The following is a 72,089-nucleotide window of genomic DNA, read 5'->3' on the forward strand; positions in this document are numbered from 1 at the left end:
GCACCCGGTAACGGGCAGCTGGTGACCACGCCGGCCCTGGAGAAGGACGCCCGGCCGCGGACCCTGCGTCTTACCTCACGGTACGTCTTCGGGGGCACACAGGACCCGGTAGAGAAGCGTCACGAGCTCTCCTCAGTTAGACAAGCCTGAGATGGGATTCTGACTCTGTGTGGTCTCCTGTAGGTGACTTGAGCTCTGTCTCGGTTACTTCGTCTCTTACAAAGCGACAGTATCATCCTCACAAAGTAGTTTCTTCATGCGTACATTTTCCCCCCATCAGTAGTTACTCAGTGAAGGCGTACAATGTTTTAGGGCATGACAGTGAATAAAATAGACATGGAATTTACATTCTAGGAAAGACAGGTACTAAACATGAGTAGAATCCCGGCGATTTCTCTTCGAAGTATAGGCTCAACAGAAATTCATATATGTGTACCAAAAAGACACCTGTATCATGTTCAGGGCCGCGGTATTTGTAGTTGCCCCAAATGTCCTTCAGCAATTGAACGGGATAAACAAATTGTATGTTCACACAATGGACGACACCACACTGAAAAAGAACGGACGTATGCTGTACCGAACAAGAAAGAATTTCACAAAGATAATACTGAATGTAGAGGGACAGTTACAAAAGACGTCGTAGCGGATGATTCCATTAATATAAAGTATAAGAGCAAGAAAAAAAATCTATGACGTTAAGAGTTAAGATAGTGACTACCGTTAGGGGGCAGTGGATAGTAACTAGAAAGGATCACAGGACCTTCTAGGCGGCTTGTAATGTTCTGTTTCCTGATTTAGATGCTGATTACACACAACTCTGAAAATTGACCAAGCTGTGCATTTATAATTTGTGCACTTTTCTTAAGATGTACTTCATTAAAAATGTACATTATATTAAATTACACGAAAACATATGGGAATGTCAGAAGGAGAAGAAAGAGGAAAAGGAACAGGAGAAATATTTCAAGTGGTCATGACTGATAATTTCCCCAGGTAATATTAGACACCAAACCACAGAACCAGGAAGCTTAGAGTACACCGAACAGGATAAATGTCCAAAAATGATACTTAGGCATATCATATTCAAACTACAGAAAATAAAAGATAAATAAAAAATTTTGAAAGAAGCCAGAGTGGGGGAAAGAAACTTACCTATAAAAGAGCAAAGATGAGAATTACATTGCACTGCTCCTCAGAGATCATACAAGCAAGAAGAAAGTGTACTGAAATATTTAAAGTGTGGAGAGAAAAAAACCTATCAACCTGGAATTCTGTATCTAGTGAAATTATCTTTCAAAAGTGTTGAAGAAACAAAGATTTTGTATGTAGAGGATCCTATGGAAACCACTAAAAAACTCTTAGAAGTAATAAACAAGTTCATGAAATTTCAGAGTACAAGGTCCATGTATTAGAAAAATAATAATTTTTATTTCTATATAACAATGAACAATCTGAAAATAAAATTAAGAAAATAATTCTGGGGCACCTGGGTGGCTCAGTGGGTTAAAGCCTCTACCTTAGGCTCAGGTCATGATCTCAGGGTCCTGGGATCGAGCCCCAAGTCAGGCTTTCTGCTTGATGGAGAGCCTGTTTCCTCCTCTGTCTCTCTCTGGCTGCCTCTCTGCCTACTTGTGATCTCTGCCTGTCAAGTAAATAAATGAAATCTTAAGAAAAGAAAACAATTCCATTTCAGTATCATAAAAAAAGAATAAAATATTTAAGAATATAGCAAAAAAAAAAAAGCACAACATTTATACACTGAAACCTACAAAACATCACTGAAAGAAATTAAAGAAGACCTAAAGAGATGGAAAGACATTCCATATTCATATGTTAAGAGACTTACATTGTTAAAGTGGCAATACTTCCCAAATTGAGCTGTAGGTTCAACTTCAATCTATTAAGTTTCCAGCTGGCTTTTTGTGCAAATTTACAAGGTCCTTCTAAAACTTCTGTAGAAATGCAAGGGTGTCAGACTAGCCACAAGAGTCTTGAAAAAGCAGAGCAAAGATGGAGGCCTCAAACTATATGACTTCAAAACTTATTGCAAACCTATTGCAATCGAGATGGTATAGCACTGGCATTAGGTTAATCATTTAGATCATTAATCATTTAGAATTGAATTGAGATTCTAGGAATCAACAGTCACACTCATGATCAACTGATTTTTTTGACGAGGGTGCCACAGTAGTTCAGTGGAGGGAAGAAAAGACTTTTCAGCAAATGTGATGGGACAGCAGGATATTCATAAACAGAAAAATGAGGCTGGATCCCTCTATCATACAATATACAAAAATAATTCAAAAATATATCATGGAGCTAGATGTAAAAGCTAAAACTATAAAATTCTTGCAGAAATAAGTCTTTATGACCTTGGGTTTGGAAATGGTTTATTAGATATGTACCAAAAGTACAATGAAAGAAACGAAAAAAGAAAGAATACATAAATTGGATTTGATCTAAATTTAAAACTTTTGAGCTTCAAAGAGCACACCCCAGAAATTAAAAAAATAACCCACAGAATGGGAGAAAAATTTATGCACATTATATATCTGAAAAGAGACTTGTATTCAGGATTTAGAAAGAACTCTTGCAACTTAATAATGAAAAGGCAAATAAAATGGGCACAAAAACTTACAGCAGCAGTGTTCATAGTGGCCAAAAAATAGAAACAACTGAAATATCTGCCAACTGACAAATATATAAAAATGTGGTATATCCACACAATGGAATATTACTCAGCCATTAAAAGTAAAGAATTATCCATATATGCCACAGTAGGGTTGAGCTTGAAAGCATTCTATTACTCTAAGTGATAGGAATCATTAAAAAAAAGTCCACATATTACCTAATTCAATTTAGTATATGTGCTGCCAAAGAGAGCACTATCTAATCCAACTTATATGAAATGTCCCAAATAGGCAAGAAAGACAGAAGTTACCTAGGGCTGGGATGTTGATGAAGAGGGGGTGGAGGGTGAGTGGGAGTGACTGCTATGAGTATAGTTTCTTTTTAGGGCGATGAAAATGTTTCAAATTGATTGTGGTTATGTTCTGTGTATATAATAAAAATCATTTAAGTTTACAATTTAAATTGGTGAATTGTATGTCTGATGATATCTCAATAAGGCAGTGTATATGTATACACATAATGTACACATCATATATCATCATATATACAGCATATCAGATGGTGATAAGTACCAAGGAGAAATATGAAATATGGAGAAGAGCTAAGAAGACTGGGGCTAAAAGTTGAAATTTTAAGTGGAGAGATCATGGTAGGGCTCATTGAGAAGGTGATGTGTGATCAAAGACATTCTGAAGGGGGTGAGGGAGTCAGGTGGATATCTAGGGAGAGAGATTTTCAGGACCTAGGTTAGGTCTGGGCTTTGTCACTGCCCATATATCTGACCTTGGACAAGTAATGGCTCTGTGCCCGAGTTTCTTTATCTGTAAAATAGTTGTTCCTATTTTGTAGTAAAATGACTACTATACCTATTTCAGAAGGTTATTATATGGATTAAATTAATAATAAAAAGGAAAGTAAAGCACTTAGTACATTGGCACCAAGTCAAATGCTCTATAGTTGTTTTTATTAGCTCCTACTGCAAGTGCAAAAGCCCTTGCCTTCTAAGATGGAACCATGCCCAAAATGTCTGTTGAATCAAGGACACCAAGTCGAGCTGGTGCAGACAAATGAGCAAGAGGGAAGATTGTAGGAAATGTGGAGAGGGCCTGTGACTTTTAGTCTGTGAGATAGATAATCATTAGCAGGTTTTGAGTACAAAAGAAAAAAAAAAAACAAACCCCACTATCTGATTCATGTTTTAACACCACCACTCTGGCTCCCATGTTGAAAACATACTAAGAGGGGCAAGGATGTACAGAGGAAACCAGTTTTGAGCTATTGTAATACAGATGCGAGGTGGTGGTAGTAGTGAGAAGTGGTCAGATTCTGGTTCTACTTTAAAGATAGAAAGAAGGTCTACTGAAAGATTGGACATTGGGTATAAGAGGAAGAGACAGTGCTTTGATCTGAGCAATTGTCAGAACTCAGCTTCATTTTTTATGCTGAGGGAAGTATGAGAGGGCACTTTTTTTTTTTTTTTTTTTTTTACATGGGGAGGTGGGGCAGGGATGGACGGTAATATAGTGAGTAATATACTGTGTGTGGGCGGGGGCGGGAATCAACCTTTCAGTTTTGGACATAATAATCTTGAAATGTCTATTGCACATCCAAGCGCAGCAAAGCAGAGATTTGGACAGGAAAGAGGATAGATCATTGGTTCTTTCACAAATACTTATTGAAAACCTGTCCTGTGCTAGGTCCTATTCTAAGTCCTATTCTAGGCTCTGGAGATACTTGTGAGAACACAGACAAAACTCCTCCTCACTTAATCTGTAATAGAGATACACGTTTTATAGACAAGTCAGCAATCAAGTGCATTCATGTGTGCGAAACCTCTAGTTCTCTAGATGGACATAGTGTACAATTGCTTTTATTTTTTATTTTTTTACTTTTTTTGCTATGGTTGTTTTCAATATCTGGAGTACTGCATGAGCCAGGAGACTAGCAGTGCGACCTAGGAGGACGCCCCCTCTCGCGACCAGTGGCAGCCAGGTATCCCCGCCCGAATGCAGGCTAGATTTCCAAGCTCAGCTGACCGGCACCATTGCGCAGGCGCGGCCTCAGTCTGGCGTCCTAGGAGACCGACTCCGAAAGCCTCAGCGCAGGCGTAATTCAGGAGGCCGAGGAAGCGTGTGGCCCGAGGATGGGGCGGGGCGAGCCCGGAGTGCGCTTGCGCACTGCCTGCTCTCGCCCGAGAAGCCGCAGTCTCGAGAGCGCCAAGGCGGTGTTTCGGTAGTCTCTGGCAAGCCTCTCTCGCGAACCCGGCGCCGTTGGACTGCGCCCAGGGCGGCGACCTCCGCCGGGCACAGGAGGGAGCCACGATGCCGGTGAGGGGAGTCGCTCAGCCGCTGGGGTTCCTCATCCCAGCGGCCTGGCACGGGGGCGCGGCTGTTGCCATGGAGGCGCGGATCAGGCTGGCGGCCGGGGTGGGGCGGGGCAAGGTCCGGCTCCGCGGGGCCGAGCGTTTGGGGAGCCAGGTAGGTGGGCTCGGGGCCGGCGGGGTTCCAGCGGGTCCTGGGAGGGGCCCCGGACAGGCCCTGCCGCCTCGGTTGGTGCTGCAGCCCGTAGGGCCTGCGCTGCTTGACATAAAGGCACAGCGCCAGAGGATGCGCTCTCGCTCCTAGCCCTGCTCCTGAGTAGGGCGTCTGGGAGTGGCCGCGGGGGGTCGGCTTTGGATGCTCCGCACCTGGTGGGCTCTTTACACCGCGGAGCCGACTCCTGGAAGGTAGCGAACCGAGAGCTGCTTGCTTTTACTCCAGCCTTTGACTCGAGCTGTCATTTCTTTCGTGGTGCTTTAGCTTATAGGGCGGAATGTAACCCGTGGGTGTCTTTGTGTGTGAGGGTGGGTGGGTGGTGATATGTTTGTCTTGTCGGATTTCACAGTGCTACCGTCCACTTAACAGAGGGCGTCCTAAGTCCAGTATAGGGTCATGGAGAACACGTGAGCTTTTTGGTCGGTTTTCTACTGGTTGCGAGGCCTGGGACAATTACTTCATCGTTCTGGGTCCTTAGTTCCCACATAATTAAACTGTTTCTCATGGGATTTTATCAGGATGAAATAAGGTAATGCACAGCGGAATTGAAGGACAGTGCTTGACATTTAGCCTTAAATGCTCAATATTTGTTCCGTATCATTGCTTTCAGGTTATTAGTTCATTCAGCAGATACCGGGCATCTACCCCATGTTAGGCCCTGGAGGCAAAATATTGAGCATAACCATCCAGTTTCTTGAACTTGACAGGACAGAAGCTTGCCTTCGTGGGCAGAGGTGAAAGTCTTGTTGGTAGACACAAGATGCTTACCATTCATGAAGTGAATGGGTGGCATGCAATAGAAAGTAGATTCTGGTGAATTGTAAAGTGCTCCCGTTTAGGAATGCTGGCCTACAGATGTCAAATCGTCTCCCCCCCCCCCCCCCACCCAAGAGAATCTAGAAGTTGTTATTTTTGTGAAATTTCTCTTTTTAAAAAATTTTAGCAACTAATTAAAAAATATTGTTAAATGCTGTGAACCAAACAAAAGATATTGTGGGCTCAGTTCAGCCCCTTGACTACCAGTTGGCAACCTCTGGTGTAGACAGATAGGACACATTAATCAAATAAGGAGCAAGCAAAAGTAGTATTGAAACCAGTTGTAGATGATGGAGGGAGAAGGGTGCTCTCAGGACCTATACCAGGATTTGACCTAGTTAAGGAAGTCTTCACAGGTGAAGTGGCTGTTCTGCTGAGATCTGAGAATAAGTGAATGGAGAATGAGGAATGTTCTAGGCAGGAGGAACAGCACCGTGATAAGAACGACTATGTGACAAGAAAAGGCTTAAAAAAAAGCTAATGTGGCTGTGGCTGGGAAAGCCAAGCAAGGTATCTTGTGAAATAAGGCTGGACAAGTAGACATGGGCCAGAGCCAGGTCTTAGAGACCACCTTAAGGACTGTGGTTTTTATCCTGAGATCTGTGGGAAACCATTGAGTTTTAAGTAAGGGAGCAACATGATTAACTTTGTGTTGCAGCTGACTGCCCTGTAGAGAACAGACGATAGGAAAACCTAACTAGATGCCGGTGTTCAATTTAGGGTGGGATCATGGTGACCCAGCCTTAGGTGGTGGAAGTAGAGATGGGGAGAAGTGTGTTGTATTGATAATATTCAACTAAACTGTTGGACTGCACTTCAAAACAGGATTGTATTACTTTAATTGAGGTATAATTGACATATAACACAATGTTACCTGTACAATATGATTTGTTATTTGTGCCTTGTGAGATAATCCCCACAGTAAGTCTTGTGACCACCCATCACCGTAAAGAGCTACAAAATTCTTTTCTGATGATGAACAATTTCAAGATACACTCCTTTAGCACCTTTCAGATATACAGTGGTGTACTTTTGACTAGTCACCATTCTATATGTTATTTATACATTATTTTATAATTGGAAATTTGTACCTTTGATCTCTTTGACCATTTTGTCCATGTCTGTACCCCACTGCCCTCTGGCAACCACCAATCTATTCTCTGTGAGTTTTGCTTTTTTGTTTGTTCCTCTGTTTTGTTTTTTAGATTCCACATGTAAGTGAAATCATACTGTATGTGTCTTTGCTTAGGGTTTTATTTTAACATAGGTGGTTAGTCATAAAATTTCAAAAAATGAAACTTTACATGTATAAATATTCATAAGGTTAGAGGGATACTGAAACATTTCTCTCTGCCATTGGACTTTGTTTGCTGTGTTTCATTTCATGTTGTGTTCTATAGAGAAGACAGACTACATATGTTACGTGGTAAACGTTTTACTGATGCATTGTAGAAAATAAAATTTAAAGTCTCAGGGGAACACAGGACCTACTACTATATTCTTGATTACAGTTGTTAACCATGTTCACTTGTGTTTTCCTTCAGGCAGTAAACTCAGAGGCTAAGTCAGGGGCTTTTGTGGAGACAGTCAATATAGTGATTCATTTTCTGCTTAAACAGCACTTATTTACTATAAATGTAAATTAGGCTTTCTTTCTCCTCATTTGTGTATTGTATCATATTGTATTGTAAAAGAAACTGTCTTTTTATACCTTTTAATAAACTTTCTGTATATCTGTGAGATCTTTAATTGCATTTAACAAGTATTTGTGGAATGCTTAATATGTGCAAGGCCCTGGGATGGCACAGTAGCCTTTTTCAAATTTGAAATTTGCTGAAGGTAAAAGTAAATGTTCTTTTCATTATTTGTGAATATTTTCTCCACCAGATCAATAAATCAGAGAAGCCTGAAAGCTGTGATAATGTGAAGGTGGTTGTTAGATGCCGGCCCCTCAACGAGAGAGAGAAATCAATGTGCTATAAACAGGCTGTCAGTGTGGATGAGATGAGGGGAACTATTACTGTACATAAGACTGATTCTTCCAATGAACCTCCAAAGACATTTACTTTTGATACTGTTTTTGGACCAGAGAGTAAACAACTTGATGTTTATAACTTAACTGCAAGACCTATTATTGATTCTGTTCTTGAAGGCTACAATGGTGAGTATATGGTTCACTTTTTAACTCTATCAAGATATTGACACCCTATAAATTCATCCATTATAATTGTACTGTTTGATGGATTGTAGTAAATACATACAGCTGTGAAACTGTTACCACAGTCCAGTTTTATGACCCCCCCCCCCCCCAAAATTCCTGTATGTCCCTTTGCAGTCCACCTCCAGGCATCCGTTGACCTGCTTTTGCCTATAGTTCTGTCTTTGCTGGAAATTTCATATAAATCAACTCATATCCTATCTCATCTTTCTTACCTGTTTTCTTTTCAGTTGTATAATGTTGTTAAAGGTTATCCATGTTGTTGTATGAATCAGCACTTTGTTCCTTTTTAATGCTGAATTGTATGAATATACCACCTTTGATGATCTTCAGTGGAAATCTGGATTGTTCTAATTTTGGGGCAATTATATATAGTGCTGCTGTGAACATTCTTTTGTAGAAAGTTCTTTGTGCAGATGCAGATAAATTTTGAAGTTTGTCTTAGGTAGATACCTAGAAGTAGAATTGGTGGGTCATATGGTTAGTGTACATATTTATCTTTTGAAGAAATTGCCAAACTGTTTTCCAAAGTGGTGACTATTAATTTTTTTTCCACCAGTGTGTTATGAGAGTTCTTTTAGTTTCTTCACATTCTCACCAACATTTAGATTGTTGGCCTTTTTAATTATAGCTGTTCTAGAGGATCTATAGTGGTATCTCATTGTTTTAACTTATATTTCTCTGTAACTAACAATGTTGAGTCTCTAATCATGTATATATTAAGCCTTTGTATGTCTTTTAAAATAATTTACCCACATTACAGTTTCATTGCCTATATTCTTATGGAGTCATGCTTTTTCTATATTCTGGACTCAAATCTTTTGATCAGATAAGTGATTGGAACGTGGCTTGTATTTTCATCTTTTTAGTGGTGTCTTTTGAAGAGAAAAGATTTTTAGTTTTGATTGAGTCCAGTTAATCATTTTTCTTTAATCATCATGCTTTCATTGACCTAGCCAAGAAATATTTGCTGAACCCAACACCAAAAAGATTTTCTCTTATGTTTTTTTTTTTTTTTTTTAAAGATTTTATTTATTTATTCGACAGAGAGAAATCACAAGTAGGCAGAGAGGCAGGCAGAGAGAGAGAGTAGGAAGCAGGCTCCCTGCTGAGCAGAGAGCCCGATGTGGGGCTCGATCCCAGGACCCTGAGATCATGACCTGAGCCGAAGGCAGAGGCTTTAACCCACTGAGCCACCCAGGCGCCCCCTCTTATGTTTTTATCTGGAAGTTGTAAACATTGTATGTCTTACATTAAGGTCTGTTATTCATTTTGAGTTAATTTTTATATATGGTGTGAGGTAAGGGTGTACATTCTTTGCGTCCCCCCCCCCAATCTATGGATATCCAGTTGTTGGAGCACCATTTGTTAAGACTCTCCTTTCCTTATTGAGTTAACTTGGTGCTTTTGTGAAAAATTAACAGACTGCAGTTGCATGGGTTTATTTCTGGATTGTCTCTTCTGTTCCAAGTATCCTGTTTTTATTACTATAAGTTTTTGTGTTGAAATTAGGTAGTGTATGTTTTCTAGCTTTATTATTATTTTTCAAAATTGTTTTGGCTTTTTTGGATCCTTTGCATTTTCACATAAATTTGAGGATTGCCTTTTCAATTTCCACAAACAAAAACAAAAAAACCTACTGGGATTTTGGTAGGGATTGTGTTGTTACTCTGACAATATTGAGCCTTCTAATCCAGATCATGGTATTTCTCTTCATTTATTTATATTTTGTTTAATTTCTCTCATCAGCATTTTGTTATAGTTTCTAATGTACAGGTCTTATACTTATTTTCATGAATTTATTCCTAAGTATTTTTTTTTACCTGTTTCCTTTTTTTTTAAGATTTTTATTTATTTGTTAGAGAGTGTGCCAACACACACAAGCAGGGGGAGGGGCAGGAGGAGAGGGAGAAGCAGACTTCCCTGCTGAGCAGGGAGGGGTAGGGAGGGGGGGAGAGCTTAATCCCAGTTCCCCTGGGATAATGACCTGAGCCAAAGGTAGACACTTAACCGACTGAGCCACTCAGGTGTCCTACCTCTTTCTTTTTAAAATTCAAGTTCTAGTTAACATACTGTGTATTCCTAAGCATTTTTGATGCTTTTGTGAATACAAAATACACAGAATTGATATTTTAGTAGTTTTTTTTTAATTAACATAAAATTCAAATAACAGAATTCACTGTTTTAATCATTTTCCAGTATACAAGTCAGGGGTTTAATACATTCACAGTGTTGTAACTATCACTGTTATCTGTTTCCAGAACATTTCCATCACCCCCCAAAAGAAACTATGTATCTATTAGCAGTTACTCCCACTTTTGCTCCTTCCTACCCTAGCAACTATGTATTTACTTTCTGTGTGTATGAGTTTGCCTCTTCTGGACATTTCATATAAATAGAATCATAATTTACAGTCTTTTATGTATGGCTTCTTTGACTTGGTATAATGTTTTCAGTGTTCCACATTATAGTATGTATCAGGACTGCATTTTTTTTTTTTTAAGATTTTATTTATTTGAGAGCGAGCACAAGCATGGGGTGGGGGGAGGAGCAGAGGGAGAGGGTGAGGCAGAGGCAGATGCCCTGCTCAGCAGGGAACCCCATGTGGGTCTTGATCCCAGGACTCCAGGATCATGACCCCAGCTGAAGGCAGGAGCTGAACCGACTGAGCCACCCAGGTGCCCCAGGACTGCATTTTTTTAATGGTCAATTAATACTCCATCGAATGGATATGCCATATTTTATTTATCCATTTATCCACTCATGAATATTTGGGTTGCCTTTTTTTTTTTTTTTGCTATTATGAATAATGTTGCTGTGAATATTCTTGTGCTTGTCTTTGTGTAAATATGTTTTCCCTTTGCTTATGTAAATATCTAGGAGTGGAATTGCTGGGTCAAAAGGTTAACTGCCAGATTATTTTCCATCGCAGCTGTGCCATTTTTACATTCCCACTAGCAATGTATGAGGTTTCCAGTTTCTTCACATCTTTGCCAAAATGTGTTGTTGTCTTTTTGGTTACAGCCATCGTAGTGGTTATGAAGTGATACTGTGTTTTGCCGTTGATTTTTGTATATTGACCTTGTAACCTGCAACCTTATTAAATTTGCTTATTATTTCTGGTAGGCTTTTATTTATTTATTGGTAAATTCCTAGGATTTTTTTTTGTTTTAAAGATTTTATTTATTTATTTATTTGACAGAGATCACAAGTAGGCGGAGAGGCAGGCATAGAGCGGGGGGAAGCAGGCTCCTCGCTGAGCCGAGAGCCTGATGTGGGACTTGATCCCAGGACCCTGGGATCATGACCTGAGCTGAAGGCAGAAGCTTCAATCCACTGAACTACCCAGGCGCCCCTTCCCTACGATTTTTTATATACATGAGCATGTTACCGTGAAATACAGGTAGTACAATTTCTTTCTTTCCCATCTTTTAGTTACCCGAATTGCTCTGGCTAGAACTTCAAGTACAGTGTTGAATATGAGTGGTGAGAGTGGACATTTTTGTTTTGTTCCAGATCTTAGGGAGAAAGCATTCACTGTTTTACCAGTAAGTATGATGTTATCTATAGATTTTTGTCTAATTAAGTTCCCCTCTGTTCTTTTGTCCCTGCTCTGGGAATGGATTTTGGATCTTGTCAAATGAATTTTTTTCTGCACCTATTGAAATCATCTTAAAAAAAAATTGTTAGTATATTCAGTTACATTGATTTTTAAATATGAAATCAGGGGCACCTGGGTGGCTCAGTGGATTAAGCCTCTGCTGTAGGCTCAGGTCATGGTCTCAGGGTCCTGGGATTGAGCCCCGCATTGGGCTCTCTGCTCACAGGGAGCCTGCTTCCCCCTCTCTCTCTGCCTGCTGCTCTTCCTGCTTGTCAGATAAATAAATAAAATCTTTAAAAAAAAATGTGAAACCAGTCATGCCACTTGGTCATGGTATATTATCCTTTTGTATGTTGTTAGATTTGATATGCTAAAATTTTGTGTAAACTTTTTTTTTGTCCAGGAGGGATATAGTAGTTTTCTTGTAATGTCTTTATCTGGTTTTGTTATCAGGATAATGCTAATTTCATAGAATGAGTTGGAAAGTATTCCCTCCTTTTTAATCATATGGAAAAAATATGTCTAGAATTAGTATTATATCTTCCCTAAGCATTTGGTAGAATTTACCAGTGAAGCCAACTGGGCCTGGAGTATTTTTTTGTGGAAAGGTTTTTAAAGATTCAGTGTCTCTAATAATATAAAATTGAGTTACCTGTTTTTCTTTTAGTGAGCTCTGGAAGTTTATCTTTCATGGAATTTGTCATCTAGGTTGTTGAATTTATTGGCAAAAAGTTGTTTATATTCTCTATTCTTGTGTTAGAATGTGGTGGTGTAATCTTTCTCTGATATTGGTATATGGTACATGATATATGGTAACTTGTGTCATCTCTTTTTCTTGTGACGAGTCTGGTGGAGGACTAATATAATAGGAGTAGTTTCTCCTCCTTTATTCCTCTTTTTCTACTTCTGGTGGAAGCTGAGGTCATTGTTTTGAGTCCTTTGTAACTTTCTAATATGGAGATTTATGCTATGAATTACCCTCTAAGTATTGCTTTAGTTGTGGTGTACAGATTTTGACATACTGTGTTTTCATTTTCATTCAGTGCAGGGTACTTTCTCCTTTTCCTTTTGATTTCTCTTTGATCCTTGGGTTATTTAGAAATGTGTTAGTTTCCAGATAATTTGGGACTTTCCAGAGATATTTGTTACTTAATGTCTAGTTTAATCCCGTTTTAGTCAGAGAAGGTGCTATGTAAAACTTGAACCTTTTGAAATTAGAGACTTGTTACACGACCCAGAATAAATTTATTATAAAATGTTTGTATATTCTTCAAAACAATGTGTATTTTGCTGTTGTTGGGTGGAGCATTCTATACATGTTCATTACATCAATTTGCTTGATAGTTTCGTTCAGATTTTCTATCTACTTAATTATTTTCTACTTGGTCTGTCGATTACTGAGACAGATATTAAATTCTCTTACTGTGTTTTGTATTTGCCTTTTCAGTTCTGTCACTTTTTACTTGATGTATTTTGAAACCCTGTGAGTAGGTGCATAAATGCTTAGGTGTTTCAAGTCCTCTTCATGCATTAACCTCATTGTCATTATGAAATTACTCTTTATCCATAGTAATATTCTTTACTCTGAAACCTACTTTGATATTAATACAGACATTTTAACTTTGTTTTGATTTAATGTTAACATGGTATATCTTCATCTTTTTAACTTTTAACACATTTGTGTTTTTATATTGAAAGTACATTTCTAGTGTGTAGTTATACTAGAGGTCACTAAGATTATACCAGGTTCAGAGGTTGATAGGAGAAGTCAAGGAACTCGGGTTATAATTGTACTTAGAGCTTTGGTTTATTAGAACAAAAAAGATGCCGAAAACAAGAAACAGCAAGGGGAAAAGGTACATGGGGTAAAGTGTGGAGGAAACCAGGTACAAACTTCCAAGAGTCATTTCCTAGTGGGCACACAGAATGTGCTTAATTCTTCTACCACTGAATGTGACAATACTTGTGAGATCTTGGCTGTCAGAGAAGCTCTGTAAGAGACACAGTGTCCTAGGTTTTTGTTGGAGCCTGCTCATGTGGATACCCTCAGCCTTGCTCTTGTCAAGATCCCACACTCACAGAAGGAAAACAGGTGTTTAGCATAAACCACCTTGTTTATACAGTTTAGTCATAATGAACTACTCTGTGTTAGGGAATGAATGGCAAGGACCCTCCCTAAATCCAAATTCCCAGATGTTAGTCAGAGGCCAAACTTGAAAGCAGGCCTCTCAAAGAATAGTAGCCCCAGATCTGTTGTTAGTTCTCTTATGCATTGCATTGTATAGTTGGTAGTGTTTTGTTGTTGTTGTTGTTGTTTAAATCCAGTCTTGCTGTCTTTGCTTTTTAATTGGGTTATCAAAACCATTTATGTTCTGCTGTTGGTTTTCTCTTTATACTCTTATCCTTTGTATTATTTGTATTATTCCATTCTGTCTTCTCTGTTGGTTTATAGTGATACAATTTTGTTTTATTTTAGTGTTTGCTTTAAGGTTTATAATATAACTCTTTAATATATCGTACTTCACTGTCAAGTGTTATTATGGCATTTTTTGCATAGTAAAAAATTTATTTTTATTTTATTTTTTTTTAAGATTTTATTTATTTATTTGACAGACAGAGATCACAAGTAGGCAGAGAGGCAGGCAGAGAGAGAGGAGGAAGCAGGCTCCCCGCGGAGCAGAGAGCCCAGTGCGGGACTCGATCCCAAGACCCTGAGATCATGACCTGAGCCGAAGGCAGAGGCCCAACCCACTGAGCCACCCAGGCGCCCGTAAAAAAATTTTTTTTAAACTATACTTCTAGTTGTCTCCTCCCAAGTTTTGTGGTGGTGGTGATGTTTCATTTTATTGTTGTTGTTGGTTTTTTTTTTTTAAAAAGATTTTATTTATTTATTTGTCAGATGGAGAGAGAGAGAGAGAGCGCACACAAGCTGGGGAACTGCAGGCAGAGGGAGAAGCAGGCTCCCTGCTGAGCAAGAAGCCTGATGTGGGACTCTATCCCAGGACCTTCAGATTATAACCTTAATCAAAGGCAGATGCTTGACTGATTGAGCCACCGAGGCATCCCTGTGGTGGTGGTGTTGTACATTTACTTCTATGTGTTATAAACTCCAAACCACATTGCCTTTATTTTTGTTTAAACCATCAGTTGTTTTTGGAGAGATTTAAGTAATAGGAAAATCTTACATATTTTCTTACTTATATACTCATCATATATGGTACTCTTTATTCCCTCGTGTAAGAATCCGTAGTTCTATCTAGTACCATTGTTTCTGCATTGGATAACTTCCTCAAATGTTTCTTAGAGTGTAAATCTGTGGGTGATGAATTCTTTCAGCTTTTGTAGTCCAGAAAGTATTTATTTTGCCTTTGTTTTTGAAAGAAATTTTCGCCAGATGTAGGGTTCTAGGTTGATAGTTTCTTCTTTTAATACTTGAAGGATATTCCTCTACTGTCATTTGCATTTTGTTCTACTGGAATTCTTTATTTGGTTCTTCTTTACATAACATATCTTTCTCTGGTTACTTTTTAGATTTTCTTTTTTTTTTTTTTAAGATTTTATTTATTTATTTGACAGACAGAGATCACAAGCAGGCAGAGAGGCAGGCAGAGAGAGAGAGGGAAGCAGGCTCCCTGCTGAGCAGAGAGCCCGATGCGGGGCTCGATCCCAGGACCCTGAGATCATGACCTGAGCTGAAGGCGCCCCTAGATTTTCTTTATATCACTGGTTTTGAGCTTTTTGAATATGATGTGCCATGGTTTATTTTTCTTTATTTTTCTTTATGTTTATGTGCTTACAGTTCATTAAGCTTTTTGGTTCTGTGAGTTTGTAGTTTTCATCAAATTTGGAAAATTTTTAGCTATATTTCTTTAAATATTTTTCCTGTCCCCACTCTCTGCTTCAGGGCCTGCAATGACGTGTATATTAAGCTGCTTAAAATTGTCCCACAGCTCACTGATGCTGTTTTTCTTTGTTTTTTTTTCTCTGTATTACATTTTTTATTGTTTCTGTTATTATATGTTGAAGTTTACTGGTCTTTTATTCTGCAGTGTCTCACCTACCATTAATCTTATCTATCATATTTTTCATCTCACACATTGTAGTATTCATCCCTAGAAGTTTGATTTGGGTCTTTATTGTATCTTCCATCCAAGTTCTTCCAAACTTCCATCCAAAGTTTCCAGTTAACTTTTTAACATATAGAATATAGTTTTTATCTGTTTTAATGTCCTGTGTGCTATTTCTAACATTTATGTCAGTTCTGAATTGGTTTTGACTGATTGATGCATTTCTTTATTATGAATTGTATCTTTTTGCTTTTTTGCAAGCTTGGCAAATTTTGGTTGGGCGCCAGACACTCTGAATTTTACCTTAGCTCTTTGATTTTTTTTATTCATTTAAGCTTTCAGGAGCTTTGTTCTCAGTGGCAGTTATTTGAAAATGGTTTGCTTCTTTCAGATCTTTTTTTATTTTTTTAGTTGCAGACATAGAATTTAGTGATTCATCAGTTGTATGTAACACCCAGTGCTCATTACTTGAAGTGCCCTTCTTTTTTTTTTTTAAAGATTTTATTTATTTATTTATTTGACAGACAGATCACAAGCAGGCAGAGAGGCAGGCAGAGAGAGAGAGGAGGAAGCAGGCTCCCTGCTCAGCAGAGAGCCCGACGCGGAGCTCGATCCCAGGACCCTGGGATCATGACCTGAGCCGAAGAGGCTTTAACCCACTGAGCCACCCAAGCGCCCCTGAAGTGCCCTTCTTAATGCCCATCACCCAGTTGCCCCATCCCATCTCCCCTCCAGCAACCCTCAGTTTGTTTTCTAGAATTAAGCGTCTCTTATGTATGGTTTGCCACCTTCTCAAATTTCATCTTATTTTTCCTTCTCTTTCCCTGTGTTCATCTGTTTCGTTTCATAAATTCCATGTATGAGTGAAATCATGTGATATTTGTCTTTCTCTGACTCTTTCTGATCTTTTAAAGGTCTTTAGTTAGGACTGGAGCAGTGCCCAGTTTAAGGTTATTCCCCTGATTCTGAGGCAAGACCCTTTTGTTTGGTGTACCTAATGTCCTGTGCATCATGAGGTTTTCCAATCTGGCTGGTTTAAACAGATACAGTTTCTGGCCTTTGTGAGCATTGAGGACTCTCCTTTCCAAATGATTCCCCTCCCCCCATATTTAGATAGTTTCCTCACACTCTGGAGATGCTTGGTGCTCCACTAAATAATGGAAGAAGACCTGCAGACCTCTGGAATCTGCAGCTTTCTGCACAGTGTTATTCTTTCCGCTATTGCGTCCTACAAATTCTAGCCGCGTTGGTCTCTCTGGATTCTGGACTCCTTCTTGGCTCAAGGAATCTGCTCATCATTCCTTGGATTTCCCCTCCTGCTCTGTGGTTGATTCTCTCACAAGGCAGGTAGTTGGGAAGTCATAGGGCCCGCCTATATGTTAGCCAACTTTTGGGCGTCACAGGCCTTTGTTGACTGAGGTCCATTGTCTTGAAAAGTATTGCTTCATATATTTAGTCTGCTTTCCTTTCAGTCAAGAGGGTGAATCTGGTCCTTATTACTCCGTCCTTGTTGGAAGCAGTAGTGTCACTCAGTTTTGAAATAACAGAATTGCGTATTTTAAACAAATGTTGTACAGAGTAATATATAAACATCAAGGGACTTTTCACCTACTTTCCACCTATTACGCTAACTTAAAATTGTTGATAGTAACATAGAACAATATATTTAAAAAGGACAAAAATCAGGAATGTTGTAACACAGAGTGTTTCCTTGGCATTATTCAAATGTGCAATGGCAGGTACATAATCCTTCCACCATTTAAAACTTTTTTTTTCAATTAATAAACTTTGTTCTTTAGAACAGCTTTAGGAAAATTAAGTACAGAGATGTCCTGTATATCCCTTGTCTCCAAACATATACAAAGTTCCCCACTGTCAATACCCTGCACTACAGTGGTACATTTGTTACAAATGATGAACATCCATTGACACATCAGCATCATGCAAAGTTCGTAGTTTACATTAGGGTTCACTCTTGGGGCTGTACATCCTATGGATTTTGACAAAAACATAATGATGTGTATCCACTATTATAATATAAAGAATAGTTTCACTTCTGCGCTGCTAGTTTATCCTTCCTTCCCCAGCTAAACCTAGCAACCACTAATCTTTTTACTGTCTCTATAGTTTCACCTTTCCTAGAATGTCATGCAGTTAGAATTGTATAGTATGTAACCTTTCAGTTTGGCTTCTTTCACTTAGTAATATGCACTGAAGTATTCTCCATGTCTTTTCATGGCTTGATACCTTTTATCTTTTTTGTGCTGATAATCTGTTGTCTGGATGTACCACAGTTTATTTATCAATTCACTTACCTACAGCAGGACATCTTGGTTGCCTCTAAATTTTGGCAGTTATGAATATACACTGCTGTAAACATCCATATGCAGATTTTTTGTAGGCCTTCTACCATTTTTAAGATGTAGTCATGAAATGGGTAGGTTGGGTAAGATTTTTAGGTCATTTCTAGTTTTAATAAGGAAAGTTTTGTGTTTTTTTTTTTAAGATTTTATTTATTGGGGTGCCTGGATGGCTCAGTTGTTAAGCATCTGCCTTTGGCTTGGGTCGTGGTCCCTGGGTCCTGGTCCCTGGGTCCTGGGATTGGGCTCCCTGCTCAGCAGGAGGTCTGCTTCTCCCTCTCCCACTCTCCCTGCTTGTGTTCCCTCTCTTGCTGTGTCTGTCTCTCTCAAATAAATATATATAAAATCTTAAAGATAAAGGCTTTATTTATTTGTTAGAGAACAAGAGAGAGAGAGCACATGCAGGGAGAACAACAGGTGGAGGCAGAAGCAGGCTCCCTGCTGAGCAAGGAGCTGGATGTGGGACTCATCCTAGGACCCTGGGATCATGACCTGAGTCAAAGGCAGATGCTTAACAACTGAGACACCCAGGTGTCCCTTAAGAGGTAGTTTTAAGAGAAGTTCATATTGAAGGAAATGCTAGCATTAGCTTTGTTAGATTGGACATAACAAAAACTAGAAATTTGGAATCTCATCTCTGAAAATGAGATGACATTCTTTTATTCTAGGGGATTCCTGGTCCTCATTTCTCAGCTTTAAAATTATAGATCAATATCCTTTCTGAATCCATAGTCTTTATATAATTAATGAATTCATAGAAATTGTATTAGGAATTAGTTTTGAATTAAAAATGTGGCCATTACATACTTTTAAAAAATAAGGGCTCTAGAGCCAAATGAACTTTGTTCACATCTTGTTTCTACCACTTACTATGACATCGAACAAGTAACTCAACCTCTATAAGCCTTTGTTTCCTCAGCTAAAGTATGGGGATATAAATAGTTTTTTGCTCTTAGGATTGGGGTGAAAACTCAGCGAGGATGCATGGCCTAGCACATGGCACATGCTCCGTAAATGATAGCTGCTGTGTCAGGTCTCACAGGTGGTCTGTGGGCTCATATTTTCAGCTCTTTTGAAGGCAGTACGTTACATTCTTAATGGCATAGTTTGAAATATTTAGTGAGTTAGGAAAAAATAAAGACTTTTTTATTCCCATGTGTAAAAAATGGCTTCTGTTGTGATTAAGTATTGTGATGATTGTCATAGAAAGTCTGAAATTGATAGTGACATAAGAGGTTACTTGCATGGGGTGGAAGTAGTTGAAAAGCCATGTTGTTTGTGTGGTCTTCTCACACTATGCTATCTCCTGCAAAAATTGCACCCGTTCCCAGGGCTCTAGTGGGTAAATACATCTCATCCTTCCACCTGCCTGCTTGACACATGCAGTTGGGTGTGTCATGGGCACTTAGAGCTCGATATGCCTTCAGCTGAATTCATGGTCTTTCCCCTCAAATCATCGTTTCTTCTGGTGGTGTTCACCATCTCAGTATATGGCATAGCCATACATCCCTTGTTCAAGCCAGAAGTTGAAAGGCATCTTGAATTCTTCCTTTTCCCTGGTCACCTGGCTAGTTATTTCCTAGGTGCTGTTGCTTCTAACTGTTTCATATATCTGAAATTCTACCACCTTTCTCTCTCCCTCTGTTAACCACTCCAGCTCTTTGACTGGTTTCTTCACATCTCCCCTTGCTTTCTTCCAGTTTATTGTACACAGTGTAGCCATAGCGATCCTGCTGTCACTCCTAAATGGCCTCACTTTCCTTTTAGGATACGTTCTTTTTTTTTTTTTTTTTTTAAAGATTTTATTTATTTATTTGACAGACAGAGATCACAAGTAGGCAGAGAGGCAGGCAGAGAGAGAGGAAGGGAAGCAGGCTCCCTGCTGAGCAGAGAGCCCGATGCGGGGCTTGATCCCAGGACCCTGGGACCATGACCGGAGCCGAAGGCAGAGGCTTTAACCCACTGAGCCACCCAGGCGCCCCTAGGATGTGTTCTTAAAACCTTAGTATGGCCTTCATGGCGGTGTGCAATTAGGCCCCTGCTGGTGTCTTTACCTCTGTGTCCATCACCTTCATTTTCCATCTCTGTTTCTTCCATTTCATTTCCTCAGAACCTCTGTTTTCTTTCTTCTTGCTATCCACTCTGTTGCTATCTAACTCTTAATCATATTTCAGATTGTATCTTAAACCTTACCTTTTCTGGAAGGCCTTTCTTGACCTCTCTCTACTTTCTTCTTGTGCCGTTTCCCCTGCCTAGATTATATCCCTTTACTCTCAGCTAGAACTCCCATTTCTTATTCCCAACATTCATCCTGCTTGTGAATATTTGACCAGTATCTCCTTCTAAGATGATGCACACCATACGATTAAGGATTGTTTGTCTTGTTTGTCACTGTGTCCCTAGTGCCTAGCTAGCATAGTGCTTACACAGGTGTGTGCTAAGTAGTTGCTGAATCAATGAATGTAGGTATTTAGAAAGTTTAAATTGTATCTGTAATTACCTATAATAATTGTATTGTCACATTTTTTAACTCCCCCATTCCTTACAGCTTTTACTTAAAAAATACGTATTTTTAGGGACCTGGCCCAGTCATTAAACATCTGCCTTTGGCTCAGGTCATGATCCCAGGGTCCTAGGATTGAGCCCCACGTCAGGCTCCCAGCTCAGCGGGAAACCTGCTTCTCCCCCCCCACTCCTCCTGCTTTTATTCCCTCTCTCACTGTCTCTCTCTCTCTCTTAAATAAATAAAAATCTTTAAAAAAATACATATTTTTGAAATGAATTTTAGGATTAAGAAGAAAAAAAACCCTGCCATTTACTTGTACTCTACTGGGTATCATTCTGGTCGTGTGCAGTAAATTGTTTCATTTGGTTCTTAGTGTTCATGTCAGGTAGTTATTCTTGTCCTCATTTTAGCACTGAGGAGACAGTCTCTGAGTACATTCTTATCTAAGCTCAGGTGGCTAAAAAGTTAACACTGAGGTCCTTCCATTCTAAACCTGTATTCTTTTGTTGCTGCAATTATACTACCTTCTCTGATTTAATGTTCACATTAAGTAATTAACATACTTATTATAGTAAATATCTTATAATTTGCCATAATGTGAAATTTTGCTTTTAGGGCTTGGGTTACTTTTTATGAATAATTAGGACTGTCTCATTGACTTGATAACATTAACTGTGCTTGATTTGTGGTACAGAGTATATATTGTTGATAATAAAAGTGACATTTGTACTTGAATAAATTTTAAATCCAGGGAAGAAATTGCATCACAGTGTCAAAGGAATTACTTATAAGAGCTGTTGTTCTGTAGCATTAGACCCTAAAAAGTGATTGATTCTCTTCATCATTTTCAGGGACTATTTTCGCATATGGACAAACTGGAACAGGCAAAACTTTTACCATGGAAGGCGTTCGAGCTGTTCCTGAACTTAGAGGAATCATTCCAAATTCATTTGCTCACATATTTGGTCATATTGCAAAAGCAGAGGGTGATACAAGGTAAAAGAGAATTCTTTTATTTTCTAACGTTGAGAAGTACAAAGATAAGAAAGACATATAGGTATAAAACTTATAAACACATTTAAAAACAGCTCTTCTAAAACTTTTTCTGCTCTTTATGCTTTATGAAATGATGTTTTATTTATAGATTTTTGGTTCGAGTGTCTTATTTGGAAATATATAATGAAGAAGTCCGTGACCTTTTGGGCAAGGATCAGACACAGAGGTTAGAGGTAAGGATAACTGAAATGAAAGTACTTTCCAAAGTAGTAGAATGCTAAATTAAGGTTCTTTTTATGCAAAGATATTTTTAATATTTTACTTATTTTTTTATCATGATTCAAAATTTAAAATATTGTGAAAATTAATGCTTTGAAAAGTGGTTCCTACCCCATTTGCCCACTTTTCCCCAACCTAAGATAACCACTTTCAGTATTCTTTCATTGTTCCTTTATGTAAGTATCACCAAATAAAATTTTACTTCTACTCCATGAGTAGTTATACATGAACATTGATCTGTACTTTTTTTAAATTAAAATTTTTTTAAATTTTAAATTTAAATTTAAATTTAAATTTTTTTAAATTAAAATTCTTATTCAAATAAGTATAGAGTCACATGTGGCTGTAAGAAAGAATGTGGAGAGATTACCCTTGACATAGATGTACCTTTTACACAGTTTTCCCCAGTGGTAACATTTTACAGAGCTGTAGTAGAGTATCACAATCGTGATACTGTCGTTGATACTGTCTACAGATTTGGCTCACAGTGCTGCTGTTTTCTTCATACTCTTTGTGTTTAGATTGATAGATCCACTACCATGTTAAGGTACAAATCAGTCGTATCACAAGGTTGCCTCCTGTTGCCCTTTTATGACCACATCCACTGCTAGCCAGACTACATTGCTCTGTCACCATTCCTAATCCCTGACAATCCCTAATCTGCTTTCCAGTTCTAAAATTCTGTCTTTTCAAAAATGGTACATAAATAGAACCATACAATATGTAACCTTTTGGGATCGGCCTTTTTCATTTGGCATAAGCCCTGTGAGATTGATCCAAGTTGTTGAATGTATTGATAGCTCATTACTTTTTATTGCTGAATGGCACTGCATGGTGCTTACATGTAAAGCTCAACAGTTCACCTGTGGAGGGACATCTGGGCAGTTTATAGTTTTGGGCTATTATGAATCAAGCATCTATGAACATTCACATACAGATTTTATCTGAGTGTAAGTTTTTTTTTTTTTTTTCTGGTATGAATGCCAGGAATACTCCAGAATTGATTTTAAGTCAGAAATTTTTAAGGTGTCAAAAATAAAGCTACTAAGACCCATCATGAATATAGCAAAAAATACTAGTAGTTTTGTTATGCCCATTTTACGGGTCCGTGATTAAAGGAGCGAGACTGATACAAAGCGAAGGTCAAGCAAAGCTTTATTTTGCGCCAAGCATCAAGAATCAGACCGACCGTCAGACCAGTCGGGGACGCCCCTACAGAGAGGACGACCCCTCCCTGCTTTCCAGACTAACTTTTATAGCGCAAAGGCCATGTGGTTGGGCCTGGCCGCACACAGGTGGCTAATTGAATTACAATTCACCCCATAGTAGCCGTCGAAACTAGCCCATCACCTTGGTAGCTAGGAGACAGTATGCGCCCCCACTGATTGGGCGTCTCCACCTGGCCTGACCCACCCTTGTACCTGGGCTTTGTTACCTGGGACTGGTTTCCGGGACTTGTTTTTAAGTCCCCTGGGGGAAGGGGAGCAAGGACAGTTTAAGGGTTAAACAACAAAGTTATTGTTTAACTTCAATGGAAGCCTCCAGCTAAAATAAAAATATAAAATAGGTCCTTACAGTTTTTAATCTTTCTTTTACCTAAAGGAAAAACTAAAATTGCTGATTGAGGAAATTTTTTTGTACACTACTGAGTAACAGATGGGCACGAAAGACTATTATTATCATGCATTTCAGAAAAGGAAAATGTGAAATTATATGCATTTATATTAGAGAATTATAAAATTTGTGAATAAGTATATTATGTTTTTAACTTATAAGGTTAGCTGATTTACATTCATTGTTTTTTTAAGTAGAGGTATAATTCACAGAAGATAATTATCCTTTTAAAGTAAATAATTTAGCAGTTCTTAGTATCTTCACAAAATTATACAACCATCACTATCTATATTCTGGAACATTTTCATTACCCCCAAAAGAAATTCCCTGCCCATTAGGAGTCACTCTCCATTCCCCCTGCTCCTCACCTTCTGGTAATCATAACTTACTTTTTGTGCCAATGAATTTGCCTATTCTAGATAGTTCATATAAATGGAAACCTATCAAATGTGGTCTTCTGTTTCTTGCTTCTTTCATTAATATAGTGTTTTTAAGGTTCATCAATGTACTTCATTTCCTTTTTTTAAAATAGCTTTATTGAGATATAAGTCATATACCATACAGTTTACTCTGTTAAAGTGTGCTTCTCAGTGGTTTTTGTTATGTTCATAGAGTTGTACCTCTGTTGCCACAGCCAGTTTTGGAACATTTTCCTTACCCCCAAAAGAAACACTGTGCCTCTTAAATGTCATTCTCAACCCAGTCCTAGGCAACCACTCATCTACTTTTTGTCTCTATAGGTTTGCCTATTTTGGATACATAATGTAAAGGAATAATGCAATATGTGGTGTTCAGTGACTAGCTTCTTTGATTTAGAATAATTTTTCATGGCTCATCCATGCTGTAGCATGTGTCAGTACTTAATTTTTTTGTTACTGTTGAAGAATAATCCATTGTATGGATACACCACGTTTTATTGATTGCATCAGGTGAACATTGGGGTTGTTTCTACTTTCCGTCTATTATGAATAATGCTGTTATGAACTTGTACAAGTTTTGTGTAAATATGTGTTTCTGGTTCTCCTGGTTGTATACCTGAGTGTAATTGCTGGATCCTGGGGTAACTGTATACTTCAGCATCTGAGGAACTGCCAGACTCTTTTCTGCAGCGACTGTACCATTTTACATTCTCATCAACAGTGAATGAGGTTTCTGATTTGTCCACATCCTCGTCAGTGCTTGTTAGTGTCCCTCTACTATTTTGCATTTTAGTCAGTGTCGAGTGGTATCTCTGTGGGCTTGATTTCCATCTTTGATGGCCAGTTATATTGAACATCTTTTCCCATGCTTATTAGCCATTTGAATACCTTCTTTAGAGAAATGCTTGTTTCAGTCCTTTGCCTGTTTTTAATTGGGTTATTTGTTTTTTTGTTATTAAGTTGTAATACTTGTTTATATATTCTAGATAGACGTCCCTTAACAGGTATATGATTTACACAACTTTTTCCCCATTTACGGGTTTTTTCACTTTCATGATAGCTTCCTTTGAAGCACAAAAATTTTAAATTTTGACCATGTCTGATTTATCTGTGTTTAGTTATGTTGCTTGTGCTTTTGGTGTTACAGCTAAGAAACCATTGTTTTATCCAAGGTCATGAAGATTTATGCTTTTGTTTTATTCTAAGAGTTTTATAGTTGTCGCTTTTACATTTAGATCTTTGATCCATTTTGAGTTAATTTTTGTATATGGTTGAGGTAGAGGACCAACTTCATTATTGTGCATGTGGATATCCAGTTGTCATAGCACCATTTGAAAAGACTGTTTTTATCCCCCATTGCACTTTGCTTTTTTGACTGAATATGGATTGTGGCATTCTTTCCGTATCAATAGAGAAAGCTTCCTCATTCTTGTTTTTTCTATTATCCTTTTAAAAAGCTTGCATCCTGTCTTTTATATGGACATAATTAAAATGTATTTAGCCAGCCCTCTCTTGATGAACACCTGGGTTGTTTCTAATCCTTTGCTGTTACAAACAATTCTGTAGTAAGTAGTATTGTACATACATGATTTCATACATGTGCAGGCGTATCTGAGGATAGATTCCTGAAGCTAGATTGCTGGGCCAGGTGGTAAGCAATTGGTAAATATTACCAAATTTTTTAGGATATGAGACAGAAAAGATTAGCCTTTAAAATAGTAATACTGAAATTTTGTTTAGAATTCCACTGTCAGTAAAATAATTAAAGAATAATGTGCATATAGTAGTTGAAGAGAATATAGAATAACAGTAGCCACCTTTGTAGAATGGTGTAGAATACATATAGAATGACAGCAGCTACTATTATTAGGCTCTTAAAATGTGATGATAGGTATTCAGTGTAGTAAATTATGGTAGTAGTACATAGTTTATTTCATTTAATCTTTTCTAGCAGTTCAGTTTTGTTAATGTGAAAACCAAAGCCTACAGGGGTTTCCTGACAGTCACATAGCAGGTGAATTTGTGGTATCATCTAGAATTATAGGGGTGGTTTTTGGAGTCCTTCCATCAGAGCTTGAGTTCTGGCTCTGATATCTTGAGCAAGTTACTTAATCTTTATGAGCCTTAGTTTGCCATTGTAATTGTTTTTGGTGTGCCACAAACCATGCCCAAATAAAATAGCAAACTTAATAAATGTGTGTGTTCTGACTGCTCCACCGACTGGCATTTCCTATTTCTCTTTCTCTCCTTGGGAGGCTCTATTCCCTGATAAACAGCAATACTGAAATTAGGCCAATTAACTGTACAGTGGCCTTTAAGTGTTCAAGTGAGAGGTAGAGTCACACGTCTCTTTAAATCAAAAGCTAGAAATGATTAAGCATATTGAGGAAGGCATGTTGAAAGCCAGGATAAGCTGAAAGGCCTCCTACACCAAACAGCAGCTTTTGATGGTAAAGGAGAAGTTGCTGAAGATTAAAAGTGCTACTCTAGTGTACACACACGTGATAAGGAAGCAAACAGGCTTATTACTGATGTAGAGAAAGTTCTAGTGGTTTAGACAAAAAATCATACTAGCCACAACATTCTCCTAAGCCAGAGCCTAATCCAGGGTGAGGCTGTAACTCTCTTTAGTTCTGTGAAGGCTAAGAGAGGTAAGGAGGCTGCAGAAGAAAAGTTTGAAACTGGCAAGGTTTGGCTCATGAGGTTTAAGGAAGCCATCTCTGGAACATGAAAGTGCGAGATGAAGTAGCACATGCTGATGTAGGAGCTGTACAAGTTAACCAGGAGATCCAACTAAGATAATTAATGAGGGCGGCTACACTAAACAGCAGATTTGCAATGTAGATGACACAGCTTTCTATTGGAAGAAGATGCCGTCTAGGACTTCAATAACTAGAGAAGTGAAGTCGGTGCCTGGCTTCAAAGCTTCTAAGACAAACTGACTCTCTTATTACAGGCTAATGCAACTGGTGACTATAAGTTGAGGCCAGTGCTCATTTAACATTCTGAAAACTCCTACCACCCTTAAGAATGATGCTAAATATACTTTCTTTCATCTATAAATGGCACAACAAGGCCTGGATGACAGCACATCTGTCTACAACATGATTCGTTAAATATTTTTGAGTCTACTCTTGACACCTCAGAAAAAAAGATTTCTGTCAAAATATTACTGCTTATTGGGGTGTCTGGGTGGCTCAGTGGGTTAAAGCCTCTGCCTTCAGCTCAGGTCATGATCCCAGGGCCCTGGGATCGAGCCCCACATTGGGCTTTCTGCTCAGCAGGGAGCCTGCTTCCTCCTCTCTTTCTGCCTGCTTCTCTGCCTACTTGTGATCTCTGTCAAATAAATAAATAAATAAAATCTTTAAAAAATATATTACTGCTTATTCACTGTGCACCTGGTCACCTAAGAGCACAATGAATGAATGAGATGAGTGTTGTTTTTATGCCTGCTAACACAATATCCAGTCAGGGGCCTGTGGATCAAGTCTTGTTATTGAAGAAATACATTTCCTAAGGCTAGAGCTGCCATAGAGAGTTACTCCTCTAAAGGATCTGGGCAAAGTAAATTGAAAATCTGGAAAGAATTCACACTTCTAGATGTCATTAAGAACATTTGTGATTCATGAGAAGAAATCATGATATCAGCATTAACAAGAATTTGGAAAAAGTTAATTGCAACCCTCATGGATGACTTTGAGGAGCTTGAGACTTGGTGTGATGGAAACAGAGAACTAGGATTAGAAGTAGAGCCTGAAGATGTGGCTGAATTACTCCAATCTCATGATAAAACCTAATGGATGAGGAGTTACTTTTCATGGATGAACAAAGAAAGTGGTTTTTTGAGACGACATCTACTGGTGAAGATGCTGTGAAGACTTGAAATGGCAACAAAGAATTTATGGTAGTTGAGAAACTTTGTTGATAGAGCAAGTGGCAGGGTTTGAGAGGATTGGCTCCAATTTTGAAAGAAGTTCTGCTGTGGTAAAATGCTAGCAAACAACATCATGTTCTGTGGAGAAATCATTCTTGAAAAGAAGAGTCAATCACTGCAGCAAAAACCTTGTTGTCTTATTTTAGGAAACTAACTGCGACAGCCTCCCCAGCCTTCAGCAACCCCACCCTCACCATCAGCAGCCATCAGCATTGAGACAGGATCCTCCACCAGCAAAAAGATGTTGGCTAGCTTTTTAGCAATAAAATGTTTCTTAATTAAGGTGTATATTACTGTTTTTTAGACATAATGCTATCATACACTTAATAGATTACAGTGTAATGTAAACATAATTTTATATAGAGTGGGAAACTAAGAAGCTCATTTGACATGGTTTGAGTATTCACTTGATTGTGGTGGTCTGCAACCCAACCTACAGTAGCTCCCAGGATACCTGTATTTTGTTGACATGTGGTGGTGACTTCTAGGGCCTTCCAAAGTGAATTTTAGTTTCTAACACTGTATTTTAAGTAAATCTTTCCTAAATATATCCTTTATACTTGGTAAATAAGGTTACTCACAGAAAGGTAACATTTTATATACAGATATCATAGATCTGATTATTTCACTCATTTGTTTGAAATCCTCCAGTGTCTTCAAGTTGTTAAGATAAAGACCAATAACCATACTTAGTCGTGTTTTTTTGTTTGTTTGTTTGTTTTAAGGATTTTATTTATTTGAGAGAGATCACAAGCAGAGGTAGTAGGAGAGGGAGAAGCAGGCTCCCCACTAAGCAGGAAGCCCAATGCCGGACTTGATCCCAGGACCCTGGGTTCATTGCCTAAGCCGAAGGCAGATGCTTAACCAACTGAGCCACACAGGCGCCCCTGACTATGCTTAGTCTTATCTCTTGGCTACCTCTGTATCCAGATATCCCACCTGTTTTACCTGTGCTTCCTACTTTTTCCAGCCAACCTGGCTTTTTTGTTTGTTTTTTCCTCTAAGTGCCAGTTTTGGCCCATTTCAGGATCCTAGCACATACTCTTTTCCTGCTACCTGAATCCAGGTTGGCAACCTCTTATTTCATCAAGTCTTAGCTTAAATGTCATCTTAGGGGATGTTGTCCTTCCTTTGCCTCTCCCTCTGCTTGTACTTGTGCTTGTGCTCATTCTCTTTCAAAAATAAATGAATGGAATCTTAAAAACTAAATAAACATCATCTTGGGGAAGCTATATGTCTCTGCTTTACTAGCTTAGACTCTCTGTATTGTATTCTCCTGTCGAGTATTTTTTTTCTTCGTGACGTTATCCCAATTGAAATCATTAGTGTGTGGTGTTACTCATTTGTACATTCTTGCCATAGGTTGTCACCTGCACAAGTGTAGAAATTGTGTCTGTTTTGTCCGTCACTGTATCTTCACTTTTTTTAGCGGAGTGCCCAACACATAGTAGATGTTTGATAAATAACTGTGGTGGAGTTATGGTATGTGTATAAAATCTTAAGGCCATTTTTTTCTTTTTTAGGTTAAAGAAAGACCTGATGTGGGAGTTTATATCAAAGATTTATCAGCTTATGTGGTAAATAATGCTGATGATATGGATAGAATTATGACACTAGGCCACAAAAATCGTAAGTGTAGTACATTATTGTGATTGAATATTTGTGTGTTGAGTAGGCTTTTAGGAACAAAATTGTTGGGGCTTCTGGGTGGCTCAGTTGATTAAATGACTGCCTTAGGCTCAGGTCATGACCCCAGGGTCCTGGGATCCAGCCCTGCGTTGGGTTCCTTGGTATGCAGGAAGCCTGCTTCTCCCTCTCCCACTCCCCCTGCTTGTATTCCCTCTTTTGCTGTCTGTCTCTGTCAAATAAATAAAATCTTTAAAAAAAAAAAAAAAGTAAAACTGGTATGGTGCTTTGCCCCACAGACTCTGGATTTTTTAAGTTTCTTGACAGCCCTCTCTCCTTGATTATTTACTATGTAGAGAACGTATATGAATGAAAGAGATCACACATTCCCTTGTTTGCCAACCAAAATTTTGTGTCTTGGTACTACTGCTATATATTTGGAACTCTCATATAGCTAGCTGTCTCTTTTTAGCTATAATAATACTGGTTACATTTATTGAACACTTACTGTGTGGTAAGGACTTATGCTAAGTGCTTTCTTTATAAGAAGGGTCTTTTTAAAATCCTCAAACTGTACCATGAATATACTAAATTCCTACTTAAGACTTAGTCTAAGTAACTTATCCAAGGTTATGTACTACTTAGTGGCAGAGTGAGTATCTGAACCTAGGCCGTTGATCATCATTAACCAAGCACTTTACTGCCTTTCTTTTGTTGACAAGAAAAGCAAACCAAAATTAAATGACATTCTTTTTAATAAGAGTTTTAAGTTTTGTCAAAAGACTAAAAAACTGTAGCACTTTTTAATACGCAGGATGCCCCAGGCCTAGTACTAGTGATGTTGCTAGCAGCAGTTAGAGATCAGAGGTAAAAAACAAGAACATAGCAAGTAAACATCTTTTTAAAAGTGTTTTTTGGCTAGACCGTAAATCTAGCAAACTCAAGGATATTAAAAAAAATTTAAAAATCAGTTGCATTCTAATAAGCCAAGTAGCAGAGAAAGGTCAAATTGTAACAGAAAAATTAGCAAAAGATATACATGAATATGTTACTCCCAGAAGAACCTAACATGGCAACAAGCATACCACGGGGTGTCCAGCTTGGCAGGTAGTTGGGAAAATGGGTATTAAAACAACAGTGGGACTTATTTTACCTGTTTTGGATGGAGGGATATCCAGGTTTGTGAAGCTCTGAAGAGATAGGCACTGGTGATGGGAATGGCAGGTGCTCTAGCCTTTTTGAAAGGGAGTGTAACAGTAACTGCTGAAATTTTTTAAATGCATTTCTCTTGACTCAGTGTTTCTAATTTTAATATATATCCAGATACATATTGATATATTTATATTGATAAATATCTCAAAAAAATCTTTAGACATAAAAATGCCTTATTACAGGGGCACCTGGGTGGCTCAGTGAGTTAAAGCCTCTGCCTTCAGCTCAGGTCATGATCCCAGGGTCCTGGGATCGAGCCCCACATGGGGCTCTCTGCTCAGCAGGGAGCCTGCTTCCCTTCCTCTCTCTCTGCCTGCCTCTCTCCTTACTTGTGATCTCTATCTGTAAAATAAATAAATTTTTTTTAAAATGCCTTATTGCAACATTATTTGTAATAGAAAGTTTGATGTAGTCTATCAGTAAAACATTGGTTATATAAATATGGCACAGAAATACCTTGGACCATATGAAGCTATTAAAAAAAAAACACGAGTTAAATCTAAATGTAGAGATTTGAAGGATTTTCAAGATATATCATTAAGTAAAAGAAAGCAAATTACAGAATATTATGTACTGCATCATCCCATTTATGGATGTAGAAAGAAGCCAAATTGTTAAACAGCTGTGTATTTGGGCAAGTGTGTGTGTGTGTGTGTGTGTGTGTGTGTGTGTGTATCAACTTGTGTGTTTGTTAAATACTAATGAAAGAACATTTAATAGTGGTTACCTTTAGGTAAGGGGAAGTAAGATTGGAGAACAGGGTTGTATGGAGTTTTTACTTTATGTTTTTTTTATGTCTATTTCTGGATTTTTTTTTTTAATACCAGGAGTATGTTCATGTATCGCTTATTCAAAAACATTTTTTTGACTTATGATTTTTTTTTTTGACTTACGATTCCATTCACAGTAGTGATTAAAACCACAAAGCAAAACAGGGGCGCCTGGGTGGCTCAGTGGTTTAAAGCCTCAGCCTTTAGCTCAGGTCATGATCTCAGGGTCCTGGGATCAAGCCCCGCATCGGGCTCTCTGCTCAGCAGGGAGCCTTGCTTCCCTTCCTCTCTCTCTGCCTGCCTCTCTGCCTACTTGTGATCTCTGTCAAATAAATAAATAAAATCTTAAACAAATTAGACCCTTCATTCCACGAACAAATATATGACCTGCTTAGCAATTAAAATGCAAATTTAAAATAGTCCCATTCGCCTTGTAGGCACCATTGTAAATTAGCTAATACTTCTATAGAGCAAGGTTTTTCAGCCATTAAACCATAATCATTTTCTTTAAAAAAATTTCTTTCTGAATAGGTAATCCATACACGTGTTGTACAATTCAAAAGTCTTTCTCTTGCCCTTGGATCTCAGTCGTCTAGTTCCCACACCTGGTGGTAACTCAGTAATTATTTTGTCATGTTCTCTGCCTGATATAGTCTGAGTGCCCAAGCATGTATTTTTAGAGAGTGTGCTTGTCCTTTCCTCAGATAATAGTATACTTTATTCACTTAATTATATGTGGAAATCATTTCACAGTAACACATGGTAGGCATTTTAAAGTAACTATATAGTGTTTCACTGGATGGATCTATGTAATGTATTTACGCAATCTTTTCTTCATAGGCTTTTGTGTTTTTACTCATGCTGTTACTGACCAATACTGTAGTAAATATTCTTGTATGTATGAGTATATACACATGCAATCATATTTACAGGGTAAGTTTTTCCATAGCATCTTGAAAAACATGAAAAATTTAGGTTTTTTTCTTCCTCCAAAATAAATATTTCTTTTTTTAAAAAATTTATTTATTTGACGGACAGAGATCACAAGGAGGCAAAGAGGCAGGCAGAGAGAGAGGAAGGGAAGCAGTCTCCCTGCTGAGCAGAGAGCCCGATGTGGGGCTCGATCCCAGGACCCTGGGATCATGACCTGAGCCGAAGGCAGAGGCTTTAACCCACTGAGCCACCCAGGTGCCCCTAAATATTTCTTTTTAAAGATTTTATTTATCTGACAGAGAGAGGGAGAGAGGATCCCAGGGTCCTGGGATCACAACTTGAGCTGAAGGCAGATGCTTAACCAACTGAGCCACCCAGGAAATTAAAGCTATGGAAGTTTTGGGTTTTTTTGTGTTTTTTTTTTTTTTCCATTTTGTGATATATCAGTAGGTTGGAGCATTGAATCAGCTTGACTGCTGCAAGTGGTTCTCTCCTTAAGGATTGTAATGTTCAGTGCACTATGTCTGTTGCTTTGATTTCATAACCGGAAATAAAAATCAGTCATAAATAACATGCTGTACTTACATTGCAAAAATAGTAGGTATGAAAATAGTTAATAGGATTTTTAAAAATTACGTGTTCTATCCTACTCCAAATTGAAAAACACTGGTGCATCGTGCTTTGATAATCACATAGCTATAAAACTATTCCTGCCCTTTAATCTGATAATTCTGGTTTGGAAAATACATCCCATGGGCATAATCCTAAAGAGAAGGAATGATGTTCACTCAAAGATGTTCATATTAGTGTTTAATATGAGGACCTAAAATTGGGAAACAATCCCAAATATCTCAGGGAGTAGCAAAATCAATTTTAATAAAATTTACAAATTTTTTTACATGAAAATATAGGATATAATGTTAAATGGAAAAGTCAGAGGATAAATAATACTCAGTATGTGTATCACTGCTGATCAGAAGTTATAAAGTGGTATTAGATTTTATTTTATTTTTTTAAAGATTTTTTTTTTAAAGTAATCTCTGCACCCAACGTGGGGCTCAAACTTAAAACCTGAGATCTACCAGTTGAGCAAGGCAGCTGCCCATGGATTTATTTTTTAAGTATTTTTGGAAAAAATACCTAAGTTTATAATTTAAAAGAAAATTTGTGTGGAGTCACAAATCCTTGTATTTTCTTTCACTAATTTTTCTTATATCTTTTTCCATCGAGCTTTGCTTTCCTTTATAACTGCAGTTTACATTCTAGTTATCTGACTTCTAATGTAACCATATGCTTATTAAAAGAATACTCAATCTTCAAATTATACAGTCAGCTTGCATTAAAAGTTCTGCATGAATATGTAATAGGAAGATAATTTTGACATTGGCTAAAATTAACAGAATGCTTTTCAAATACTTGGCAATTAAAAAAAACATACATGCCTATTATAAAAAAACAGACCTTTTTCTTTACATAATATATTTATGTAAAATATTTATACTTACATAAGTGCTTGGTATATTTTGAATGGATGCTTTTGTTTAATAGAAATAGGATTGTACTATATATTCCTTTCTCTCTTCTCCTTTTTTTTTTTTTTTTTTAGTTCATATGTTGTGGGTATCTTTCCATGTCATACATACAGATCTGTGTTTTTAAAGGACTGTTTAGTAGTCCATAGTATGACTATTTTTCTTAAGATTTTATTTATTTGGGGCGCCTGGGTGGCTCAGTGGGTTAAGGCCTCTGCCTTCAGCTCGGGTCGTGATCTCAGGATCCTGGGATCGAGCCCCGCATTGGGCTCTCTGCTCAGCGGGGAGCCTGCTTCCTCCTCTCTCTCTCTCTGCCTACTTGTGATCTCTATCTGTCAAATAAATAAATAAAAATCTTTAAAAATAAAAAAAAAGATATTAAAAAAAAAGATTTTATTTATTTGTTTAGAGAGAGTATGTAAGTGGTGGGAGAGGAAAGGTTCAATCTCACAACCTGAGCCAAAATCAAGAGTCAGATGCTTAATTGACTAAGTCGCCCAGGTTCCCCATGACTGTTCTATAATAGGTTGACCACTGTCCTTTTGGTTGTTTCTGAGCTCTTGATATTGCAAACAGTGCTGTACTGAATATCCTGTATCTAATGCATATATGCAAGTATTTCTGTGACTTAGGTGCTTGGAACATAATGCTTTTTAGAGGTAGCTTAAACAGCAATAATTTTTTGAATTATTTAACTTTGTGGGTTTTTTTTTAACCTGTTTGTTATTTTTTTAGTTGGTAGTACTTGGGATTGAAATTAAGTATTTTGTCCTAAAATTGACTCTGTAGTATGAGAAACATTACAAATTCCTTTTTTTTTTTTTTTTTAAGATTTTTAAAAATTTACTTACTTGACAGAGAAAGAGAGCACAAGTAGGCAGAGCAACAAGCATAGGGAGAGGGAGAAGCAGGCTCCCTCCTGAGCAGAGAGCCTGATGCTGGGCTCAATCCCAGGACCCTGAGATCATGACCTGAGCCAAAGCCATATGCTTAACCGACTGAGCCACCCAGGCACCCCTGCAAATTCTTTTGTTATAAACATAAATTGTCAGACAGAAATTTCTAATGTTAAATAAACCTATGCTTTTCTGGTTTAGCCATGCTCTCTGGCTCTTTGCTGTGATGAAATTAAGTATTTTAAACCATTCTGGATATTTAATTATTTTAAAAAATACTCCCTCTTGTTATACTTTTTAAGAATTTCCTTCCATTCTTCAAGGTTCTGTTGGTGCAACTAACATGAATGAACATAGTTCCCGTTCCCATGCCATCTTTACAATTACTATAGAATGCAGTGAAAAAGGCGTTGATGGTAACATGCACGTCAGAATGGGGAAGCTCCATCTTGTAGATCTTGCTGTAAGTAACAGGACACTACTGAAGGAATAACCCTTGTGATTTTTTGCTTTTTTTTTCTTTTTTGCATTTTAAAAGCAAATAAAAATTCACTTATAAAAATTGAAAATGTGTGATTACATGCAATTTTTAAGTTGTTTACTTGTGTATGTGTTTTTAACTTATTATTTATTATGGAATACTTCTAACATCTACAAAAGTACTAAGAATAGTATGGTCTCCCATGTACCCGTGACCCAACTTCAGTCTGTTCATGCCAGGCCCATTTCATCTCTACTATCAGCCACTTTTTCCCTTCCTATATTATTTTGAAGCAAATTCCAGATACTATAGCAGATTTTTTAGTGTCACATTTTGTTTTAAACTTTCAGAGGAATATTCTGTATTTTTCATTTTAGCTTTATTTCTGTCTTTGTTTATTGCTAGGGTTCAGAGAGACAAGCAAAAACTGGAGCTACTGGACAGCGCCTAAAGGAAGCCACAAAAATCAATCTTTCGCTTTCCACCCTTGGTAATGTAATTTCTGCTTTGGTTGACGGAAAAAGCACTCATGTTCCTTATCGCAACTCTAAACTGACTCGTCTTCTTCAGGATTCCTTGGGAGGAAATTCAAAAACCATGATGGTAAGACTTAATTGTAGAATAGTTATCATTTAGGAAAATTTCATATTCCTGTTTATGCTAATAATTGATATGCATAACATTTTAAAAACTATTGATTATTTCACTTATGATTTGTGGTTATTCTTTTTCAAGTACACTATGCTAATCCATATAATGGTGTTTGGAAATCCATGTCATTGACGTTTTCTTGTTCAAGAAGGCCAAAGGAAAACTATGTTTCAAAAATTCTTTTTGATATAGTCATAATGGTCGTATTAATTTTAACTGCCTCAAGTGTAAAATGTTTTGTATTCCTAATTCAACAGTGTGCAAATATTGGGCCAGCAGATTACAATTATGATGAAACTATCAGTACATTACGGTATGCTAATCGTGCTAAGAATATTAAAAATAAAGCTAGAATTAATGAAGACCCAAAGGATGCTTTGCTTCGCCAGTTTCAGAAAGAAATAGAGGAACTGAAAAAAAAGCTTGAAGAAGGTAACTTTTTCTCAAAATATTAATGTGAGTGTTGGCTAAAAATGTTGTTTAACCACTAAGTGTTCTAATTAAAAAACTTACTAAAATTCTTTGAGCATCTAACTTTGATACTTAATATTTCTGCAAGGTAACTTGATATACACTTAAGCATTTTTGTATTAAGTTTGAGAATGATTATGTATTATTTGTGTATGTGATTTTTAAAAATTCATTTAATTTAAACCTCCATCTCAATCATATCAGTTCCCATATCCTTTTTTAGATTTCATTTGACCATTTACTAAATAATGAATTTTTTTGTCTTTGTATAAGAGCAAGTTTTACCATATATGTATTTAGGTGAAAATGACCCAGAGTTGTTTGTGAAAGATTTCAGTCACTATTATTCAAAGTAAAGAAACCCTATCAGAGTCATGGATAAACAGAATTTACCATAAGTAAAAATTCATTGAATTTTTTTTGAAAAGCATATTTGAAAATATGGTTTCATGCTTGAATTTGAACGTGAGATTATGTTTGAGGAATCCTTTTCTAACAAGATGTTAGAAGGTTAGAAAGTTTGCAGACCTTGTTCATGAGGATGAGAAATTTACAGACTATCATTAAGTACTTGGTGACTCTCTACACTTTCATGCTAAGAACTGATTGGCATAGGGCTCCTTTTCATTCCAAGTAAACAAATGGCTTTAGAAAAGGTTTTTTGTTTGTTTTTACAGTTTATGGGGAAAGTGGATAAAACAGATGTGAATTGCAGAGGTGCCACCGTCACAGATGTTTGGAAAGGGTACTTAATAAACTTGAGTAAGATTAGCGAGGAAAAGCAGTAATTGGGCTGCCGCTTAGATAATGAAATTTGGTGTTTTAAATGTGACCACTAGGTGGTATTTATAGTCAATATGTTTTAAAGATTTAAAATTTCTTAGATTTGTTAATGTTCAATTCATACCTTTATTTTGCTGCCTTTATTTATTTACATTTTTTCAATGTGACAAAATAATGTAAAATTTACCATTTTAACTATTGTTTTTCTGTGGCATTAAGTATGTTAACATTGTTTGAAACTATTACCATCATCCATCCCTTAAACTTTTTAATCATCCCCAAATGAAATTCTGTACCCATTAAACATCCAACTCTCCATCCCCCTCTCTGCCTCACCTCTGGTAACCACTATTCTGTCTCTGAATTTGACTATTTTAGATAACTCATGAGTAGAATCATATAATATGTGTGCTTTTGTGTCTGTCTTATTTTACCTAGCATAATGTCTTCAAGGTTCATCCGTATCATAGCATGTGTCAGGATTTCCTTCCTTTTTAAGGTTGAGTAATATCCCATTGTTTGTATATACCACGTTTTGTTTATCCGTGCATCTTTTGGTGGACATGTGTGTTGTTTCTGCCTTTTGACTACTGTAAATCATCTGGCTATGAATGTGGGTATGCAGATATGTGTTACAGTATGCAGCAAATTTTATGCATAAAATTTTAAAATTTTATTTTAAAAAATGTAAAATTTTATGCAGTAAAATTTTCAAAAATTGTTCTTTTGTTTTTGCCTGATTTTTACTGTTTATATGATCAACTGTATTTACCGTATTATAACACTCTGTTAACTGGATTATAAAAACAAATGTCATAAGTATCAGTGAAATCAAATGTCTTAAGAATAAAGTCAGCATTATGACATGATCAATCAATTCCACTTCTGGGTATATACTGAAAGGAATTGAAAGCAAGAACTCATTTTTGAAAATTTTTATTGACTTCTAGAAAACTTGGAGGTATACTGAGTTCCTTTGTGCTCATCACCCTGCTTCCCCTTATGTTGACATCTTATATGACTGGTATATCTTACAGTTATTGGAACCAGGAATTTTATATTGATTCAGACTTACTAGCTAACCTATCAGTCTTACTCAGATGTTGAGTTTGCCCTCTAGTGCCCTTTCTGTCCAGTCCAGGATGCAGTCTAGCATCACATACTGCATTTAGTTGTCTCCTCCAGTCTCCAGTTCCTCATCTTTCTCTTTCTTTCATGGTCGTGACACTGTAAAAAATCACGTATTTGTAGAATGTCCCTCAATTTGGGTGGTCTGTACTTCTCTCAGAATTATTCTGCAAGATTTCTTCACTCTAAATTCTGTAATTTTACATTTTCCTGTGAACTCAAGGTGTGTCTTGTGGGGAGATACTTTTGAAACTACTAAAGGGTACTGTTTCTGATCATACTTTTTTCCCACCAGTTTGAGCATCCATTAAGGGTTCTTGCCAGCAACAGTAATTCTGTCGCTTCTTGATGACTTTGTCTTCTGAGCATTCCTTCTCATGTTTAATGTTTAGAATTCTGTTGTAAGGGGGAGTAGTCCCTCCTCCCCTACTTGTTTATTTAGTTATGTCAGTATTATTTTAGTCTGTGCATTATAATACAGTAATATTATTTGTTTTATTGCTCAGGTTGTTTGAGCTTTTGCCGTAGAAGCTCCTGAATTCAGGGTAGTTGCTATACCTTTCAGCATGCTTCCATCAGTTTTTTGATTTTTGGTTTTGAGTGCTGCTTTATTTCTGGCATCACAGATGTTTTAGGCTCATTTTATATGTTCCCTACCCTGGTATTAAACCATCTATTTCTCCCTAGCTCCTTTCAGTGGAGAATGGTATTTAGAAACCAGGACTTGGGCATTAGGTGCACTCATTGCTACCAGGGTGTCACTGTTACGAGGACTGAAGAAAATATTTTTAATGAATTCTTTCTCCTAATATCCTTATCTCTTCCTATCTGTTATTTACTGGTTCAGATATTATCGTTTGTGATTAGTGTATATTTATTTTTTCCCAAATACCTGGTTTTTTAGACATCTCATACATGGACAGTGTTATTTTTTTTAAGATTTTATTTATTTATTTGACAGACAGGTCATAAGTAGGCAGAGAGGCAGGCAGAGAGAGGTGGGGAGGCAGGCTCCCTGCTGAGCAGAGAGCCCGATGTGGGACTCGATCCCAGGACCCCGGGATCATGACCTGAACTGAAGGCAGAGGCTTTAACCCACTGAACCACCCAGGCACCCCAAGAATATTTTAAAAATAAAATAAGATCTTACGCAGAAAACTGAGGAGAAAATACTTCCCCAAAGTGATCACTTTTTTAAACTGAAATAATGACTTTAACCTGAAATTTTTATATATACGTAGAACTTTTTTTAAACTAATAATTTGAAATTTGAAGTAGATCAGAATTTTTTTTTTTTTGAAGATTTATTTGAGAGAGTGAGAGAGGGAGCACAAGCGGTGGGGGGTACACAGAGAACATGAGTGGGGACAGGGGAGCACGAGCAGGCGGGTGCAGTGGCTCTCAGGGCTCCACCCCAGGACCCCAGGATCATGACATAAGCTGAAGGCAGACGCTTAACCGACCAAGCCACCCAGGCGCCCCTTAAGTTGATCAGAATTTAACTTCTCTTTAGGAACTTTAAAATAAAACCTCTGTGTACATTATATCTTTTCTTGAAGTTAGCATGTGATATACTGTTTAGGGATATTAAAGTAAGCTTTGTTTAGGGCAACAAACTTAATGAAGAAAATTGATGCAGAATATAATCTGGTATAGAATATAAATTGTTCTGTAAAATTTCTGTTCAAGGGGAAGAAATATCAGGCTCTGATATCAGTGGGTCGGAGGAGGAGGATGATGAAGAGGGTGAGGTTGGAGAAGATGGAGAAAAAAGGAAAAAAAGAAGGGGTAAGTTCTTTTTAGTGTTCTAGAAATTAACTGGGATTGCTACAGTAAATATGGTTTAACCTTCATCTGAGTGCATGCCTTTTGCCATTTTTAGTTATGGTAGCAATTCACACAGTGGAAATATGGCACATACATGATTAACTTTGCCTTATTTTTTTCTCCTATGCTGATCTCCTACTTACAGTTGAATCATAATACCATAAGTTCTTTTACAATTTAGAATTGTAAAAATCTGTAACGGTTATACCATGTAAAGATTTTATTCAGGATTTTAATTTTATGTGGGGACTTTGATTTGTGTTGGGAACCTAAAATTTTTTTTAGGAAATCAAGATAATGTGGAGTTTTTCTCAAGCATGGTTAGGCTTTAGAAGTCACTGAATTTTTAAATGATGAATTTATATGAGGAGTCTATTTTTTTAATTTAATACTTTGCTTTATAAAATGTACTTTCATTCTTACTCTTTTATGGGGCATTTGTTGCCAAGTGTGAAGTAAGTTTGTATTTGTTGCGATAAAGATACACATAACAGGTAAGAGAGAGACCTATTATATAATAATGGCCCACTTTTCAAACATTTTTGCTCTTAATGTTTGTTTGTTTCAGAACTCTCTTCCATTAATGTGGATCATTAATGTGTGGATCATTGTTTTCAAGCTGGTGCATATTTTGCTTGTCTTATTAAAATGATCTTGCTGAAAATAAACCCAGGAGTTCCAAATTTTAAAACCAAAGGTCTGTAATTTCAGAAGACAGGAAGAGCATGATTTAGAGCAAGAGCTGGTCAGCTGTGGTCTACTGGCCAAATCTGGCCCACCACCTGTTTTTATAAATAAAATTTTATTAAACATCCATGCTTATTTGTTTGCATATAGTGTTCAGCTGCTTTCAGATGAGACTGTATGGCCCACAAAGCTTAAAGCACTTATTATCTGTCCCTTAACAGAAAATGCTTGCTGTCCAGCTATTTAGATAAATGACTTTGTGTTCATCCCTATTTTTTCAGACTATTCATAGCTAAAGCAGATCATAGATTTGTTTAAAATAAAATTTAAAATAGAAAAAAATGCCATTGCTTAATATGTTAAAGTATTTATTAATAGGATACCTACCTTCTAGACTTAGAGATTTGAAGATTTTTAGTGAGCCTTTCACAGTTCTGCCATAAAACCTGAAACATACATAATTATATCCAGTTGTTTGATGTTTTGGTGGAGGGTGAAACTGGAGATGAACCAAGGTGTCAAGATGATGAAGGGCAATTTATCATTCCTATAGTTTTAATGGTGCCTAACTTTAAATTCTAAAACTCACTTCCTATAACTTACCAGATAGATAGTTTAAGTAGACTTAAATGTCACCAAATGCCTTATTTTTTATTCATGTCGTTCCAGCCCTCTGAATTATTATGTTGTAACTGGGTAGTGGGATTTGCCCATAGTAGATGCTTAAAGGAGTCCGGTTTGTCCCATCTAGCTTTGTAATTAGAGAATATTGGGTAGTCTACCAAGACTGGTATTAAGGGAAAGTACATTTTGATTCTTTAATGCAAAGCTTGATTGTTCTTTAAAATTCTCTCTCTGGCACTGAATTTTCCTCTGTGTGTGTGTTCATTTTCTTGTTTCCTCTTTCTTTGGTTCCCGTCGGGCTCACTTCTTTGTCTTCCAGGCAGTAGCAGCAGCAGTAGTTCAGACTCCACATGTTCTGTCATAGAGAAACCTCGGGATAAGTCCTTGCCTAGTGAGTGGTAGCTCTTAAATTCTCTCACAGAGCTTTGGCTTTTCCATAACCCATGGGCTTCATTGGAGAAATGCTGCACTGCTCCCTGTCATTACTTCAAGAATACATGTTGGACTTCTCAGTAGGACAAAGCATGTGATGATTCCCCCCTTCTTCATTGCTTCCAGTTAACTGTAATTGTTAAAACGTGTGCTTAAGTTTATGTTTGAGACAATGGAAGAGAGATTCATGCTTTTGCAATTGAGATAATGTAAAGAGAGCTAGTAAGCTGTATAAAAGAATAATTCTTATGGTTCCTTTTTATGTTTCAGGATAAACTTCCAATCCTAGTTGGTATAAGGGACATGCAGTAACGAATCCTGAATTTCTAAAAGTAAAATTACATTTGGCAATACACCAGTGCCCATTATAACATGTCTTAAGTTATAAAGATTTGTGCTGTGGTATCCCATTCTTAGGGGTAGCTTAAAATTGAAAGCTCCCAAATGAAGAAAAACATAAAGTTTGAAGCAAGTAAAGATATATTGGATAATAATTTTATTTCAAATGGCCACTTTTCTCTCTTTCTCAACTACCTGATTGATTTTAAGGAACTCTACTCTGTGATTAGAGAATTCAAATCCACAAGAAGTTATTTATGCAAGATCTGTCTAGACATATTTCAGTCACAAAGTTTCTTTCTTAAACCTTAAATCAATTGAAAAGTATTGCTAATTTTAGTTATAATTTTAGGAGAAAAGGGAAGTGATTTTTTTTCTACTAGATTGCAGCTTACTGCCTTTTAAAGCATTATCTGTACTTAATTTTCTAAAACTAATAACAAACACATTTGGTTATTCTTAATGCATTTAGCTGTCTAAAGGAAGAATTGCAAGAATATTAGGAATCGTTTTCTCTCTTGACAACTCTTATATTTTACCAAAACAATTAATTGTATAGGACAATTTATAAAATACAAGAAATTTCTTTAGAAACCATATAGAGTTATTATTTTGTACTATAAACTGTCAGATATGAGAAAATACCTGAGTGGCATTATAATTTAAGTTTCTGTTTTGAAATTTACCTTAATCTTTAAAGTAGTAGTTATGTGAAAATGTTATGAAATGAGTTCAGTTCATGTAGTTTTAGTCACTGTTTGTGTACCTAGCTTATAACATTAAGTTCTTCTGTTGTGATGTGGGTGTGTTGGTGAAGTGGAAAAATAGTTTTCCCAGCATGTGGTTGCTGTGTGTAACGTGTATGTACCTTCCCTTTTAAAAATACGAATGGCTTTTTTTTTTTTAAGGCGTTCTTTGCTTTAATCATCAGTTGATCATTTACCTCTATGGAATCATAATTACCCTTAACAGTCTACTAATAGATTGAATGCAAGTTCGTTGTTATACAGGTGTACTTCACTTTATGCAGTTAATTTTTTTTTCTGAAAAAATTGCTTATAAATCAAATTGGAAAATCAAATCTTTTGGGAGAACTTGCTGTCCTTAATGTTTCTTCATTGTCCTTTTGTTAATCAAATTATCACTGCAAACTACTATAATCCAATTATCTCTTTAGTTGATTAAGGTTTTTGTGTGGATTTTCTTAAAGGGGAGGCACACCTGTATGGGATCTTAATATTAGAACATTGAATTGGGAAATTTTATAAATTGACAGTGCAAATTTTGCTACTTTTAACTTACTAATTTTTTAAATTGGCATAATTTCCTGTTTTGTCCTTTTAGATTACTTCCCAGATCTTAGCAGGTTCCCAATTCCATGTGTACCATTAGTATAACCACTTGGTGCTGAACTATTATATTTGCAGGAGTCTGGGAGTCATTGTGAGCTCTTGAGATTGATTTAAATTGTAATCTTAGTCTCAATCTTATTTGCTTAAATTACATCTCTGATTGTGTTGAATTTGCTTTTCTTTTTACATAAAGCTGCTCTTTTTCAGTTTTGATAATGATTTGATTTATTTCTATATTTATACTATGAATAAATGCTGTTAAACATTTTTCTTTGTTTTACAAAGGAAATAATGTTTTTTTTTTTCCTCTTCATCTCTGTGCATATGCTTCCTGTCTACGATTTGCTTACTACTCTTACTGAAAGATCAAGCAGGTTGGTGTGATTGATTTGCACTCCACATGGTACAAATTATTTAAACTATAAAGAACTCTGTTATTTAATTGCACTACATTTTTTAAATTTAATTTTTTTCAAGGTAAGTATCTGTCTTTTGTATTTAAAAATATCTTTCAACAGTAGCTTTTTTTAAAAAACCTTTTCTCCTAAATTAGAAAAAAAAATTCATTTCAATTTTTGTTTAGGAAGATATTAGGAACATTCTTTTTTTTTTAAAGATTTTACTTATTTATTTGAGACACCGTGAGTAGGAAGAGAGGCAGGCAGAAAAAGAGAGGGGGAAGCAGGCTTCCTGCTGAGCAGAGAGCCCGATGCAGGGCTCGATCCCAGGACCCTGGGACCATGACCTGAGCTGAAGGCAGAGGCTTTAACCCACTGAGCCACCCAGGCGCCCCTAGGAACATTCTTTTTTCCAAATGATCTTTTTAGACAAACAATTCAGAAGTATTTGAGTGACAGTGACAACTACACTGGATTCTGTAGACCTAATTGACAAAATAGACAAATATAACACCAGAAGCAGATGACATGATCTTTTTTCCTAAATTTTTAAAGACCCATTGAGCCAAATTTTGGTAATACAAATATAAATGATTTTCACTTTCAAGCATATTTTTTTAAAGCAAGGAATCAAATGCGTGGTTACTTATGCCCATGAGTGCTCATGTAATGAAAATAAAATTCATTTAAGTCTTCCTGAAATTCTTCCCTTTAACCTTATCTTGCCAAAGTTCATTTTGACAGTTTTGTTTGGAACGCATGGCAAAGGCAACTAAAAGTATTACTACTCCTGTTTGGCTTAGTTAAATACTATATGACATCACCAATTTTTTTTTTTTAGATTTATTTACCTGAAATTTTGTGTTGAATTGTGTCATACAGTATTAAAAGAAGGGTTTGGGGGTGGTTTGTTTAAGATTTTTAGAAAATCTTTAAGAAAAAAACAAAACAATCTGAAAGTGACTTTTAGTGATGTCATGATTTTAAGTGCCTGGTTAGGAAAGTTGGAATATATTCACATTTAGCCTAATATATCATTTGGAGAGAAATACAATGATTTATCTGAATAATACTGACTAGAAATTCTGTTACTTAAAATATTAAACTTTTGAAACTGAACCTAGCTATAAATGCATGGTATTCTTTATGAGAACGTTGTAGGAGCACAATAAGATTTTTGCTGCTAAAGCATCAGTGGGAAAATACTACCTGAATGGTTTTGAATAACTAATGCAATTCAGGCCTAGTAGTAATTCATCAACAGGTTGTGCTTTTGTATTTCTACATGTAATATTTTTTTATTTTACTGCCTCTTAATGGGGTTGGAGACTGCAGGTTGTTAACTGTTAACCAAACCATTGGAACTCTACAAGCCTAAAAATTAATGTGCATATATTTATCAGATCATTTCGACTATATTGTTAGTGTGTGTATCCGTGTCTTCACACACAGGTTTTTTTTGTCTTAACATACTTGCCACTTTTAAAAAAATATTTGTAATTCTGAGGTGGAAAGTAAGTTATAATTTTTTAATGCATGCACTTTATTCATTTATTTATTTTTAAAGATTTTATTTTTACCTAGTCTCTATACCCAACATGGGGTTCGAACTCACAACCCCAAGATCAAGAGTCGCATGCTCTGCCAGCTTATCAGCCAGGCATTGTCTGCATGTGTTTAACTTTATACTTGAATTTACACTTTTCCCACTCAAATTTCTTAGAAATAGTACTACTGTTTAGAAATCCTTTCTAGGAGTTCGCTGGGAACAGGAGTTAGATTACTTTAAAAAATTTTTTTTAACAGCATAAATCAGGACATTCAATTCAGGTGACTGTGCCAAAGAAGCCAACACATTCAGGTCTATATTCTGACTTTTGGAATGCAATGAATCACACCACACCAAAGCATGAATTTGGATCAGTGCTCTTATTTACTCTTTTATTGAACTGACTTGTTTTGTGGCTTGTTTGCTTTAGACCTTTATTTCTATAGAAATGAAGGGTATATATTTTAAAACCTTGGGTTTGTTTGTTTTTTTAAATATAATTGTGTACTAAAGATTTAGAGTCTATGAATAATTCTTCATCTCATGGTTCCTGAAAGTATATATTCAGATATATACCTGCACCCGCATTATCTTTCAGTTTTCTTTCCTTGTTAGCAGTAGGGGCTAGCTTTTGGGTGGAGACATTAACAATTTATAGACTCCTCAGGTTTATATTCTTTTTTTTTTTTTTTTTTAAGATTTTTACTTATTTATTTTGAGAGAGAGAGAGAAACAGAGTGAGAGAGAGCATGAGAGGGGAGGTCAGAGGGAGAAGCAGACTCCTCATAGAGCTGGGAGCCCGATGTGGGACTTGGTCCCAGGACTCTGAGACCATGACCTGAGCCGAAGGCAGTTGTTTAACCAACTGAGCCACCCAGGCGCCCCAGGTTTATATTCTTCTGTGGTCCTTTGGGAAGGAAGTTATGAATGACAGAAAACTTTCAGGAGAGCCTCATACCAATTCTACGAAAAGTTTGATTGTTTTTCTAAAGGAAAGTATGTTTCAAAGAAAATGTATTACCAGAAATGAATTATATTTGACTCAGTTTCATAACCAGTTTAATAACCTATTTTTTTATTTTCTCTTTTTGGTTTTTCATTTTAATTTCATGATTTTCAAATTCATTCAGTTAGCTTTTACTGAACATCTGTTGTGTGTATATGAAACACTCTACTGGGCACTATAGTCAAAATAATCAATTAGAAGCCATATTTCCAGCTTTATTATTTGGTAGTATTTCTACTTATATTTGATATTTAGCATATTTAAAATGGCTTAGGTTTAGGATCCTGAGTTTGACATAGTAACAAGCTGTTTTAGTTGCTCATTTAAGATAGATGATAGATCATGGTAGCTCAGCAACTGTAAAATGCCTGGTTAATTATAATATAGCCATTATATAATTAGTATAGAACTTCGTCCTTTAAGGTATACTATGAGATGAAATACTTCCAAATAATTTAATTAGACATATATTTTAGGAAAACTCTGAAGATATATATTAGAAACTTGTTGCTATAAATTTGGCCTTGACACTCTTGTCCATGCAATTTATGCCTATATTTGACTTCTGTTTGTTCATTTATTTTAATAAATTTTGAGGGGGCATTTTGGGAAGCCACTTGATTTTGTACCTACCTAGTTATCATAAAAAAGTAACTAATCTTACTGCTTTTTTGAACATATATCTTTTTTGGGGACCCATAGATCTTTGGCTTTTTAAATTTGTTTGGCTTCTCTTTCTTTTTCTTTTCTCTTTCTTTTCCCCTACTTACCTGTTTTGCTTCTCTTTCACATACTTTTGTTCTTAGTTATCATTGCACAGTTATACAACATTTTGTTTAGCAAAGTTATTCTAGGAACATAATAAATAGAAATCAAATATTTATTTGATTTCCTTAAAATGTTGATATTTTGTATTATTGAGGAATGTATCTTATATCATTGAAGATAATTTATACAAATCTGAAAATTGGCTTTAAAGTGATTGTTGGAATTAAATGACTCATATAGGTAAAAAGAAAGTGTCCCCAGATAAGATGGTTGAAATGCAGGCAAAAATTGATGAGGAGAGAAAAGCACTTGAAACAAAGCTTGATATGGAAGAAGAAGAAAGAAACAAGGCTAGAGCTGAATTAGAGAAACGGGAAAAAGATCTTCTTAAGGCCCAGTGAGTATTACTTAATTGAGTTGGATTCGTGATTTAAATTTCCGGTATTTTGCATAGGATATATGAGAGAGAATTGAATACTAATTAAAAGCTTGATTTTTGTCTCCAGAATAGCTTTTTTGGATAGAGGGTTTTGTTGTATGTGTTCTGTCTCCAAAAATTACATCTGTTTTTTTTTTTTTTTATTTCATCTCTATGTAGGAAGAAAACTATCAGTGAATTTGGATGTTATAGATTAAATCATAAGTTAATTTATACTACCCTGTGATATTATTTGATAGAGTTGTTATATAATTATATCTCAGTTTTGAAATTTTGCATCCAAATACCTATAAAGTTTTGGGAAATGATATTGGTAGAATAGTGAATCATCGATGGTTGTTCACATTTTTAATCAACAGACAAGAACATCAGTCTTTGCTAGAGAAATTATCTGCACTGGAGAAAAAGGTAATTGTGGGTGGTGTTGATTTGTTGGCAAAAGCTGAGGAACAAGAGAAACTTCTTGAAGAATCGAATATGGAACTGGAAGAACGGAGGAAAAGAGCAGAGCAACTTCGCAGAGAACTTGAGGAAAAAGAGGTAATGTGACTTTCTGGTTTTGGTTGACACTTTTCCTTAAGTATTTAACTCCTCTAGTGAAAAGCTTTATATCCATCGTCTTTAATTAAGTATAGAGGACACACAGTGTTACACTAGTTTCAGATGTACAACTTCAGATGTAGAGTGATTAAACTTCTCTATATGTTATTCTATGCTCACCACAAGTGTAATTGTCATCTGTTACCATATAATCCTATTACAGTACTATGGACTGTATTCCCTATGCCATACCTTTCATTCCCACAACTTATTCTGTACCTCCCACTCCCCTTCACCCATTTTCCTTTCTCCCCCCAGACCCAGGCATCAGTTTGTTTTCTACAGTGCTGGGTCTGTTTCTGCTTTTTGTTTGTCTCTTTGTTCATTTGTTTGGTTTTTTAGATTGCACATATAAGTGAAATCATATGGTATTTGTCTTGTATCTATAATCTTAGTAAAACTTTAAAGCAGATCTGCGAATTGTCTTGAAAAAGATTAGTTGCCAAAGATATTTATCATTTGTTAAAGAATTTTTTTTTTAAGATTTTTATTTATTTGACAGAGATCACAAGTAGGCAGAGTGGCAGGCAGAGAGAGAGGAAGGGAAGCAGGCCCCCTGCTGAGCAGAAATCCCAATGCGGGGCTCGATCCCAGGACCCTGGGATCATGACCTGAGCCGAAGGCAGAGGCCTTAACCCACTGAGCCACCCAGGCGCCCCTCATTTGTTAAATAATTAAATTTTCAATTTAATGAAGAAAATTCTGAAGTCTGTTTTTTTTGTTGTAGCAAGAACGCTTGGATATTGAAGAAAAATATACCAGCTTGCAAGAGGAAGCACAGGGAAAAACCAAGAAATTAAAGAAAGTTTGGACTATGCTGATGGCTGCCAAATCAGAGGTTGGTTTCCTAGAAGTTACCTATAAATGTAGCTCTGAATTAAAAAAAATATTTTCTTTGAGTAAGTATGATTAAAAATCTTAAAGAGATCTTATGTATGCTTACAGTCTTAAAGAAAAAACACTTTTATAGCTAAAATTTTAGCTATTAAGCTATAGTGTTTATTTCCAACCTTAAAAACATGGGAATAGACAGTAATGGGTAGTGTCATTCTCTCCATTGTTTGTGAAGGAACTGAGTAAGCTCTTACAGGGTTTCTTAGGCCAGTGCCTATATCAGTTGGAACTGTCTTATATTTAAAATCTTGTTTGCCCTTAATATTTTATTGGTTTTCTGGTAGATGGCTGATCTCCAACAGGAGCATCAGAGGGAAATTGAAGGCCTACTGGAGAATATTCGACAACTTAGCCGGGAGCTCCGACTTCAGATGCTCATCATTGATAACTTCATACCTCAAGATTATCAGGTAAGAGGGAAGTTCTCTGTTTTAGATATTACATCACTGGCTGGAGTGAAGAAATAAGGAATGTAAATTCTAATTTAATTGATGGTAAGTATTTACATTTCAGTTGTTGACAGTAAAATTTTCTTGAACTAATGCCATCACATTTCTGCTGTTAACTTAATACATAATTCTCTGAGTATATAAGTAAGAATTTCTCAGCCCTTTGGCAGAACCTAGATTTATGTAATTGCATTCAGAATCAAGGTATAGGTCCTATTTGTACATTCAATATAATTAATCCTATAAATAGAATAAACAAAACTCCTTTGCTAATTTTTCTCCCTGCTTATGGATACCAAGTGTGTGTGTGTGCGTCTATGTGGTCATAGTGTGGTGTATATGATAAAATAAACATGACATAAAATTTATCTCCCCCACCCCCCCGGCCCAGCCCCCTAAAATTTGCCTTTTTAAACTATTTTTTTTAAGATTTTATTTATTTATTTGACACAGAGAGAGATCACAAGTAGGCAGAGAGGCAGGCAGAGAGAGAAGGGGAAGCAGGCTCCCTGCTGAGCAGAGAGCCCGATGTGGGGCTCGATCCCAGGACCCTGAGATCTTGACCTGAGCCGAAGGCAGAGGTTTAACCCACTGAGCCACCCAGGCGCCCCTAAACTATTTTTAAGAATACGGTTCAGGGGTGCCTGGGTGGCTCAGTCAGTTAAGCTTCTGACTCTTGATTTCAGCTCAGGTCATGATCTCAGAGTTGTGAGACTGAGCCCTGCACCCGGCTCTATGCTCAGCGGGGAGTGTGCTTGATATTCTCTTTCTCCCTCTGCCCTTCCCTCCTCTGTCTTTCTCTATCTCCCTCTCTCTCTCCAAAATAAATAAATCTTGAAAGAGGAAAAAAAAATAAAAAGAATACAGTTCAGTGACATTAAGTATATTCACAGTGTTTTGCAATCATTACTGCCATCCATCTCCAGGTGGATGCTGATTCTTAATTCTAGTATAACTTTAAAATCTCAGCCTTTCTTTTTCTTTACTCAAAATTCCCATTTTTCTAGTACATTTTAGTAAACCTTAACATACTGATTTTTCAAAAATTTGGACTATATATAGCTTAAAGATTTTTTTCTGAAAATAAGTCTTAATTTTTTTTTCCTCTGGATCTCAGGTGCACAGAATTAATTATTGGTTAATGGTGCATTCTCCTTATTGGTCTTTGGGTGACCTGGTTTTATTTAGTTGGTTAGTTTTTGTCTGTATGTTTGTTTTGGTTATTTTGTAGTGAACTTGTCATGAATAACAAAAGCAAATACCATGACAATAATCTACTTCTAACCAAATGGTTTCCCTCTTCTCTCTTCCATCCCTTTGCCTCTTCCAACTCAAGGTAACCATCATCCTGAATCCCATGTTCTTCATGTTCTTTCTTTGCTTTTTGTGTAAGAACATAGTTTACTAGCATTTACATGTATTCTTTCAAAGTCTGTATTTTTAAATGTATAAAACAAGTTATAATGCCGTATATAATGTTTTGAGGCATCTTTTTTTACTTAATATATTAAGATTTTAGTTTTGTGAATATTTTCCAGTATTTTAAATGTTATTAAATATTAAAAGTAGACCATCTTTGACTCTTAAAAGGAAATGATTGAAAACTACGTCCATTGGAATGAAGACATAGGAGAATGGCAGCTAGTGAGTATTACCTTCATCCTTTCATGAAATCCTTATGGACTGTTTCCTATAGACTGGATCTATGCTGGTTACAAGGGGGAAAGATGGTTCCAAGAATGAATCAGATGAGACTCCACAGGAGTGGATAAGATGTTTCCCTAATTAACTATATTATAACATACAAACTTTTCAGGGGAAATGGTATAGTTTGGGGCTTCATAGGACTGTATGACCTGTAAATCCCTTTCTTCTCCAGCCTTCAAATTTTGAGCATGTTTTATGACCGTAACATCAGTATATCTCAAAATAATTTGCCTTATTTATAGTATTAACTGCTAATTAAGACATTTTTCCTTCCTCCCCCTTTTCTTCTTTTTTGAGAAATGTGTTGCCTACACAGGAAATAACATGAGAAAGCAGACTCCAGCTCCTGATAAAAAAGAGAAAGATGTAAGAATGCTTTTTTTTTTTAATATAACTACATTCCTTTATTAGGAATGTGGTTCACTAAATTGTGTTATCAGTATGATATAAATTAATCAGCTCTGCTGAAAAATAGGCAGATCTCCTGGGAAGAGAAGCCCCAGAGGGGTGATAGAAGACGTTTCTGCTCCCCTCAGTCATGAGGGCAGGCTTATGCTTTGTATGACACAAGGGGCATGGCAGCTTCTTCAGAGCACTCTTCACCACCTCTCCAGGTTGTGGGGGGAATAGTTAGAGACCAGAATGGGTCTGTACTTCTCCAAGCTAGTCCTTGACTTGAGTCAGTAAGAGCAGCAGCTGCAGGGAAAACAGCAGCAGTTTCCTACAAAGGAATTTATAGTGTGTCGGGGTTTCTTCTTTACCACCCCTTGGTGAATACATTTGAGACAAATGACATTAGAAGAAGATATCCTTAGACATTTCTTTGGTCTTTTGTTCTGCAGGTTTTTTCTAGGAGTTTGTTCAGTATTTTACATCTTTCTGCCACGTCTGGTTTAAATCAGTCCTATAAGAGTGTTTTGTGTTTGTTCCTTTACTTAGCCCTTTGAAGTGGACCTTTCCCATGTGTATCTTGCCTACACAGAGGAGAGCCTCCGGCAGTCCTTGATGAAATTAGAGAGGCCACGGACTTCGAAGGGGAAAGCAAGGCCAAAGACAGGGCGAAGGTAAGGTTGGCCTTTCAGCACTAGGAAATAGAGGCAACGGGATATTCAAAGTAGCGCATTTAGAGGAAATTCAGTTAATGTAATATTTTAGCTCTATTTGCTGCATTTTAGATGTATTTAAATAAACATTAGAGTCCTTATGTAGTTATGATTTGAATAAGTAAAAACTAAAGAATTAAGTCTTCCAAATCCTTTAGCCCTCCTCAGTAATAGTTTAATTTTCTTTGTTATATCCAAATGTATTAGAAGTCATCTATTATCTTAATCCCTTAATTCTTAATAGTAATTCTTCCAGTGAGATGCTGGATTGATTTGCCTGGTCGACTCCCAAGGTCTTGTATTTGCTGTCTTGCTTTTCTATCAGAAACATTGACCTTCTCAGTCATCAGTTAAAATTTGTCTGCCCATCTTTCCCTCTCCTTTGAGTGCTGGTTTTGACTGTTGAGTAGTCTCTATGTATCATAACAAGCCCAGGGAAATCAGGGCTGGAGCTTATTTCTTCTCTCCCTTCCCTATATCAGGTACTATTATGTTTATTTAAACTGATTGTAATACTTGGCTCTCCTGAAATGAGAGGAAACAATAAGCTTATTTATCCCCCTACCTTTGAGTATAGAAATTTTTGAGTTACATGTAAGATGAAGTTGTATAGTTTTAATGCTTTTGTGTTACATCATATCATAGGTATAACCTAACATTTATAAATTTGGTATATTTGAACTCAGGAGGAATCAGCATTTTAAAAGTGTACAAGGTTTTACCTTTTTTAGCATTTAGGTGCCAGTTGTTAAAAACTTCTCATATGTCAGTGGAAGCCAGGTATGTAATATTTAGTGAATGAAGAAATCAGAGAAACAGAAATCCCATTAGGTCTTTTTTTTTCTCCATTTTTTAATAGAGATATTTTTCTATTAACTCTGTGGTTAACAAGAAAAATTACAGAGCAAGGGTGATGATAAGCGGTAAGGCAGTTGGCCTCGGCATAGGAGAGAAATAGGCAGTGGCTGGGACTGGGGCAAAGTGGAGTGGTCTGTCTGAAGTAAGTGGCTACTACCCTGTTCCTAGTTAGTTTGGGGAATAAAGGGCCTGTTGTTTCTGGATCTTCTTGTTTCAAAGGAGGAGCCAGAAATCCAGATTATTTACATGACATTTCATAGTTTTTAGTCACTCTTTTTTATAACCACAAGGACCTAAAACAAACAATTTGATAAGCATTCAGAATGCTCACTTAAAAATATTTATTTTGTGGTTTAACATAAAAAAAGTTCACTTACATTAGATGAGCCACATTTATTCTCTGCATACCAGAATTAGCCTTCTGTATTACAAAAAAAATAGATGGCTGTAAACATAGGTAAATAAACATAATATAAAGCTTATTGGTATTGCGTTACTTTACCTGATAATGTTCAATGGGGTATCCTCATTAGAAAAGCACAGTTCAGTGTGCCAAGCAAAATTCCAGTGAACACAGTACATTCATGTGCACATCGTCTGTAAGGTGTTACTTCAGATGATTTCTGTCTCTTTTTTTCACTGAATGAATCTGTACCTTCAGCATGCCCCAGAACAGATAATCAAGGGATTTGGGTCTGACAAGCATGCGCTCACTTGGCCTGGCCTGTCCAGTCCAGTTTTAGACGTTTTCTTCCACTCAATCCCTTACATTCTGGTTGAGAGTATGGAGTGCCGTGCTCTTGCTCCTACTTTAGGCTACTTCCCCTGGCCTAAAAAGGTGGGCTTTAATTGATCTCTTAACATAGTCAGACATGGCAAACGTTGGCCTGTTTTTAGACCTTATGGCCACCCTGTATTACCTGCTACCTAATGTAAAGTGTTTGCATTCAGTCTTCTAGGAAAGCATTCATGTTTTCTTTTTCTCTCCTCCTAACAGAAAGCGTTCTGCAAAGCCTGAAACTGTAATTGACTCTTTACTTCAGTAAATGTTACAGACTTAAAGTCACAATAAAAATTAGTGATAGTCTTATGCCTGGACAAAATCTTTACTTAAAACCCTGAAGAGTATTCTGTAATTTCAAATAACGGAAGCTGTAAGTCTGGAACTAATGAATTGCCTAATAAGTCTTAGTATAAATATTAATGTCATATTAAAATTGTACAACTGGTAATTCTTCAAATTGTCATATTGTGCTCCAGTTTATACTGTGCAGGGAAGTTGGGGGAGCAGCTCATACTACAGAGAGTTGTAGTTTAAATATATACATAAATCTGCTAGTGATTTATTCAACTGCTGTAATAATTAGGTAACTAGATAGTCAAAATAGAAGAAAAACGTAAGCCCTGTTTTGCATACAGAAAGTAGCAAATCTCATTGTCCTGTGTTTTGCTGTCATATTGAATGTGTGGGCTGCATATCTAAGACATTATTCGATCCTAATACCTGCCTGGCCTGTTCAAAAATGTTCTAATTTTTATACTAATATTCATTTTGTTTTAAGTATAAGATAACTCCTCTTACTGATCTTTAGAAATTTTATAATTCAGCAGTCACTCTTTAGAAGTATACATGTTTAAAATACAAAAGCTGGAAATATGTTTCTTCTGGACCTCTTGACCTTTTTTTCCTCTTCATGTCAAATGCACCTTTTTTGTTCTGGTTTTATGTTCTCTTGAAGCATTGAATTTGTATGTAGATAGGAGTCAGAATTGCAGGAAATTAAGCTAATATTGGTCACTGATCTTTGCCCATATGTGTATATTTTCTAAAATTCACTTTGAAGTGTGACTAATGGATGCTTGCTTTCTTGTGTCTGAGTTTTAAATTGTGTTGGAAATTGCTTGTATCTCCCAACTGAAAAAGGTCTCCATTTTCCACAAAATGCAACCAAAGCAGAAAATATATATATCTTTTAATTCTTTGGCTTTAAAACACTTTGTTTTGTTTTTATTCATATTTTACAAAAAGAAAATATTTTTCCCTGAATTTCTTTTATTGACAACTCCCAGTTAGAGTATATTCCTCTAAAAATAAGAAATTTTATTTTGTAGTAAATAAGTTGTAATAGAATTGTTCTTGTGTTAGCTGCTTACAAGATGTTAAATTTTTTGTAAGTTTAGCTACTCCTAAACCACTTAATATTATATCTTTTATGAGTTTTAAAATTATGTAATCATCCCTGAAGTCCATTGGTTGCAAGTTTGAGACTTCAAGTAAGTATTTACTAAGTGAACAGTATTTTGGTAAATTTGGTTAAATTTTGGTTTGTAGTCACAAAGCTGTGTACAGTGTGCGGGTGAGCAAAGGTGGCGTACTTGTGAGGTGGTGGTAAAAATATGTCCCTAAATTTAAAGTGCATCCCAAAGGTGGTGTACTAAATGTCCTCCGTATAGTGAATATTTTCTAGGTAGTAAGAATTGCATTTAACTGGCAGTATTTCTTTGTAATGTGTAAGATAGTTAGAAGTTTATGACTTCCTTGGGGCATTGTTTAGGTACTGTGAAAACTAGAGGTAAATACGTGTCTTGTAAAACTTTGTGTGCACAGAATATCTTGGCAATTGTAGATGCACATTGAACTATTAGTAATTGCTCTAAAGAAATCTTAATTTTACCAGTAGAAAAAAAAGATGCCAACTTCTTCTTAAAAGTCCTTATTTCTTGCCTTTAACCATCCAGTTAATGGGAAAGGAATGACTTTATTTTTTATTTATTTTATTTTATTTTTATTTGAGTCGAGTTGACATCGTGTTAAATTAGTTTCAGGTGGGCAACGTAGTGATTCACCTGCTCTGTTGTGCTGTGCTCACCACAAGTGTAGCTCCCATCTGTCACCACACAGCGCTCTTAAAATATCGTTGACTGTATTTCCTTTGCTGTGGGATAGGAGTAACTTTTGCTTTAAGCTTATTTAAAACATAGGACATTCAAGCCAGTATGTTAGATTTATTTTTCTGTACCACTTCTGCTGCAGTAACAAAAAGAAACCTGTAAAAAGTCAAAACCTTGAGGAATTTACAAAACAGGCCGCTTTAGTTTTTTTTTTTTTTTAAACATTTACATTAGAACTGATAATACCAGATGTATTTTACATATTCATTTTATGAAATACCAAAACAAGATATTCAAGTCAGGCTTGAATATCCATATGAAAACATGGGATACTGACTTTAGAGCTATTCGTTTAGCTTTAATCATAGCAATTCTGTGGTTTCTTCATGTGTACTGTGTCTCTGTCCATAAAATGAAATATTTTGTAACTTCAGTGTTAATTTAACGAAAGAATATGAAGATGAAGAAACCTCATTATTTGAAATAAATAGGCAAATTTTAAATGAGTGTCACATATAAATAGGTTGTTGAGTGCATATTTTCTCTCTAATTTAAAAAAGTAAGTTTATTTATTAAAAGGAGCCTTGGTAGAATGTGAATTGTGATATGTTCTTTAATAAACCCTGTTTTAAAACCTCAATTATATATACTAATAATCAGAATATCAAAATATAGTAGTACCCCCCCATTCTTATTTAGATTCTTCTAAAATAAAAGCTTAATCAAGGTATGGGGGTAGGGCCTGCATCTTGTGTTTATCTGGCAAGTAGAGTCAATTTGCCAAGGTAGGTCTTCTTTTTTCTGGAAAAAGGGGACCTTTTTTGCAGCAAGAAATTTAAGATTACTTTGGGGGAGGGAGGCTGTGCTACTTTATCTGTAACATGTTTTTAAAAGTCACGATTATGGATTTTGGGTTGTTGTTGTTTTCAGTCTTTTAAAAATATCTTTCCCCTTAGCTCTTATATTAAGGGAAATCCCTCTCTTTCCTACAGAGCTGTGAATTAAGGAATGGGTAGAGTTTACATTTAAGCACGCCAGTGTCTGCCCAGTTTCTTAATGTATACATTTGTTTTTCTTTTTAGTGATTCTTTGTTCTTAAAATGCTACTAGAAAACATAGATCTTCCTAGTGCCTTTCAACTTATACTGTAGTTTGATTAATTTAAATCATTAATAACTTCAGTAGGATTACTATAATACTGTATACTGGCCAAACTTGTAAATCTTATAATGAGTTTGTTGCATTAATTTCAAAAGCCACACCTTCATTGTATTTTATGTATAAATTGTATTTGTTCAAGTTGTATATATTGATATTGTATGTATACATGCAGCATGGTTAAGTTAGAAATAAAAATCTTTACCTAATACCTGTAGTGGTGGTCTGCTTCTTTCCTGAACTGTCTTGTGTTTATGTCCATCCTGATATTAGTAGGTATAGTCTTTGTGCTTGGTATCTGAATTTTGTATGGCTGAGAGATCCCTGTGTCATTTTACACCCCAAGCATTTCATGTTGTGAGTCTTGAAACAGAAATCATTATGAAACACAAACCTGGGAGAAAGGTTTTAAACTGTGCTTCTTCTGGGGCACCTGGGTGGGTCAGTTGGTTAAGTGTCGGCCTTCAACTCAGGTCACGATCCCAGGGTCCTGGGCTCCCTGCTCAGTAGGGAGTCTGCTTCTTCCTCTCCCTCTGCTCTCCACTTGTGCTTGCGTTCTCTCTCTCTCTCTAGTGCTCTCTCAAACAAATAAAATCTTTTTTAAAAAAGTAAAATGTGCTTCTAATTTACAGCATTTATTTTTGGGGTACCTGAGTAGCTCATTCATTTAAGCGTCCCACTCTTGATTTTGGCTCAGGTCATGATCTCAAGGTCATGAGATGGAGCCCTGTGTCGGGCTCTGTGCTGGGCATGGAGCTTGCTTAAAATTCTCTTTCCTTCTTCTGCCCCCCCCCCCCACTGCATTCTTTCTCTCTTAAAAAACAACAACAACTTATTTTACCAAAAATATTTTTATCCAAATTTTGTTATCCTTTTCACTTGGTATTTGAGAACAGAAACTTAAAGAGGCGTATATATAAAATATATCTGACTAAAAGGTAAAAGGAGACATTTCTTAGTGCTAAGATACTGTGATCTCTTCCAGAAATTTTGAATGAGCTTAATCTGCAAAACAAAACATTGCTTGAATTGTTGTTAATTATGTATTCTTGTAACAGATGTTTATTAATTAGCAGGCTCCGTCCTGGGTGGCCTTAAGAAAGTCAGGGCAGACACTGAGAAGTTTTGATTCGTCAGCAAGTCTCAGAGGACTTAAATGTGCTTTTTGCATAGGAGACTCCTCTGGCCCTTTTGGGGCTTGCTCTCTTCCTCTTCCCAACTGCTAACTTAGGTCACACTCCTATAGTGTGTGGAACATGAAAACGAGATGAAAGGCCTGCCATGGCCTAAGCAAGAGAATAAGTAGTGCCGCCTTCGCATCCTCTGCCCATCCTCCCCAGCCGAGTTTTGGAGCTCCGACACTTTCACCAAGCCATACCACTAAGGCGCGCCCGCAGGAAACCCGTGTGGTCAGGATGCTGCTGAGGACACTGTCTGTCCCAAGGAAGACCCTCGAGAAATCTCTTTTAAAAAAACCAAGTACAAGAACAAAACAAAGCAAAAAACTTAGCCAAGGACCAGCCTAGGGGACCACAGTTAGCCAGGGCTTGCCAGAACTGTCCTGAAGCCACAGCCTAAACTTAAAGTGCGTTGGAAGAGCCTCTAAACGCATTTGTTACAACAGTAGCTGAATGTCTCACTCTTAGGCTGTTTCATTTGCAAAGCAAATCAGGTCTTCAGTCCTCCTTCAGAAGTTGAACAAATGTGTGGGAAAATGATTATGAAGAGGCTACTTCAAAAAGAACCTGTTTCCTCTCAGCATTTATCTTGGGCTTCCTGTGACCCAATCTTCAAGTTACTTTTATCAACGTTATCAGAACATCACTTTGTCTTACCCAAACACGTTTATGGCTCTGACTAAAGAATATGACAGATCACACATTCTTCCACACCTGCTCCCCTCCCCCACTCCTTTTCAGAGGGCTGGGGAAATTTTAGTTTTTAATCAAAGGCTTTATTTCTCCAGTGGTACAAAGGAATTTAACTGGGACTTTACAACTGCATAAAATACTTCTCGGAGTTGATGCTAATCTTAGTGAGAGGATATTGCCCAACCCAACCTAAAAATACCAGAGTCATTACAGAAATATTATGTTGGCCTTGATTTCTACTCCATCACGAATTGTGCCACTCCGTCACTGGAGTCTTCTGTGTTCACTGTGTGCCTACGCGGTACTAGGTGCCCACACGGTACTGGGTAGAAGGTTTTTGCAATGCTCACAGCCTCCCTCAGGAGGGAGAAGTGACCCTGGAAATGAGAATGCCAACGCAGCACATTGAGGGCTGTTGTTCAGGTGTGGGAATGGTGAGCGGCCAGACGCAGTGTTCTTCCCAAGCAGCTAAGATGGTATCTTGCACATATCTACCTGACCACAAGGTCAGAAGAGGCTTCTTCCCAGGGAAAGCACTTTTGGAGATGTTGCAACAAATTGGGTAAAGCATCCTGGGCAGCAGGAGTAACATGAATTTGGCTTTCTGGGGGCATAGGTAGGATGTTGGACATAGGGCAGAAGGCCATTGGGACAGATGAGCCTGAAAAGGAAAGTGATAGGCCAGGACCCTGCTGTGAAAAGAGTTTTCTGTAGGGAATGGAAAGCCACAAAGGGATTTGAAGTGGGTTCCTCACATCATTTGTGTTGTAGAGAAGTAGCTTGTGGAAAGACTGTGAAGGAATAGCTAGATGGAGGCTGGGACAATGGTGATGTGCGTACCTGGGCCCTGGAGGCTCACTTGGTCCTGAGCCAGAGGAGCCCAGTGCCATCTTCTCAGCTGGCTCCCTCGCTATCTTTACTCAGGTTGCCTAGCAGGTACCCAGGTATGCAGCCAGCCCACAAAACATCATGTGTTAGGTGTAGCACTGGCCAGTAAGAAATAGGGAGCAGACGGTTGAGTGCCTAAAGTGCAGCTAGGAGAAGCTAACTGGAAGGCTGGATGAGAAGCACTGTGCTGTGGAGAGCTGAGGAGAAAATGAGTATTCGGGGCAAACCCAGTTCAGAAAATGCTGGGCATGACAGCGAACTAGGGTTTAGTTCTCCACCTGGAAGTGAACTCCAGCTGGAGCTGATGAATTGAACCCAGGAATCCACTTCAGGAGCAGAGAAGGTATGTACCTTGCTCTCCATGGAAGCTGGTAGGAACTGAGGGGCTTGCCTTGTGTGCTGTTAGGCCAGATGTACTGTGCTACTTGAGAAAGGTGCTCCCTGCCCTCTGCCCTGAAATTCCCCATTCTCAATGATTTGGGCACCTTGAGAGGCCCACCAAGATGACATGTGGGGGAGGGTCACTGGCGTGGACCAACCAGGAGCAACAAGAGTCCCCCCCCAATGCATTCCCAACTGTGGTCCAAGAATGCTCAATAAAAGACATTCAACCATAGATTTGAGTGAAACATGTTTTCTTCATTCATTTATTCAATAAGTGTTTTTTAGCTACTAATGCCAGAGATACAATACATCCATCGGCAAAAGGTATAGATGGCTGATAGCAGGGAGGGAGTGGTTCAGACGTTGTTGTGTGTCACTAGGCCAGGCAGAGGCATATCTGTCCCCTTCCCCCTGAAACATTGGCTGCTGCCCAGTTTCCTAAGTGAATGTGCTTAAATGACGATTGTCTCAGTTTTCACTTAATCCCCGTTTCTTTACTTATTCTTTTTATGTGTGTCTTAGGTTCATGTACTCTTGCTCTCTGGGTGCGCTCAGGGGCTTATTATTGGGTGTTTCCATGCAGAGCCCAGAACCACCCGTCCGGAAGTAAATAGAACTGTTAGTTGCATCTTAACCATCGAAACTAAGCTTATGACAGACCTGCCTGGAGCCCGCCTGTCCTTCCGATGGCCCTTTGTAAATCTTCCTTCCCAACAATCTTTCCTGTTACCATCCTGGCCTCGTACACAAATACAACCCACAACTCATATCCTGTGGCAGGCTACAGCTCACATTAGCCATTGTATGCAAATGAGTATCAATCAAAGAAGAAAGGAAACTAAAGTACTCAGCTTGGCCTTAGAAGGCTCCATGACTCTTAGTTACTTGCTGCCCTTGGCATGCTGGTATTTTATGTGGGCAGGGTGAAACTGGCTGTGGTCAGGGTGAGAATTTAAGCTTTTGATTTGTTCCCTTATTTTGAAAGGGTTAAAAAGATGTTACATGTTTTGGTATAATTTTAGTACTAGTATTAATTTTTGTCACATACGTGTAAGCGAGGATGAAACGTGAGCGCTCATTCACTGTTACTAGATCCATATTCTTGCAGGGAGCATGGCTTCAAAAGGCAAGTTTCAACAACTTGCCACTGTCTGTGTTTACCCTCTTAATTAAAAAAAAATAACAGCTTTATTAAGATATGTACTGTTAAGTATACTCATATACTATCAGATTCATCTTTCTCAAGTATACTACTCAGTGGATTTTCGTATATCCACAGAGTTACACAGCTGTCACCACTATCTACGATGAGAACGTTTTCCTCTCTCCCAAAAGAAGTCCTGTGTCTATTAGGAGTCGCTCCCTATTCCTCCGTCCCCCCAGCCCCTGGCAACCAGTGTTCTACTTTTTACCTCTATTGTTTTTCCTCCAAATTTTTATTTAAATTCCAGTTAACATATAGTGTAATATTGGTACCCGGCATACAGTTTGGTGATTCATCACTTAAAACGTGCAGTTCTCATCACAGCAAGTGCCTTCCTTAATGCCCATCACCCACCTGGCCCACTCCCCACTCCCAGCCCTTCCATCAACCCTCAGGTTGTTCTCTGTAGTTAAGAGTCTCTTATGGGTTGCTTCTCTTTTTCCCTCCCCATGTTCATCAGTTTTGTTGAAAATGGCAAAATTCCATTCTTTTTGATGGCTGAGTAATATTCCATTATATATCATTTATGTGTGTATGTGTGTGTATAAAATCTTCCACTTAGCCTAGTGTTTGCAAGACTCATCCATATTATAGTGTGTATCGGTACTTCATTTCTTTTTACTGCCAGGTAGTATTTTGTTGCATAGGAATACCACACTTTGTTTATTCTTTGATCAGTTGATTGTCTTTTAGGTTGTTTCTGCTCTTTTGCTATTATGGATAATGCTGTGATGAACATCGGTGTATAGTTTTTTGTGCAGATGTAAGTTTTCAGTTTTCTTGGGTAGATACCTAGGATTAAATTTGCTAGGTCATATAGTAACTCTGTTTAACCTTTTGAGAAACTGTCACACTGTTTTCTGAAGGGGCTGCACCATTTCCCTATCACACCAGCAATATATGAGGGGTCCAACTTTTCTACATCTTCGCCAGTATTTGTTAACATCTGTCTTTTTAAGTTTAGTTCTTTAATTTTTAAAAACATTTTCTCATTTATGCACATGGTCACAGACTTAACATGGAAAGCCAACAGTCTTCTGTCTTGCTTTCACCAATCCTTATTCCAAGTCTTATTCTCAACAAACCACCTTCCCTTTTTTGTTTGTAGTTTTTATGATGGCTACTAGCCTAATTCCAAAGCTAAGATTTCTCAATTCAGTTACTATGGGTTTCATTTTGTCATGAAAACTTAAAAACGTGCATAAAAGCAGTTAGCTCCCATGTACCCATCCCCAGCTACCACAGCCATCACCTAATGACCACTCTTGCCAACTAGTTTTTGATTTTCCAACGTTAGATATTACATGTTTAAATTTCCCTTTTGAAAAGTGAGGGTTTTGGGACGCCTGGGTGGCTCAGTTGGTTAAGCAGCTGCCTTCGGCTCAGGTCATGATCTCAGCGTCCTGGGATCGAGTCCCACATTGGGCTCCTTGCTCGGCGGGGAGCCTGCTTCTCCCTCTGCCTCTGCCTGCCACTCTGTCTGTCTGGGCTCCCTCGCTCTCTAACAAATAAATAAATTAAAAAAAAAAAAAAAAGAAAAGTGAGGGTTTATCTCATTATCCTACCCTTTCCAAATTTTTTATACTCAATTATTTTTAGGCCTTTTATTACCTGTGGAGTTTTGAATACTTAAATCCCTTGTTCTTACTCCATCACCCTTAGACAGTGTTCAACTAATCCCTTCCCCAAGTGAGCTGGGGTTATTAGTGCCCTACCTTTCTTTCCTTCTGCTTTTACCTGTCAACCTTTTTCAGCTGATTTTTTTTTTATAAAGCCTTTTGATTTTTTTATTACTCAAAAAAGCTTTATTTATTTATTTATTTTTTAGATTTATTTATTTATTTATTTATTTGTTAGAATGAGAGAGAGAGCAAGCACAGGCAGAGAGGCAGGCAGAGAGAGAAGGGAGGAAGCAGGCTCCCCGCCGAGCAGAGAGTCCGACGTGGGGCTTGATCCCAGGACGCCGGGATCATGACCTGAGCCGAAGGCAGCGGCTTTAACCCACTGAGCCACCCAGGCGCCCCAAAAGCTTTATTTTTTTTATTTAGCTTTCTGACTTTGTGCCTGTGCTTTCAACACTTTGACAACGATGATCTGTCCCTCGATAATTAAAGCACACTTGATCCTGTCACGAACATATTTAGCACACATGGGACCACCATAGGCCCTGCTGATGTGTTTTTTCGTTTTATACAATCTCATAAGGACTATAAGGTCTCTCTACTCGAACTCCTCGAAGTCAGTCTGGGCCCACGCCACATGCAGATTTGGTGCTTTCCCAACTTTCTTGATCTAAAGGTAAACCTATTACTAGAGATTTGGGACAGACCAGTTTTGGTAGAGACTGTATTGTAGGAAAACGTACGATGGCCTGTCAAACGCTGGACCGTTCTGAATGCCTACAGATGCTGTCCCGGGAAGAGGCAGCTGGACCTTCCAGAGGATCAGGTTGATAGCATTCAGTCTTCTATAATTACAGCAGGTTGTCTGTGCTTTGTCTACTGGTTGGTTCTAAAACTTGAAAATCAAGGGAATTTACATTATCAGGACTTTAAATCTTGTTCAGTGCAGAGCCATGTAGTGTGCTGGAGTTCCATTCCCCACCGCACAGACTCAGTGTGACAGCTATGGGCCAGTGGGGGAGGATTGTTCTAGGCATCCAGTTAACAGCTTTTTTTTATTCAGCATTAGTTGGTAGTTAGCAGCACTCATGGACCCAGTGTGCACGCCCTCCTATCATCTATGTCCTTGTGACCTAATCACTTTGTGCATTACATCCCCATCTGGAAGGGGAACTCCTTGAGAGGGGAACAGTCTTTCTTCTTTTACTTCTATACAATTTTAGTCTCCTAGTAAATTAAATTGGTTTCCCCAAAAGTTGTCCAGTAAATAGAGCCGATGCCATTGAAGTGACATCCATGCTGTTAGATTCTGCATATACTTTATTTTATAATTTATAAATATATAAATATTTTAAAAATAAAGCTATTAAAAACTCATAAATTAAAATATTCAGCTTCAGTGCCTGTAGTATTTCTGTTGCATGATCACTTTTAGCTTTTCCAAGAAGTCTTTCAGTGTACTCTTCTTGACTTCATTCACCGAACAGGTCTGCAAAGGAAACATTTCATTAGCTTTCATTGCTAAGTCACTGAGTCTGTCTTTTATGCCTGCCCACTTGAGTCAGGTCTTCTCTGGCACTTGCCACCCAGACAGTTCTTTCCAAGCAGGGCCTCCGGTCTAGTCTGATTGGGAGTCTGTCTCTGCCATGAGGCCAGCATGGTTTGCTCATCTTCTGTGCATGCTAATAAACTCCTAGAAATGGTCACTAACTGTGTACCTTTGAGGGGTACTGCAGACTGGAGAGATGTGCCACAGCTAGCTTCTGCCTAGGGGTCTAACATGAGGGGGAGGCTCAGACCTGCCTACTGCCATTCTAGGCTTTCTGTGTGGCCACCTGGACTGCGGAGAGAGAGATTCCATTAGCCCTCCTGCCCATAAACAGCAATACTCCAGCTTGACAGCACCTTGGGTAAAAAGGATTCCAGCTACCTACCTGAGGTCACTGCTTCAGTCTGGACCTCAGCTCTATCAGTTTATTAATTACATTGCTTAGGATGAACTACTTCATTTATAAAAGCTTCACTTACCTCTCTTGGTAAATGGGGACAATTGTGCCTACTTTATAGGATAATTAAAAGGATTAAACAGAACAAGTGCAGTGTTAGCTCCCTATTCCTTTACCTTCCCTTAGAAAAACACGTGACAGGCTCAGCAAGGGGATGAATTTTCCCAGTTCCTCCACTTGGCACTAGATAACATCTATTCTAGGCTCTTCTTTTCTACACTATCAATTCTCCCCTCCCTACTGGACATTCCCTGGTGTATTAACATGCTGGATACATGCCCTACCTCAAAAGAACTTCCTTACTCACTCCTGTTCTTCATCTCTTGTTCTGTTTCTCTGCAGTCTAATAGCAAAACACCTCAAAAGAGTTTTCTGTACTCACTGCCCCTTTCTTTTCACTCCCCACTGGTATTCTCTGTCAGGCTATCATTCCAGATCCTGTGGCCATTCTCATCTTCATCTGACCTGACCTTCTGATACCTTTGACACACCGGATCTCTCCTTACTAAGAGCTTCTTCACTTGCTATCTGGGGCACTACACACCCTTCAGTTTCCTCCTACCTCACTGGCTACTTCTCAGTCTCTTTTACTGGACCTCTTCTTCCTGATCTCTGCGAGAGTGCTTCTGGGCTCAGTCCTCAGTCCTTGTATTGCTCTATGTCATTCAGATCTAGGACTTTAAATAACATCTTTCTGAGGACTCTTCATTTTATATCACAAGTTCTGACCTATCCCCAAAAGCTCAGACTTTTCCTACGATCTCAGCATCTCCCCTTGGCTATCCAAGAGGTACCTCAAACTTAGCATTGATAAATTGAACTCCTGATCTTTTTTTTTTTTTTTTTTTTTTTTTAACTCCTGATCTTGTGCTCAACCTCCAGCTCTGCTTTGCGCCCAGTTTTCTAGGCACGGACCATCTCCCAAAAGACTCAGGCTAGGAACCGAGAGGCCACCTTTTACTCATTCCCTCACTCCTCACAGTGGGTCTTCTGGCTCTATTTATAGTTACATCCCAAATCTAACGTTTATTGCTCCCAGTCCGTTGAAATCACTATTACCTCCAACCTGGATTACTGTGATGGCCTCCCAGTAGGGTAGCTTGCTTCTGTGCTTAGCCCTAGTTAATTTGTTTACCACACAGCAGCCAGAGTGATCATTTTAAATTATATAAATCAGACTGTAGTCTCTGTTCTGCTCAAACCCTGTGGGTGAATCCTGCCATACTTGGGGTAGAAACCAGAGACCATGTGTGATCTACTAAAATCCCCTTTGTTCAATCTGATACAGCCACCCTGGTTTTCCTACTGATCTTTGAACATGTGAACTTCATTTCTACCTCAGGGCCTTTGCACAGCTATTTCCTCTGCCTGGAATGTTCTTTTCCCAGTTAGTCATGTAGCCTGATCCTTCACTTAATTCAAATATTTGCTCAGATAATGTCACCAACTGTCAGCCCTCTCCCTCATGACCCCTATATTCTTTATTCCTTTATTTTTCTTCATAGCACTTATCACTACTGGACATAATACTACATTTGTTTACTTTTCTAACTCCCCCACTAGAACATTCTGTGAGAGCAGGCACTGTATCCCTAGTGTCTAGAACAGCACCTTGCACTTGTTGCCAAGGCAACGAATGGGTTAATTAATCAAGGGTATTAAGACTCTTAAGGGGGACCGGTTAGAAGTTAGGCTGCTGTCTGTCAGGAACCAAGTGGTTGGCATGATTGAGCTTACCATGTTTGCCATGTTCCTGAGGTTCCTGTGAAGTCCTCTGAGCAATCTGTTGGAGCAATTGTGTGTAGAGAGCTGCTGAAGCACTGTTGCAGCTCTGCAGAAGATTTCCTTCTCACTTGTGTTCTAGAAAGAGAAATGCCACAGTTAGCTATACGCCAGCTCTATCTGGAACATGGGAGAGACTGTTTTCCCTGTGATTGCTTCTTTTCAGGAGGGCAAGTAGAGAAAGTGAGTTTGCTCACTGTGGATCAGGTATTCAGATATTCCCTTCATGTGAATGAAGTCTGCTGGCCTCAGTAAACCACCCCTTCCCATTACCTACAAATGCAGCAAACTTCTCTTTTCCCTTGGATGGTTATGCTGAAAGGCTACCTGAGTAAAGGCACTCAGCTTAGTAAATGACAGAGTGGGAGTTTAAGTCTAGAACCATCGGTCTCTGCCCATGATCTAGGTCTGTTTCTCTCTACCAGGCAAGCCTATATTAGCTTGCCATCTGATTGTGCTCTGTCTCATTGCTGTAAGGTGTTAAAGTCCAGGTTTCCGTGGAAATCCTACATGCTTATTGTAGGATGGTGGCTCGGATGTTGGTGCTTTGAGCCATGCTCTGCATTTAGCCTACCCCATGGTGGGAGATGGCAGCGTGTGCAAAGCTCAGAGTCCATGTAAGGAGAGGAGACATCTGCCCATAGAGCTGGAGAGGTGTGCCAAGATTAGGACTAGGTGCGAGATCAGAGGAAACTTCTGGGAAAGGGTGCGATTGAGCTGGACTATGGACACAGCTTCTGGAAGAGGCCTTTGGCCTAGGAGGTGCAATGTCAGAACCTCTATGGAATGGTGGCAGCCCAGATGTGTGTTTGGCCACATGGCTCTTCCTGGAGATGTTTGGGCCTTAGAAGAGGGAATGTACATGTGGGAAGACAGCTCTTTGGGGAACCTGGGAGAGGTATTGTGACTCAGTTTGAATCAGGCCTGGTGTGTCCTCTCACTTTGCACTGAAGAACAAAGTCATGGAGTGTGGAGAGTGGTCTTAGCTTGAGCCTGATCCAGCTCAGATCAAGCTGTCTCCAGCCTCTGTGAGGACATGCTTTAGTCCCTTGCCACCCAAAGTGTGGTCCAGGAAGCAGCAGCACGGACATCACCTGGGAGCTTGTTAGAAATGCAGAATCACATGCCTGCCCCCTAGGCCCCCTGAGTCACAATGTACATTAACATAAACCAACAGGGGATTTAAATGAGAAGTACTGTCTGGGCAATTTTTAAAGTTCTTGCATATTTTTTTCTGATTATTAAAGTAATATATGTTTACTGCAAAGATAATATGTATTCAGCAAAAATGCATTCTCTCAATCCCAACAGCCAGAGATAAATGTTGATATCTTGATAAATATCTTCCCATTTAAAAAATACTTTTTTAAAAAATGAGGACCAACTGTTGATCTGTTTTTTAGCCTTTTAACACAATACATAGTACAAGCGTTAAGTCATTGAGTAGTATATAAGAACATGGGATTGAGGGGCGCCTGGGTGGCTCAGCGGGTTAAAGCCTCTGCCTTCGGCTCAGGTCATGATCCCGGGATCCTGGGATCCAGCCCCGCATCGGGATCTCTGCTCGGCGGGGAGCCTGCTTCCTCCTCTCTTTCTCTGCCTGCCTCTCTGCCTACTTGTGATTTCTGTCTGTCAAATAAATAAATAAAATCTTTAAAAAAAAAAAAAAAAAAGAACATGGGATTGAGAGCTGCATGGGAGCCCACGTGGCATATTTGTACCACAATTGGGTAATAAAGTAAAGTGGCAGTGAGTCATTTGTGTAAATCTTTGTGTTCATCTCTAATTTCTTTAGGCTAAATTCTAGAAGTACATTTCATATTTTAGGGGTTTTTCCAGGAAGATCTAGACCTAGACTGAGGTACTAGAACCCTAGGCTACAAAAACTTCCCTGTTCCCTTGTGGGCCTTGATGGCCCATTGGCAAGGCCTTTGGAAGGACATGCACTTAATGAACCAGCTAAGAGCTCTCCTGGGCTCTGACTGTAGTTGGAAGTTTAAGAGCAACACCAGTGTCTCAGCTGTGAGAGTCAAGAAACCCCCATCGGTCTCCATATCTTTGGAGACTTAATGGGTGAGCAGAGGTGGTAAAGCCAAGGGGGAAGGCAGACACTAGCTGGCTGCGCACATGTAGGCAGATAACTGTGCTGCTGGAGAGAGAACAGTGAGGTTCAAGAAGACCAAAAAGAGCCCCTTTGCTTATTTTTTCATCAAAATCTCATGCGACTTTTCTGAAACTTTGGCTTGGAGCCTAGAAATTAAACTGCCTCCGTTTTGAGTATATGGCCTTATAATACAGGAAAACACCCTCTAGACAGATTCTTCTAAGGTGTTTCTAAAGGCAATTAGGATAAAATAGGAATTGAAAAGAGTTTGAATCAAATGGAAAAAAACTTTAAAAGAACCAACTCTCAAGGCAGTTTTTGTGAAGACCTTAAAGTTTTAGTTCCATTGGAATTGCAGCTACAGGATCCTGCACTGTACCAATGACTGCCAGTCTGCTTGTCCAGCTTTCACTGCGTGAGGGTGTCCTTGCTCGGGGCACACTCTGATGGCCTAGTGGACATTGCAGTTAAGGGCTGCTGGGGAAAAGGGACTGAACAGGGGAACTTAGGCCTATGCTAGAAAGAAGCCCATCTCTCAAGGTAACATTGGCAAAGGGTGGAACAGCATCTAGGGCTTCTCCTGTGGCAGAGACACTGTTAGATTTCTAACATGGTTCTTGACTAGCTTCACTTAGGGCCATAAATATCTAGTCCTCATCCTGTGGTACTCATTATCCCCACCTCAGCCCAAATTTAGTGAGCCAGTGCTATACATGACAAAGTCTTTTACTTCTACTTAGGAAAAAAAAAAAAAAAAGAATTTGAGGGTTGGCAAAGAACTCTGAGGGATCATGATTCGAGCTCTCTTTCGAAAGGTGGAAATACCTCCCACTAAAGGTCCACCCAAGAATTCCGTCATGGACCAGCCAGCTTGCTTGTTTTCCACTTTGCTCTTTCTCAGACCACCTTAGTTTCAGAGATACTGGGCAGGCATTGCCTGTGAAGTCCAGGACTCAGATTCTCACTGTCTCCAGCAACTGCCAAGAACAGGATCCCACCTGACTTGGAGGTAATAGAATTATTGATCCCCCCCAAAGAAAGAAAATTGATACATTGGATTTTGGAAAGGTGTCCTTCTTTGGGAACACAAGGAAGTAACTTTTCCTGCCACATAACCTCCTTGGTGGGTTTTGAAAATAACAGCCTTTCCTTATTCTGTAACATCTGTAATATTCCTTATACTGTAACATCTGTAATATTCCTTATACTATAATATCTTTCTTTATTCTGTAATATCTTGGAGGGAAAGAAAGAATGGAAGAAGGAAATTGGTAATTCAGGAGGAATAGAAGCAGTTTGAGGAAGTCCAGTGAGACAGGAGGAAAGAAGGACTGTGAGGACTTGCTTCAGCAGATGCCTACCCATGCAGTGAGAGCCTATGTGATAACTGATGAAGAGGATGGCCATGAACAACAGAAAGGGGGTGTGGCCTGGCCTGTGCCTTGGTGAGGATGAGACTGGCCTGGTCTTCTAGAACTGGCCCAGACTGGAGTCATAGAGAGTCGAATCCTTTCCAGCCACCAGTCCCTTCTTAGAATTACTGCTCCTCTATAACCAGTTTTTGCCTTTAACCAAGAGTTATATCATTTTACAGTAACACTTCCCACTAACTCAAGAACTGGATACCAACACTTCCAAATCACTTTCATATCTTCATATTTGGAAACTGAGGCACAAGGAGATACGGAGACTGGTCAAAGGCCACATAGCTAGTTAATGGCATAACTATGGCTAAAGCCACAAACTGTGTCACTTTAAGACACTTGGCACTTTGGGCCCCAGCCCTTGGCTTTGATAGAGCCCTCTCAGCAGCGTGGTGCCATCTGGAGAACCCAGGGCACAGCCCAGTGGACTCCTGGCTGTTTGCTATGTATATAAAATGTTAATAGATGATATTTATATATTGTATAATTCTATGTGTATATAAAATCTCCAAATCCTTCCAGCCTCCTGATGGACGGAGTCTGAAACAGGATGAGATTCTAAAGGACAAAATTATATAATATGTATTATTAAAGAATATGGTACATTATGTATTAATATTACATAATATATATGATTGCATTATGATATTACATAGTATTGTCTATCAGATTCCTGGACTCATCTTTAATGAGATGGTCCAGACAAAGCCCAAGGAACAGTTTTCCTCACAAAGTAGGACGGATGTGTTCTGTGGGCCGGGTGCTGGGGTGTGGCTGTGCTAACCTGCGCAGCTGCCCTCCTGGCCACCCCGTCCCCGCTGTCCATGTGGAAAGCAGGCGGTTAGAAGACCACTGGCAAATTGAAGCTTTGGGTTTTTCATTCTCAGTCTTGTGTTTCCATGAAAACAGGAACTGATGTGCACAAACCTATTGACATGGCTGTAGTCATATGTTTGTCAGAGAAAATGCACTATCAGCTGTCAAATCTGTCTCCTCCCACTAAAGATAGAGGGGCGGGGGTGAGACGGTGCAAGAGGCGGAAAGGCGAGATGCCCAAGCAGCCAGGGCCAGGGATGTGTGGGACCCCACATTGTAGGGCAGTTCCGGACCAAGCTGGAAAGGGCTTGGCAGGACATTACAGCCGAGGGTCTCTGGAGAGCCACCCCCGGAGCTAGTGGGTTGTTAGGTGACCAGGCTGCGGAAAAGGAGGGGCTCTGGCGATACCTTCTCTGTTGCCATAGGAAGTCTCTTAGACAAAATGAAA

The 72,089-nt window shown here is 37.9% G+C and overlaps 2 protein-coding genes across 2 annotated transcripts in view; one reads left to right on the plus strand and one right to left on the minus strand.

The window, feature by feature from the left end:
• The first annotated feature begins 4,776 nt into the window (after positions 1–4,776).
• Positions 4,777–55,513, plus strand: KIF3A (kinesin family member 3A). Its single transcript, XM_080805024.1, has 17 exons — positions 4,777–4,958; positions 7,869–8,142; positions 21,585–21,729; positions 21,878–21,962; positions 29,499–29,604; positions 35,268–35,407; positions 35,831–36,028; positions 36,334–36,508; positions 40,148–40,246; positions 47,681–47,837; positions 48,239–48,419; positions 49,207–49,317; positions 49,658–49,783; positions 51,413–51,466; positions 51,827–51,895; positions 52,469–52,593; positions 54,488–55,513. Exons 1-17 carry the CDS (start codon positions 4,953–4,955, stop codon positions 54,534–54,536), a joined length of 2,100 nt encoding a protein of 699 aa, XP_080661150.1. The 5' UTR covers positions 4,777–4,952; the 3' UTR covers positions 54,537–55,513.
• Positions 55,514–64,905: 9,392 nt separating this feature from the next.
• The window catches only part of IL4 (interleukin 4), a gene marked incomplete at both ends in the record, with an annotated part of 8,058 nt that continues 874 nt past the window's right edge, over positions 64,906–72,089 (minus strand). Inside the window, 2 exons of the mRNA XM_080804360.1 lie at positions 64,906–64,998; positions 67,253–67,375. Coding sequence (XP_080660486.1) covers positions 64,906–64,998; positions 67,253–67,375 — 216 coding nt within the window. The remainder of the gene's footprint in view (positions 64,999–67,252; positions 67,376–72,089) is intronic.

This window comes from Martes martes, assembly GCF_963455335.1.
Source record: "Martes martes genome assembly, chromosome: 5".
Taxonomy (NCBI): domain Eukaryota; kingdom Metazoa; phylum Chordata; class Mammalia; order Carnivora; family Mustelidae; genus Martes; species Martes martes.

What these genes read in the sequence shown, in the direction of transcription:
- KIF3A (XM_080805024.1), top strand. An exon ending in TGTTCTTGAAGGCTACAATG is followed by an intron (nt 8,143 to 21,584) that starts GTGAGTATATGG and finishes CATCATTTTCAG; the next exon opens with GGACTATTTTCGCATATGGA. An exon ending in AAAGATCTTCTTAAGGCCCA is followed by an intron (nt 47,838 to 48,238) that starts GTGAGTATTACT and finishes TTTAATCAACAG; the next exon opens with ACAAGAACATCAGTCTTTGC.